Raw genomic sequence first — 72,089 nt, forward strand, 5'->3', positions numbered from 1 at the left:
ATCCCCACGGGTCATATCTAAGCACCCTGCAGGCCAGATCCAGCCTCCAGGCTTTGAGTTTGACACTCCTGGTTGCATAGAGTAGAGTAGAGTAGAGTAGAGTAGAATAGAATAGAATAGAATAGAATAGAATAGAATAGAATAGAATAGAATAGAATTCTTTATTGGCCAAGCATGATTGGACACACAAGGAATTTGTCTTTGGCGCCTATGCTCTCAGTGTACATAAAAAGACAAGATACATTCATCAAGAATCATAAGGTACAGCACTTAACGATAGTTAGAGGGTACAAATAAGCAATTAGGAAACAGTCAATATCAATATAAATCATAAGGATACAAGCCACAAAGTTACAGTCCTGCAGTCATAAGTGGGAGGAGATGGGTGATAGGAACAATGAGAAGATTAATAGTAGTGCAGGCTTAGTGAATAGTTTGACAGTGGTGAGGGAATTATTTGTTTAGCAGAGTGATGGCATTCAGGAAAAAAAAAAACTATTGTTGTGTCTAGTTGTCTTGGAGTGCAGTGCTCTAGTGTCATTTTGAGGGCAGGAGTTGAAACAATTTATGTCCCAAAAGAAATAAGAAAGAGGAGAGGGACAAATTAAAACCTATGATTCGCCCTCCGCCCCCGAGCTTATTTTATTATCCAATCTTTGAAAGTGAGTGATCTAGACAAAGACCCTAACACAGAGGTCCCCAATCTGTGGGCCGTGCGTGGCCTTTTCACAACTGGGCTGCGTGAGTGGCAGGCTGGGGTGTGTGTGTGTTTTCGCAGCCCCGCTCACATGAGTGTCGCCCCAAAGGCTTCTCTTTTGTGGGAATGGAGCCGTGTGTGCGCCTGCACATAGATAGAGCCGAGGTGGCGCAGTGGGTAGAGTGCAGTACTGCAGACCACTTCAGCTGACTGCTAGTTCAGCAGTTCAGCGGTTCAAATCTCACCGGCTCAGGGTTGACTCAGCCTTCCATCCTTCCGAGGTGGGTAAAATGAGGACCCGGATTGTTGTTGGGAGCAATATGCTGACTCTGGAAACCGCTTAGAGAGGGCTGAAAGCCCTGTGAAGCGGTATATAAGTTCTAACTGCTATTGCTATTGCTATTGCACATGCACTGGCCCATTGCTCAGATGGCCCAGTTTCCCCTCTTCCCCACCCACCAGCTGGGCCACCAAGCTGCCTCCTCCCGATGCTCCAAAATCGAAGTGGTGAATACAGAGACTGAGTGGGATGAGCACACCCTGCTCAGCTTCGCTGGCTCATCGAGGTTGCCTATGCAAGACTCCCAATCTGCTTTTCTCCCCCCCCCCACACACAAAGGGTTCTCTTTTCCACACCAAAAGCTTTTGCAAACGGACGAAGGGCTCCAGGGCACCGATCTTGCACTGCTTCAGGCCTTCTGTCCAGTAGTGGGTTCCGCATCCCGTTGAAACTGGTATGCTGCGACGAGGCCGGGCGTCCATCTTTGGCATCCCTGCTACGCACGAATGTGCCCTGCGACTCTCCAGCTGCTCGGCGGAGGTCATGCAGGCGCCATACGTCGCACGTGTGTGCCCAAATGGCCTGGTTGGCGTAAAAACAGGGAAGGGATGCGAGGAGGCGGGTGGGCCAACCAAAATACTGTTCCGGTATAGTGGCCACTGGGAGCATACTGGGGTATACTGGGACGTACCAGCCAGAACCCACCACTGCTTCTGTCACTTTGCAAAAGCTTTTGGCATGGGGAAGCCTGAAGGAGCCGAGATTGAACCCCAAAGGTTTCTCTTCTCTCTTGCATGAATGGAGCTGCAGATGTGCGTGCACTTGTGCAAACAGCAGCCCGTCGCTCGTGGGGCCCGGTTCCCCTCTCCTCCCCCAGCTGGTCCATCAAGCCGTAAATGTTGGGGAACCGCTGTCCTAACAGATGCTTGCATCTCAATTTGCTGGACTACCTTCCTGTCTGTATCTTCATGATGATTTGTTCCCTTTTACATTTCTAAAACGCTGTTTCTCACATCTCTTCTCCTCCCCCCCCCTCCCTGCTTCATCATTTGTTTGAATAGTCGAATCACACATTTCTCATGCCATTTTAATTAATACTGCAGACCATTTTGAGAACACTGTCAAAAAGTAGGTAGCCGATCTAAAAATACAAGAAAGAAAAGATTTTGGGCTCTTCACTCATTACCAATGTCCTGTGTTTCCCCTGCACAATTCTGAAGATGGCATGCAGCTCAAAGTGTAACTATGTCAAGGTAAATCATAAAGCTCAGCTTAAAGGGGAAGTGAGAGGAGATTAATATAATTAACAGGTTTTTCTTCATCAGTAGATCAGTAGATATAATAGATGATAGACGATGGTAGGTAGGTAGGTAGGTAGGTAGGTAGGTAGGTAAGTAGGTAGGTAGGTAGAAAGATAGATGATAGATAGATAGATAGATAGATAGATAGATAGATAGATAGATAGATGACAAAGATAGATATGAAATATAGAAAGACATAGATGACAGATAGACAGATAGAAATAGATAGAAAGGTAGTAAGATAGAAAGAGATAATAGATGATAGATAGATAGATAGATAGATAGATAGATAGATAGATAGATAGATAGATAGATAGATAGACAGACAATATAGAAAGATAGAGATAGATGACAGATAGACAGAAAGAGATAGAAAGAGATAATAGATGATAGATAGATAGATAGATAGATAGATAGATAGATAGATAGATAGATAGATAGATAGATAGATAGATAGATAGATAGATAGATATAAAGATAGATGACAAAGATAGATATAAAATATAGAAATACAGAGATAGATGAGAGATAGGCAGCTAGATATAGAAAGGTAGAAAGATAGAAAGAGATAAAAGATAGATAGATAGATATAGATAGATAGATAGATAGATAGATAGATAGATAGATAGATAGATAGATAGATAGATAGATAGAGGCAGACAGATGAGAGAGAGAGAAAGAGAGAGAGAGTGCTATTCATTATGTTGATATATCAGTGTTTGAAAACAATTGTCTTCCCAAATTTAATCTCACTGTAATAACCAGAGTTTGCTCTTCCAAATATTTGAAGCGAGGCCTGGGACGTGAAAAGAACTGCACAGCCAAAGTGGAAGGAGATTGTTTGTCACATGGTACCTGACAATGCATTGTTCTCTTCCGAGGGTTTCTTTTGATAGAAAGTACTCCAGGGACTGCCGCGGAATAGCAGAAGCAAAGGTTGTGCCCTTCGCTTTCAAGTTTGCTTAATGAACTGGAACATCCTGAAGAGACCAGGAGAATGAGGTCCATATTGGTGGCTTCAGCCAACTTTCTTTCTTATTATCCTTTTCTTTTCCATTTCGGCTGACATTTCAGCAGCCAGATAGGGGAGCGAGCTGAGATAGTTGCTCTGTGAATGCCTGCTTGAAAAATATTTGAGTCAAGAATACATGTCAAGTATTTAAAGAGAAAAGACCATTATCAGGCAGCTCCACATTCTCTGTGTTATTATAACTCTGAAGCTGCCTGGTGGCCAGTTCATGTGATCTTGGGCCTGAACAGCCACAATACAACCGTTGTCTGGGAATCACCCGTTCTGAGCATCGGTCCCCATATCTACAATCATAGTTGTGATGTGAGCCTGACCATACTTCAAAATGTCATGAAATAAAACCTTTCATCTTAAGCCTCCACTCTGTTAACTGCCACCCAACCAATGGTTGTCTGCAGGAAAGGACTGGGAAGCCATTTGTACAGAGGTTTTGGTGTTTGCCATTACCGTATTTTTCAGAGTATAAGATGCACTGGAGTATAAGACGGACCAAGGTTTTAAAGAGGCAAATTAAAAAAAAAATTGCACTCTGCAAACCTCCCCAAACAGCCCGTTTTTCACAAAATGGGGGGCATGAATAGCCCTTAGGAGGCTTGTAGTGTGCTCCGGGGGGGGGGGGGGCAAAAATGAGCAAAAGATGGCCTGTTTTTCCAAAAACGGGCCCATTTTTTGTCAGAAAAAGGACATGGATAGCCTTTAGAAGGCTTATAGAGTGCTCCGGGAGCAGGGGGGATGAGCAAAAAGGGCCTGTTTTTTGCTCATTTCTGCTTTTCCCAGCCCCCAGATCTCTGAAAGCCTCCTTAAAGCTATGCATGGTCATTTGGGAGAAGGGGGCGGGGTTTTGAGAGGCATAAAATGCTATATTCAGTGTATAAGACGCACCCAGATTTTCAGCCTCTTTTTTGAGGGAAAAAGGTGCATCTTATACTCTGAAAAATACGGTAGCTTAAAAATCATGGGAATTGATCCTGGTTCTACTAATGTTAAAAATCCCCAGATGACCTAGCAGAAGAAGTTCTACATTTACTCTTTAGTATTTTGAGTCCGAGGATTTTCATTACAATTCCACTTGCCTCCCAGATTGCTTGGTTTTACTGTTAACTTGTTTGGCAGCTTCTCAAAGAAGCTGACAGTAAATAACCCAACCGAACAATCACCAAGACCACCTCCACCAACACTGACAGGGCAAGCCACTAGAGCAGTGTTGGAGAACCTTTTTGGCACCGAATGGTGAAATGGGAGCGCACACGCACGCTGGAAACTGGAAAAGCAGCCGCCTGGTGCACATGCGCGTGGTGGAAGATAATCTTCCACCTTATGCCATGTGTACCGGCCAGCTCATGCATGCCAGAAACCAGAAAACCAGGAGGCCAATGCGCATATGGATGCCAGAAACTGGAAGATCATCTTCCTGGTGTGCACATGCGCCCCAGGCAGCTGTTCTTCCAGTTTCCGGTGCTCCCGTGTGCATGAAAACCCACTGGCCGGTGTGCCTGAACCCAAAAGAGCAACGTGCAACAGCTCATGTGCCCAAGAAATGGCTCTGCATGCCACATATGGCACGCATGCCATAGGTTTGCCATCACGGCACTAGAATATAAAATGAGAGCAAACCCCACTTCTTACTAGCACTGATGATGTTACCAATCAATCAACCAGAATAGAGCTGGAAGGGACCTTGCAGGTCTTCTAGTCCAGAGTTCTCCAGCCTTTCCAAGAACGGGGGAGAGGGATGGATATGATTTTGCAAGAGGAGCAGCTGCGTGTGTGCGTGCATCAGTGGGGGGTTTCAAATTTTTTTAGAACCTCTTCTGTAGGTGTGGCCTGCTTTGTGGGAGTGGCTTGCTGGCCATGTGACCGGATGGGAATGGCTTGTTGGCCATGTGACCGAGTGGGAGTGGCTTGCCAGCCATGTGACTGGGTGGGTGTGACCAACTTGTAAAATGTGGTGAAACTCACTTAACAACGCTCTTGCTTAGCAACCAAAATGTTGGCTCAGGAACTCTGGCATTGAAGCATGCAAGTCTTAAAACTGTCAAGTTACAAGACCCTTGCACCCCTAACCCTTTAGAAAAAAACCCCAGGGGTGTTCAAACTTGACAGCTTTAAAACTTTAAGGTTTAGATAGGACTCTTAGAGGCGGGTGGGGCGAATGGTGAGCCAGCCAACCAGTGAGCGGTGGGCGGGGGAAGCATGGTGCGGACGGGCAGGGGGAGGGAGCTGGAACCGGTTCTAAACGGCACGGTAGATTTGTGGAAACCTCTTCTGTAGAAGAGGTTAGAACCGGCAGGAACCCACCCCTGGTGTGCATGTACGTGAGCACCTCCTAACATTCACAGCATTGCTGCCACAAGTGGGGCTGCGACTGACCCCGACAAAGCTCATACAATGGGGCCAAGAGTGTCCACATTGATGCTCGTGTGGCCATGTCAACCAACCAGCCACTCACATGTCCCAATGGTGATTAGGCTGTGGGCTGGTAGTGGGCCACGGCCCACAGGCTAAGGACCCCTGCTCTAGTCCAGTCCCCTGCTCAAGCAGAAGACCCCATACCATTTCAGACAATTGACGGTCCAGTTCCTTTTTAAAAACCTCTAGTGATGAATCACCAACAACGTCTGACAGCAAGTCATTCTACTGGTCAATTGTTCTCACTATTAGGAAGTTTCTCTTTAGTTCCAGGTTGCTTCTCTCCTTGATTTGTTTCCACCCATTGTTTCTTGTCTTGCCCTCCAGTGCTTTGGAAAATAAGTTGACCCCCTTCTCTTTATGGCAGTTTCTCAAATACTGGAATACTACTAGCTTATTAGGTAGTAAAACATCTGCAAGAAAACACTCAAGTTTAGAGAGCACCGAGGACACCACAGTTCAACTCTGAGCTACAAGTATTCCTCAACCCACTATCTATTTGTGGGCTATGTTGTCTCTTATCTGACCATCCCAAAGGTACTTTTTCCAGAGGCAACAGGATTGTCTTGTTTTTCTTTGAAGACACGTCACTTCTCATCCAAGAAGCTTCTTCATTCTTGACTGGGTATTTGTTCTTCAAAGAAAATCCAGAAAGTCCAATGGTCTCTGGAAAAAGCACCTTTGGGACAACCGCGGCCTGGATGACTGAGAACCTCCATAGACACTCTTATCTGACCATTCGCTTGATGCTTATCTCTGCTCAGTCTTCCACTTTCTTTCCCACAAATCATTAAAGACCCCAAGACTTTTTATCTATTTCTTTTCGTCTGAATGTTGAACATTGAAGAACGTTCAATGAATATGTACTGGAGTGGCATAAGCTGTGCCTTCTGGATGCCCCTTTCACTTTTTGCAAAGGAACAAGACTGATAGTGTCACATGATCCTGGGACAGGACCACTGTCATAAATACATAAGGTAAATATAAAGGTTCTCCTTGCACATATGTACTAGTCGTTCCTGACTCTAGGGGCTGGTGCTCATCTCCGTTTCAAAGCTGTAGAGCCATCACTGTCCAAAGAGGTCTCAATGGGTCATGTTGCCGGCATGACTAGATGCCGAAGGTGCACGGAGCTATTACCTTCCCACCAACTGTGGTGCTTATTTTTCTACTTGCATTTTTACATGCTTTTGAACTGCTAGGTTGGCAGAAGCTGGGAGAAGTAACGGGAGCTCACCCTATTATGCGGCGCTAGGGATTTGAACCACTGAACTGCCAACCTTCTGATCGACAAGCTCAGTGTCTTAGCCAGAGGTGGGTTGATGCCAGTTTGGGCCGGTTCAGCTGAACCGGTAGTGGAAGTCATACCTGGGTCACAGAACTGGCAGCGACCCAGGCCTGCCATGCCCCCAAACCGGTTCCCTCGCCGCCACTGGGCCGCTGCCATTTTGGATCTTAGTAAATGTGCCTGCACAGTTCACTGTAAATTGTTCTGCACATGCACACAAAACAATTTACATTGAACAGTGCCAATGCGCGACCGAAGCAACCGCCAGCACGCATGGTGCACGGGTTGAAAACCGGTAGTAAAACTGGCAGCAACCCACCCCTGGTCTTAGCCACTGAGCCACCGCGTCCCTTCTAAATACATACCAGTTGACAAATGACCAGATTTTGATCAAGCGACCATGGGGATGCTGCAAAGGTTATAAGTGTGAAACAGCACTTTTTACAATGCTGTTATAACTTTGAAAAATCACTAAACAATGGTTGTAAGCCAAGGATTTCCAGTACCATCAACGCTGGTGTGGAGCCTCTCATTTTCCTTGTCTTATCCATTTTGGGTGAGTGTAGTAAACTTGCCATTCGTGTTCACCAGCCTCTATCCGCACGTATCCTCTATCTGCGAACGCGAAAGGCATAAAGTAGGCAAGCGGGCTTCCCAGCAGCTGATGGGAATCAATGAACAATTAATTACTATCATCAAGTGGGACTCTACTCGGGGAAGACCGCTGGCTTACATTTATCAATTACTAATTAGCCGTTCTTGTCTGGCTGACAGTTGTCTGTCAGCTGGAAGAAAAGCTACAGCGGGTGACTCTCCAAGCAGTTGGATCTTAGCCGTAATTAGCAGAGCTCCACTATGTCTCTGGGGTGTGGGGTGTGTGTGTGCATGTGGAGGTAGCTTTTGCTGTTTGTTTTGGGCTACTAAATTGTTCCCAAACAAGACTGAGCTCTTTCAATAAGAAAAGTTCTCAGGGCCATCCATTCCGTTGACTCTGTTCAAGGAGGGTGGGCCATTTCCCTCCCCACCCCACCCAAAGTACTTCCCAGAACGAATTGATTATTTTGCTTGGGTGTCACAAAATAACAATAAGCATCATTCCTCCATCTGAAAACCCATGTTTGAATCGTGCAGGCTCCATCATAGAGAGTTGAGGTTCATTTCTCTTGCTTGTTGGCAGGGAAATTGGATGCAGCTAGTTCTCAACTTATGACCACAATTGGGACAAGGATTTCTATTGCTAAGCAAGGTTGAGTGAGTCATGCCCAATTTTGCAAACTTTTTTTTTGCTACGGTTGTTAAGCAAATCATGCAGTCATTAAGCAAATTCAGCTTTCACTATTCATTTTGCTTCTCAGAAGCCGGTGGGGAAGATTGCAAAGGCGATCACATGATTATAGATTGCTGGAACTGTCATACGTACATGCCAGTTGCAAAGTGCTTGAATTTTGATCATGTGACCATGGGATGCTGCAAGGATATAAGTGCAAGGACCAGTTGTAAGTTATTGTAACTTGAACTGGTCATTAAACAAACATTAAGTCAAGGGCTACCTGTAGTTTGATTTTAATTTAAAGATTGCTTTGAACACAGTTCTTAGCAGGAAGAAATCTGCTCTTTTCAGTTCCTGCTTTTCCTCTTCCAACGTACTTATAACTTTCTGGTGGACTCTGATTTAAACATTAACACATCTTGCCTGTTTAATGCTCTGACCCAGGCTTCCCAAGAGCATGAATCAAACTCCTTATCCTGATGAAAAACCCTTTTATTAATTTACTGTGAATTCTGCTCATTCACATCCAGTAAAGTCTTTCAAGGGATGATTTAGAAGTTGGACTAATTGTCTCCTGCAAACTCCACTCCCCTTTCGCTCCTCTTTTATTTCCTCTGGGAGGGGCCATTCATCGTCTGGTCTTACTACCAAGTCAACCCCTGTTCTTTAGCTGATCTCTTCGTCTGGCAACTCTGTGCATGCACACACTGGGAACAGGCTCCAGCTGTTCATCTTCCTCACTGATGTCTGACTCTGAAGGCAGCTGATAACTGTTGGACGGCCCTGGCCCCATCTCTGCCTCTGACGCAGAGCCCTCATCAGAGCCTTCCTCAGACTCCAGGACTGGCCCATGTTCCTCCCCAACCTCCTCACTGTCTGAGTCTGCTACCAGCTCCGCTGGCTGCTGGCAGGCCACAACACTTAGCATTTTGGCAGTGGTTTCTGTGTGAAACCACTGCCTTCTGGTTTCAAATGGAGCATACTCCCAAATAAATGTACAAATTTGTGGCCTTGATTCCTTTGGCTGAAGAAATAGGGTGGTGTTTCATCCTATGCTCCCATGTTTGGGCACTTCCTATGGGAACGAAACTGTCAAGTGCCACTGATAAAGACCATTCAGGATATTCAGTGCTGAAGACTTGTGTTTATGCATTAGCACTTGAATGGCTTCAGAAAAGCAAGTGGTATAAGATGGAATTCTAAGAAACCCACTTAGCTCTATATCCGTGATGGCGAACCTATGACAGGTGGCATGCAGAGCCCTCTCTGCAGGCATGTGAACCTTCGCCGCAGCTCAGCTCCACTGTGCATGTATGAGTTCTTCTCGCCGGCCAGCTGGTTTTCGGGCCTCTGCTATGCATGCATGGGGGGGGCATATATGGGAGACACTCGTGCATGCATGAGAGTCAGGGTGCATGCAGGGGGGCTCACACGTGCATGCAGGGGGGCAGGGAGCATGCAGGGTTGGTCACGCATGCACACACACGCTTTTGGCACACCACGACAAAAAGTTCTACATGCTTACATCCAAGAGTTTGAAGGCAATAATCTTAGCCACTGGATGATAAATGGATGAGAGGTTGGTTCTTTAAATTCCACGTCAAGCTTTGTTACTTTGAACTGACTCTCAAGTATTCAGTTCAGTTGATATTTGAGATTTCTCTTTTGTCATTTTTAGCAATATCGTATGTTGTTATTGCCTGCCTGTAGGCTAACCTTTTGAAAGAAAGTTTTAATATTTAACTAACTTTGCTAACTGGTAGATAATTTTGATTCGCGGGTGGATTCTCACTGCTAATTAGTTCTGTGTATGATAGCTGCGGGAGGGATGGACTTTCTTGGGAAGGGAGTCATTAGTGGTGATTCTCCTCCAGTGAGCATCAAACAGCTGCTATTATACAGATTCACAACATTTCAGTGTGGCATAATCTCCCTCCTGATCATCATAGTGGGAGCCTTCAGAAATGACTGCCAGCCCTCTAGGACTAGCTTAGAACTCTTAATTGGGTTCAGTCAATAGCCTAGCAAATACATTGATACAGTATACCAAGCTTAGTTGATATGAACTTGGGTTAGGTATTTATAGTTTAACTCAGACCTAATGTCAGTGTTCCAAGTATCATGTAGAATTAAATCAGAGTCCAAGGTAAAACGATCCTTAAAGTTCCAATTTAATAAAGCAGACATCTTAGCACATTGCTGTGGAATCCCAATTCTGGAAATGACATCAGAATCCCACCCAGTTAAACGTTCATGATCTTGTCCCCACACCCACAATCCATCACATGGTCCAATCTTCTTCTTCCACGCTAGCACCTACGCCCAGCTGCTTCCGGTCAGGTGCAAAGGTGTGGAGACAAAAGATGACCTTGAGCTTCTAGAAAGGATTTTTTTAATTTATTTTGAAAACAACACATTCTACCCCTTGCTATTCCCCTTCCTGAATGAGAGTGTGGCAGGCCAAAGATTCTTAAAGGAACCGCTGCTGGCCTGACACCTACTTTATTTTATTTATTTATAAAATGTATTAGCTGCCCATCTTACCACAGGGTAACTCTGGGTGGCTTACAGTCCTAAAAAAGAAAAAGTACATGTACATGAAAACATGATTAAATTAAAACCAAACATTAAAATCAAAGAGCACAGGGGCAGAGTGGAGGGAGGCGGTATTTGTTGTTACACAATCAACCACCTCCACTGCACTGATCCCCTCACTGGGGCTCTGGGCAGAAACAGGTCTTAGGGCTCTTACAAAAGGATAGGAGGGTTGAGACCAACCTCACATCGAAGGGCAAGATGTTCCAGAGGGCAGGAGCGACAGCAAAGGAAGCCCTCTTCCTGGGGACTCCAGAATTATTGGGCTGATGGGACCCACAGTATGCCTCCTCTGCCTCCACAAATGGGACATTAGGTAGTTTATAACTTAATGTTTGTGCAGAGTGAAGGCAGGTTAATTCCATATGTACCTTAGATTAGGGGTGTCAAACTCAAGGCTGGTGGGCTGGATCCGGCTTGGGGGTGCTTAGATCTGGCCGGTGGGGTGGCCCTAGAAACAGTTAGGTTTAGGTTTAGGTTTAGGTTTCATTTTATTTATATGCCGCCCTATTCCCAGGGGACTCAGGGTGGCACGCAAACCCAAGGAGGGAAAGGGAAACACACAAACTACAAATACAAGCATTTAAAAATAACCAACAGCCACACAAATCAAGAGGGGAAGGGAGCTCATCAACCCCAGGCCTGCCGACACAGCCAGGTTTTAATGGCTTTTCGGAAGGCCTGGAGAGAGGTGAGGGTACGAATCTCTGCGGGGAGTTCGTTCCAAAGGGCCGGAGCTGCCACAGAGAAGGCCCTCCCCCGGGTAGTAGCCAGATGGCATTGGCTGGTAGACGGAACCTGGAGGAGGCCAGCCCTGTGTGATCTAATGGGTCTTTGGGAGGTAATTGGCAGCAGGCGGTCTCTCAAGTGAAGGGCCGGCGCACCATGCATCTGTCATTGCTGGCCAAGGGTTGTAGGAGGCCATCGCAGCCAAAAATGGAGCTCCTCGGCCCCCCCAAAGTCAAACACAACCCTGAAGTGGCCCTCAATGAAATTGAGATTGACACTCCTGCCTTAGATGAACTCAGGCATCAATGCCTTGAAAAGGAGAGTTACTACAACAGTTTCAACAATAATGGCCACTCATCAACTGCCCAAGGTTGCTGCCGCTGCGGAAATTATGCCGAGTAACAACAGTGTTGTGGGTCAGCTTCTCCAATGAAAATTTTTCCAAAGCTCTTGGTTTTCAACTTCCAGAATTCCCATGCAGAAAGGTAACTGTTGGGATTGCTTTATTATTCTATTGTTTATTGTGAAATTCCCGTGGGTCGACCATGAGGCCAATGTTGAGAAAAGACAGAAGACGAATCTCCCTTATAAGACAACAGGTTATTTTAAAGAAATAGAAAAATAATGATGTTTAAAAAATTAAAACTATGCAGATTAAAATGTTAAAACTATACGAAAACCAAAACTAAGGTACAGGTGGCGCAACAATGAGGATTTCTTACCTTGTCATCCACCTCCCCTGGTGAGTACTCCTCAGCTTATACCAGCTATTGATGGTCACCAAATATGGGTTTTCTATATGGTAGTACCAATGGAATGATTACCCATTTATGGAATCACCAGACTCCAAAATTGGCAGGGTTTTATGTTTGGTATTTCATTTAGCCATTACAATTCTCTGTAATATATATATATTTTATTAGATAACCTCTTTGCATTGTTATGCATCACTTTGGATTGTGCAGATGAGAAGTTGTACACAAATATTTCAGAATAGAATAGAATAACAGATTTTGAAGGGACCTTGGAGGTCTTCTAGTCCAACCCTCTGCCCTGGCAGGAAACCCTATATCATTTCAGACAAATGGTTATCCAACATCTTCCTTAAAATTTCCAGTGTTGGAGCATTTACAACTTCTGGAGCCAAGTTGTTCCACTGATTAATTGTTCTAACTGTCAGGAAATTTCTCCTTAGTTCTAAGTTGCTTCTCTCCTTGATTAGTTTCCACCCATTGTTTCTGGTCCTGCCCTCAGATGCTTTGGAGAATAGTTTGACTCCCTCTTCTTTGTGGCAACCCCTGAGATATCAGAACACTGCTATCATGTCACCCCTAGTCCTTCTTTTCATCAAACTATACATACCCAATTCTATCAACCGCTATTTATATGTTTTAGCCTCCAGTCCCCTAATCATCTTTGTTGCTCTTCTCTGCACTCTTTCTAGAGTCTCCACATCTAAAACTAGATGCAGTATTCCAAGTGTGGCCTTACCAAGGGATTACAAAGTGGTATTAACACTTCACGTGGTCTTGATTCTATCCCTCTGTTTATGCAGCCTACACGCTTATACAAGTTAAATGTACTATGTCTTATATCTTATATTATACTTATGTTAGGGCTATCTGATTTGGTCTGGAGGAGAAAAATAATCCAAGATGATCATTAGATGTTAACAATGAGAAGCTGACTTTGCTGCCATCTTCGATTATTGGATTTTTGCACCCCAACTAATACAAAGTTGTCATTCCCTTCCTAGATTCTGCGTTTAGGCAATGCTAGAAAACTCTGTTTTTCTTAGGGAACTTTGCTTTTTAGGCTACTCTTGTTATTAGTAGGAACACAATTATTATATTTCAGTTCCCTGAAGTGAAACAATGAGAGAATAACAGTTTGGTCTCAATGGAGAGTTAAAAGCTGACAGCGACTAAAAGAGCTTTTGCAGAGGTGTGAAACTAATGAAATTCACTGCAGGATTTGGTCAGGTGGTGGATTAGGAGTGTGGGTTTTTACTAGCAAGGAGCTTCATAATTTCTAAATCACATCCACTGTTGATTCACTTGGTGGTTCTCCCCCCCCTCCCCCCATATTTGGAACTTCAGACATCTAATCAGTGTTTGAAGGCCACTGGCCCAACTTTCTGTCCCTTCTGGGTTTCCTTTGCCTCCTCCCTTTGCAGTTTAAACATCAGTTTAAATATTAGACTTTCCCAGGAAGAGAAATTTCTCTTCCCACCTGACATGCTAGAACCGCTGGCACCTAACTGAGTAGATTATTAATGGCAGTGACCGTTTAATCTCTTTGGGTATGGTATGCCAAAGAGTCCTACTGTTGATCTAGACACAAGTCAACATGTTATCGCCCTGATGACGTTATCAATGCCCCAAGCCATGAGCAGCCAGCCAGGCGGGGGCGTTGGGGGAGTGGGGGCAAAAAAAAAAAACACCACTTACTGTGTACACCGTAAGTTATCATTTGTAATTAACCCCGCTCAAACAAAACTCATATAAATCAATCATGCTTAGGATAATGAGTAAATCTTTGCTTAATGTCTATCTGGTAAATGTGTAGACATGGGTCAGTACCTCAGATTTACATTTCCTTGCTGGGCTGTGGCATCAAAAAAAATGAATCATTCTGTGGCTCGGTTGTTAGTAGATGGGCAGCCACAACCGTCCCCTCACAATGCCTTAGAAGAGTTTCATTTACTGCCCAGAACTATGGAAGGAAATAATAAAAATCTAATTTGACTCCTAATTTTTTTGTCTCGTAGACTAATATAACTCTCCTCTTGCAGTGATCGTCCTCTGAGGAGAATTAATTTATATCTTCTATTTTATTTCTTGGCTTATAATTGGGTAGCCTTTTGAAAGGATATTTGTGTCTAGCTCTAATGTTAATATTGCTGGGATCCTCTCATCTGTAGCTTAATTGCTTTCACATTAGCCACGAAGGGAGGGGTGGGAAACCGTGGTCCCTTTATGACCTATGGACTTCAACTTTTCCAAGGCACCCGAGGGTAGAACAAGAAGCAATGGGTGGAAACTAATCAAGGAGAGAAGCAACTTAGAACTGAGGAGAAGTTTCCTGACAGTTAGAACAATTAATCAGTGGAACAGCTTGCCTCCAGAAGTTGTGAATGCCCCAACACTGGAAGTCTTTAAGAAGATGTTGGAGAGCCATTTGTCTGAAATGGTATAGGGTTTCCTTCCTAGGCAGGGGGTTGGACTAGGAGACCCCCAAGGTCCCTTCCAACTCTGCTATTGTATTGTATTGTAATTCCCAGAATTCCTCAGCCAACAGACTTAGGAATTCTGGGAGCTGAAATCCACAGGTCGAAAGGGGCCATATTTGCCCATCCTTGCATTAAGCCATAATGTAGTTTGTTTATTTTGGACTTATGGAAGTGAACCCTTCCATGCCTTGTATATCATTATGATTTCAGGATAATTATTAATCAGATCACTAGGCCTTATTCAATAAGCCAAGATTAATTAAAAAGGCTTAGTATGACAACCGAATAAGAGTGAACTGAGAGGGGTGATTTTAAGGCTTCATAGCTAAGAGGTGAATTATTCAGCATATAACTGAAAATGAATTGGAAGCTAAATCTAGGGAAGCACACTGAAAAAAGAAGAGTCCATGAAAATGAGGTCAATTTTTGCAAAATAGCAGAGGGAGGTTTGCTTTATACATCTCATTCCTTTCATATTTTCTTTATTTTATTAAACAAATGTAAATGGCCACTTGTCTACTAGAAGGAACTCTGAACAAGAATTAAAACAAACACACAACATAATTAGAAAAATGCATCTGAAATTAAAAAAGGTGCATTGATGTCACACTCACATTGAAAAGAGGGAAAGCTTGTGTCACATCTCTTAAAATGCCTTTGTGAACATCACTGAATCAGTGAGACGTGATCAAAATCTGAAGATCAATATGGCCGCCACAAAATGGGCATATGAGCCCTCAAGGTTCTGAAGACTTTTATAAAAATAAAAATATGCAACTACTTGCCAAGGATCCCAATCGAAAGTAATACCTTTGCTTAGTTCTTCAGAGAACCATTTCATATATTTCACACTGGCAGTTCCGGGATTCCCGTGAAATATATGGTCAAGAATGCATGACATCCAGTCACTCATCCCTAGTTACTGTATGATGATAATGTTATCCAGTCAGTCTTGGTGGGCCAGGGCCAGGGGTGGGTTCCGGCAGTCACTACTGCCAATTAGCTTGTGAACGCACCACATACGCATGCACAGAGCAATAAAATTGTTCTGTGCATGTGCAGAAGCAAAAAACAAGATGGCGCCACCTATGGCATGCCACCCAGAGAACCGGTTCAGGGGTGTGGCAGGCCTGGGTTACTGCTGATTCCAGTGACCCAGGCCGCCAAACCACCAAACCAGTAGGAACTCACCACTGGCCAAGTCTCTCCACATCTTCTGATCTTGCACTACTTCTTTGAGTTGTATGCTCGTGCTGATATCAGCTTTGATAGTATCCAGCCATTGTGTTCTTTGTCGGTCCGGTTTCCTTTTAGCACTAACTCTTCCGAGTACAATAGCTTTCTCCAGGGAATTCCCCTGCATGACATGGCTAAAATAAGTGAGATTCAGTTTTGTGGTTTTTTCCCAATCTATTGATATATCTGGTGTTATGCGCTCCAGTCCTTGCTTGTTAGTCACCTTTGCTGTCCAAGGAATACACAGAAGCTTTCTCCAGCATCGCAGCTAAAATGAGTCAATTTTCTTCCTATCTTGGTTTTCAAAGGTCCAGCTTTCACAACCACAGATAGTTATAGGTAACACTATAAAGCAGACTAACCAGTGGTGGGTTTCAAAAAACATTTAGAACCTCTTCTATAGGTGTGGCCTGCTTTGTGGGAGTGGCTTGCCAGTCATGTGACCGAGTGGGAGTGGCTTGTCAGCCATGTGACTGGGTGGGCATGACCAAATTGTAAAATGTGGTGAAACTCATTTAACAGCGCTCCTGCTTAGCAACCAAAATGTTGGCTCAAAAACTCTGGCATTTGAAGCACACAAGTCTTAAAGCTGTCAAGTTACAAGAACCTTGCTCCCCTAACACCTTTAGAAAAAAAAACCCAGGGGTGTCAAAACTTGACAGCTTTAAGACTTGTGGACTTCAACTCCCAGAATTCCTCCTCACTCTTCAACTTGATGATGTGCGGATGGGCGGGGGGAGGGAGCTGGAAGCGGTTCTAAACGGCACTGTAGATTTCCAACACCGACTTTTGATTCTTCCAGATCTCTCAGTTGTTATATTTCTATATCGACAAAGGTGTTTATTGTCTTCCCTGGAGTCTATTCTGGAAGCATCGTTGAAAGGACAATGTGAGGTACGTTGGTTCTGAGAGTGCAGCTCAGGCTTGCCAGGATGTTCTCTTATCCCACTTTTAAAATTTATTTTAATTAGAAGAATCTGAAAGCCGAGTTAGCACCAAAGGGAGCATCCATTAAGCACCTAAGTCCTACCCTTACTGTAATATATGGCTGGAAGCCAAACGCATTAGCTGCAAAGCAAGATGGATAGCAACGTTGGTTTTTACCAATCTGATGCATTTCAAGTTCTCCAAAGTTATATCCCCAGAATCCCTAACCAGCATGAAAGCATTCAGGTAGTCCTTGATTACAATCGTTCATTTACTGACTGTTCAAAGTTGCAATGACACTGAAAAAAATGACTTGTGACCATTTTTCACACTGCTGCAGCATCCCCATGGTTATGTGATCAAATTTGGACACTTGCCTCTATTTATGATGGTTGCAGGGTCCCGGGGTCATGAGATCACCTTTTGTGACGTTCAGGCCAGCAAAGTCAATGCGGAAGCCAGGTTCACTTTACAACCATCTTACTAACTGAACCACTGGAGTGATTCACTCAACGGTGGCAAGAAAGGTCATAAAATGGGACACAGCACACTTGACAAACGTCTTGCTTAGCATCGGAAATGTTGGGCTCAGCTGTGGTTGTCACTCGAGGACTACCTGTACTGGCTGAGGATTCTAGGAGATGTAGTTCCAGCTTAGCAGGGGATACCATGTCGGGCAGTGCTGAGTTGAACCCAGTGGTGGGTTACAACCGGTACGCTCCGGTACGGGCGTACCAGTGCTTGCCGGGAGCACCAGGTGCTGTTCCTGTACGGTGCTCCAGAGGGCCCACCTGCCCTCTTTACTGGTATTTGAAGTTTCCATGGCTTTCGTGCACACACATAGAGCATACGGCGCCTGCGCAATGCTCCACCAAGCAGCTGGAGTGTCGCGGAGCATTGCAGGTGGCAAGTGCGCATGCACGTGCTACGCACATTCATGTGGTGGACGTCTGGCCCCGTTGCACTGTACTGGTTGCAACGGGATCTGGAACCCACCACTGGTAGAACCCCAAAACTCGGTTGGAAAATACAATCCACTTGACTTACAAGAACAAATAGAACACCCCATCAGCAGTAAATCAGGATACTTTCTACTCTACCTAGCAATCTTGTCTTTTGCCCTTGAAAGAGAAATCTGTTTCTCATCATTAGGCCTTCTGCAAGACACAATCCTCTCCCATTTAAAAGCTTGCCTTGACATTAGAGTGCTCACAATTAATCCAAGCAATGCCATCCTCCTGCTTTAATGGCATGTAGACGCTTAGTCATTTCCTCTGCCTTGTTTTCTTTGGATCCCCCTGGGAGCCATTACTCTGATATTTTGTCCCTTACCTTGGCATCATTAGACATTTCTGCTAATTCCAGAACTGCATCTCTTAATCTAACTATTTCTAATTCCAGGAACAAACCCCAGCCTTTAATGGGCCTTTGCCCATCAGAGAGTTTCAAACGCTTTCCGTTTGCATCAGATGGCCAGGCGCTGAAGTTCTAGTGCAACTGTGAAGGTAAATGGAAATGGTTAGAATAGAACATTGCAAGGAAATATTTAGTGTCCAATCAAATTCTTTGGATGGTTCGGGAATTTAGAGAAAATAGATTTGTCCTCGAACAAGGACACACAGAGGAAAAGCGCACAGTCTAAAAATGAAATAATTTTGGCACAGGCTTTAACAAGAAACAGCTTGAAATGGCCACCTAATCAGATACAATAGTAAGGGAGAACTGATAAATGTGTGCACAAGTGACATGCTGTATCATTTTTAATTTTAACAAGGGAATCCAACCTTGTCAACTTGAAGACTTGTGAACTTCAACTCCCAGAATTCTCCAGCCAACCTTTGCTGGCTGAGGAATTCTAGAAGCCAATTCTAAAAGTCCACAAGTCTTAAAGTTGACGAGGTTGGACCTATGGTGCCACCAATAGAACCAGTTTGGGCACGTGTATGGCCGAGTTACTACCTATTTGGCTGAACCAATCCAAACTGGGAGGAACCCACCTCTGGGTTGGCCCCCTTCCAACCTAGAGGCTGCACAAGATTGTGGTGTGCTCTTTCCAGACCTCTGGATACTTTGAAAATTTCACCAGAATGGATATGCTATCCCAACTATTTTTTGGAAGCTGCAAGGCCCATACGTGAGCATTTTCTGAAGTTTCCAAGCCCCAAGCATTTTCCCGCCTAAGGACAAATTGGAAAATATTTACAATGATGTAAATGTTTATTGGTATGTTCGTTTAATTAATTTATGTGCTGCCGGACTCACTATCCAAAGTGACTTTTCGTTATGAATTGTTTCTCTCTTGTCCGGTGTGTGTTGTATTCCAGCAGAATCATGTTAGTCATTTTCCGAATTCTTGACACAAGGAGCACAAAGGGTTCACCATCACTGAGTTACAATGTGGTCAGAAATGGGGGGGGGGGAGTCTGGGAATGAACCCAGTAAATTGAGAAAAAAGTAACTGGGTAACCCAATGGGGTTTCCATCCTGCCCGCCCAGACTCGTCTAGGCTGCAACCCGGAAGAGGAGCTGCCGAGGGGGCATGCATGCATCGGAAAATGAATTTCTGGTTTCTGGTGTGCGCATGCACGGTGGGCAGCTATTTTTCCAGTGGCTGGCGTGCATGCATGCCCAATAATTAGCTGGCTTCCGCGCATACGCATGTCGGAAAACAGAAGACCTGCTCTTCCTGTTTCCGGAACTGCCACACACACAAAGGTCAGCTGATCATCGTGCAACCCTGCACGTGCCAGGCAACATAGTTCCATGTGCCACTTTGGGCACACCTGCCATAGGTTCACCATCACACGTGTAAACCTTATCCCTTGGTTGCTTTGTTTGTCCCCTTATGGAGATGAGATTAACCATCGTTTTAAATTTCCAGGAATATCCTGAAGAGACTCATGCAAAATTCCTCAGGGACATTGGCTTAGAAAGTGCTAGGTTTGTTTACAAGGACTCAGCGCTGTATTGAAAGGTTGCTATTTTTATTTTCCCCAGATTTTGTTGTATTTCTCTCTTCTTTTTTTTAAAAAAAATATGGACAGGCAAAACTAGGACTTTCCAATAATAACAAAATAAAATTCTATGTCTAGTTTAATGAAAAGAAGGATTAGGGGTGATATGATAGCAGTGTTTCAATATCTAAGAGGCTTCCACAAAGAAGAGCAAGAGAAGACAAGACAAGAAGCAATAAATGGCAACTAACCAAGGGAAGAACCAACATAAAACGAAAGAGAAATTTCCTGAGAGTGAGAACAATTAATCAGTGGAGCAACTTGCCTCTAGAAGTTAAACTGGAGATTTTAAAAAAGAGATTGGGCAATCATTTCTCTGAAACGGTATTCCCTATGGGAGGGGCCATTCACCACCTACTTGTGCCTTTACTCCCGAGTTGGCCCTTGTCCCTTAACTGTTCCCTTCTCCTGGCAGCTCTGCACATGCGCACATAGGGAACCAGCTGTTCTTTTGCCCACTGATCTCTGACTCCAAAGGCAGCTGATAATTGTCGGACGGCCCTGACCCCCTCTCTGCCTCCGACACAGAGCCCTCATCAGAGCCTTCCCCAGACCCCAGGACTGGCCCAGGTTCCTCCCCAACCTCCTCACTATCTGAGTCTGCCACCAGCTTCGCTGGCCATTGGCGGGCCACAACATTTATCTTAAATCCTGGATCCAGTAGAAGGAGGAGGAATAATGCTGATATTGAGAGATGCGAATGAAAGAAGTAAATGGCTTTAGTACGAGGGCAGCATTATTCAAAAACTAGACAATAATATTGATCTAGTTGATGGGCTACAATCAGGATTACAGATATAATGGAGTAGATGACCTATGTCATCTTCTTCTGTCAAAAGCATTCCTTGTCAAGTGCCCCATATGCTTTCCTTAATGAGGAGAAGGACCAGGGGGGGATAAGATAGCAGTCATCCAGTACTTGAGGGGCTGTCATAGAGAAGAGGGGGGATCATGAATGAAGGCAAATATACAGTAGATGTCCAGATAATGTTGCAGGATCCAATCTGGGTTAGTTACCAAGACCAGAGGTTCAGCCTAATGAGGAACTTGTCTCTCTCTCCAGAATGTGTGCCTGGCACACATACTATTGAGAGGGAAATTTCATAAGGATGGGCTCCAGCATGAGTCCAAAAGTTTGGAAGACTAAACCTCTGCTTCTGGTGACCAATCTAGACTGGACCTTGCAAGAGAGGGGTCAACCTATTCTCCAAAACATGTTGTCAGCCCTGGAAGCCATCATTTTCCTTGGAGCTTTAGGGCTGCCACATTTAGTGCCTGAGGAAATGGGAGGGGGGAATTGTAAGTAGTGGTGGAGTATTAGCCATAACAACATTCCTTTCTCTGGGAGTCAAGGACATCAGGCCTGCACCTGGATTTGAGTGACCAGGGGTTTGTCTCCAGTTGGGACACAACACGTTCCTCAGCTTTTCTATGAGGGAAGACAATTTTCACAAGAAACCGGGATGTATTTAATTTAGTTCTTTGTTTGATTGCCGTTTCCATAGACATTGTGGCTTCCTAAATGTTACTGCATGGGATGCGGTGGCTCAGTGGCTAAGAGGCTGAGCTTGTTGATCAGAAAGGTCTGCAGTTCGAATCCCTAGCACTGCATAACAGAGTGCGCTCCCGTCACTTGTCCCAGCTTCTGCCAACCTAGCAGTTCGAAAGCACGTAAAAATGCAAGTAGAAAAATAGGGACCACCTTTGGGGGGGAAAGTAACAGCATTCCGTGCGCCTTCAGTGTTTACTCATGCCAGCCACATGACCACGGAAACGTTGTCAGACAGCACTGGTTCTTTGGCTTTGAAACGGAGATGAGCACCGCCCCCTAGAGTCGGGAACGACTAGCACATATGTGCGAGGGGAACCTTTACCTTTAAATATTACTTAATCATGGTTAAAGATGCCCCACTGTTCTCAACCAACAGCACCTACTTTCTTTCACTTCTACTCATGTCTGGCAACAAATCAAATCAAATGGGCTCATGTTTTCCTTTAAAGAGGGAAAAAAATGCCGGTGCACAAATTAAATATCCGCATTCCCTTAGGTTTCATTAATACTTTTATTAGCCTTATCTGACTCGTTTCTATTAGCCCTACTGCGTTGTCACCAAAACCCTGTGGGATGGTAAACACATCTCCATTCTTTATCTTCTAACCTCCGGGTCACCTTTGTCCTTGGATGCCTAGCAACTTTTAGGACTTAAAAGCATTACAAATGGAAAAGTACTTATAATGATTAATCTGGTAGGTTGGAGCCATTATGAATAGAGGCTTCTGAAGAAACACAGCAGAGGGATGAGCTGCTGAAATATGACAAGGAATTCCTCCCCACCCTTTTCTTGTTAATGTTCTCTTTCTAGTACACATCAAGAAACATCGGAAGGACACAAACACGGATCAAATTTAGTAGCCATGTAAGTATCATGGTTAAGGTGCTGGTCTAGAAACCAGGAGACTGGGAATTCTAGTCCCAACTTAGCCACGAAAGCCAGCTGAGTCAATTTTGAGCCAGTCATACACACACTCTCTCTCTCTCTCCCTCCCTCCCTCCCTCCCTCCCTCCCTCCCTCCCTCCCTCCCTCTCTCTCTCTCTCTCTCTCTCTCTCTCTCTCTCATCTTACCTCCCAGGTTTACAGGATTGTTGTGAGGAAAATAGGAGGAGGGAGGACTATTATGTATATTTGCTCACTTCAGTTATTTATGAAATAATAAAGGTGGGATAAAAAGGGGACGCAGTGGCTAAGACGCTGAGCTTGTCGATCAGAAAGTTTCAGCAGTTCAGCAGTTCGAATCCCTAGCGCCGTGGAGTGAGCTCCCATTACTTGTCCCAGCTTCTGGCAACCTAGCAGTTCGAAAGCACGTAAAAATGCAAGTACAAAAATAGAGACCACCTTCGACGGGAAGGTAACAGTGTTCCGTGCACCTTCAGAGTTTAGTCATGCAGACCACATGACCACGGAGACATCTTCGGACAGGTGCTGGTTCTGAAAGGGAGATGAGCACCACTCCCTAGAGTTGGGAAGGACTAGCACATATGTGCGAGGGGAACCTTTACCTAAAAATCTAGTAAATAAGTAAATGAACATCTCCTTCCCTTGACCATCCAACTATTTTCATCAAAATTGCCTAGAGGGCATATAGACAAATAACGTTCCCCAGATATGTATTCCCTCAGCAATTAGCATTTGGAGATATACTGCTCCTACCTCAGGAGGCTTTAGTTAGGAAGCTAGTTTAAAGGGCCAGGACAAGTCACACAACACAGATCACCAATGCACAAATCCACAACAACAACCTTTTCTGTCCCTGTCCCCAGCTCTTAAAATCATCCTGAGATGTTTTAGTGTTTATTTAGAGTTTCCCCCTCCCTTTAAATAAGCCATCGGAGGCTTTGTAGTTTGTTTGTTTGTTTGTTTGTTTGTTTATTTATTTATTAGACTTATATACTGCTTCATAGGGCTTTCACCCTCTCAAAGCGGTTATTTGTTTGTTTGTTTGTTTGTTTGTTTATTTATTATTAGACTTATATACCGCTTCATAGGGCTTTCACCCTCTCTAAGCGGTTTACAAATTTTTTAGCAAATTGAGTCAGCAACTTGCCCCCACAGTCCGGGTCCTCATTTCACCCACCTCGGAAGGATGGAAGGCTGAGTCGACCTTGAGCCAGTGAGATTTGAACCGCTGAACTGCAGATCACAGTCAGCTAAAGTGGCTTGCAGTACTGCACCCAAACCACTGCGCCACCTCGGCTCCTAGTTCAGGAACATAAAGGGAAGTTACGGGAATGCTGGTCATGAGCAGTGATGGGCTTCAAAAATTTTAGCAAGAGGTACTCTGGCCAGTTGCTGGGTGGGTGTGGCCATGCTGGGCATAGCCTAGTTGGCCTCCTGTGTGTGTGTATATGTGTGTTTGCCCTCCCCAGGCTCTGGAGGCCTTCCCAAACTTCTAGTAGGCCCATTTTTTGCCCTTCCCAAGCCTCCTTGCATGTCCTGCACTTACCTGCCTCACAAATGGGTCACATGGGGACATCTGGGAGGGGTGGGGTGGGCGTGGCCAGCCAGGTGTCAGGCCTGCAGCCATATTCCCTTTTGGATCTTTGGACTGCCACACTTTCTATTAATCTACTATGCCGTTTCTATTGTGGGAAAATGGGAAGGGGGATGGTACAGAGTTAAATGCTATGTAGGCAAAATAAAATTCCTTTCTAGAATCCAAGGTCATCCTTTGTCTCTACATCTCTGCACCTGACCGGAACTGGATGGGTGGAACTGCCAGCATGGCGATGGAAGATTGGACCATGTGATGGACTTGTGGGTATGGGAGCAACATGTTGAACTTTCAACTGGGTGGGGAAAACCGGGAAGCTTTCAGGTTCGGGTTTTCCCAGATGTGCCAACATGGCTCTCTTAATAAATTGGAACTTTGAGCAATACTTTGCCTTGGACTCAATTTAATTTTGGATGCTATTTGGAACCCTGACACCAAGAGTGGGATTTGGGGGTTCTCCGAACTGTGCAGAATCTTAGCTAGAGGTTCTCCCAAATCCCTGCGAACCCCCGGCAGCCCATCCATGGTCATGAGCTGTTTTCTATAGTCACAGAAACTAGGACCAGAAAAAAAAGGATATGTTGCATCTACCTCGATTTTATTGGAATATCAAGAAAAATGTCCAGGCAATAAGATCCGAACACCAGCAGAACAGTGGAAGTTGTGGAAACTTATCTCTGGAGGTTTTGAGGATGAAGCCCTGACAGCTACTTCTCATGGTTGTTTTCAATGGTTTTTCTGCATATCAGAGAGTTGGATTCAATCAATGTGCTTCATACACCATATGAGCTGTGGTGGTGCAGTGGTTAGGCTACTTCTGCTGACTGCTGGCTGACTGCAATTTGGCAGTTCGAACCTCACCAGGCTCAAGGTTGACTCAGCCTCCCATCCTTCCGAGGTGGGTAAAATGAGGACTCAGATTGTTGGGGGCAATAGGATGACTCTGTAAACCGCTTAGAGAGGGCTGGAAAGCACTGTGAAGTGGCATGTAAGTGCTATTGCTATTTGGTCAGTGACCCCGAGTCCTCTCTAGAGTGGAATGGGGTGATCGCAGAGGTCTACTGACCACTTCAGACTGCTCTGGGCAAGCAATTTCATTTTCAGACCCTGGGTACTGTCTTCAAGGACCCTTCCACTGTGGGCAGAAGACTGTTGTTGTTTTTTAATCAACCAACAAGACAGACAGAGGCTTCAGAGAATAATCAGAACTGCAGAAAAACCAATTACTACCAATCTGCCTTCCATTGAGGACCTGTATACTGCACAAGTCGAAAAGAGGGCTGTGAAAATATTTACAGACCCCTTGCATCCTGGACATAAATTTTTTCAACTCCTACCCTCAAAACGACACTATAGAGCATTGCACACCAAGACAACTAGACACAAGAACAGTTTTTCCCCCGAACACCATTACTCTACTGAACAAATAATCCTCTTACCACTGTCAAACTATTCACTAAGGCGGAATTACTATTACTATTAGTCTTCTCATCGTTCCTATCACCCATCTCCTCCCACTTATGACTGCAGGACTGTAACTTTGTTGCTTGTATCCTTACGATTTATATTGATATTGATTGCTTCCTGATTGCTTATTTGTACCCTCTGACTATCATTAAGTGTTGTATCTTATGATTCTTGATGCATGTATCTTGTCCTTTTATGTACACTGAGACCATATGCACCAAAGACAAATTCCTTTTGCGTCCAATCACCCTTGGCCAATCAAGAATTCTATTCTAGTCTAGTCTAGTCTGTTCTGTTCTGTTCTATTCTGTTCTGTTCTATTCTATTCTAGTCTAGTCTAGTCTAGTCTAGTCTAGTCCAGTCCAGTCCAGTCCAGAACAGTCCAGTCCAGTCCAGTCCAGTCCATTCTATCAAGGCTTTACCGTTTATCTACCATTCCCTGGGCCTGGATCATGCTTAGGTCAACCTGACCAGTGGAGATAGCATGTGTGAAACTACACAGTGAATGGAAGAATAGGGGCTCCCTTCCTGCTGCTTCACAGGGCAGATCTCTCCTCACTCACCACCTGTTATCTGGGCTGCTTCTGAACAAGAATGTAGTAGCCTTCTGAAGTATTCTTAAATCCCCATCTAAGAGGAGACTGTTCATCATCTCAGATTTGTCGCAAATGTTTTGCATGGTTACATTCCAAGGGAACTCAATGACCAGCTACTGTTGGCTGACCATTGGGCTCCCTCTACAAAACATTTGTAGCAAACAGTGTGAGCCTGAGAACAGAAATGGAGTTACTCCGAACTACTCAAAATTTCAGCTACAGGTTCTCCAGAACTGGTTAGAACCTGCTGAATACCACCTCTGACACTGTCTGTCTGTCTGTCTGTCTGTCTGTCTGTCTGTCTGTCTGTCTGTCTATCTATCTATCTATCTATCTATCTATCTATCTATCTATCTATCTATCTATCTATCTATCTATCTATCATCTATCTATCAATCAATCAATCAATCAATCATATTACCTTTCTCTCTATTTTTCTCTTCTGTCATCTCCCCTGAGATATATATACGACCCACCCAATTTAAGCATTCTTTAAGAGACTGGGCTTTTTCCTCATGCTTTTGGTTCAGATGGATGGGCCAGCCGCTTTCAAATGGAAATAGGCATTTCTTTCTTCCTTTCACAGTTATTGTTTTATGGATCTTCATGTATCGTATACACTGATGATGAGGACTCCTTTTCAAACTCACAAGCAACCATTTATGCCCATCTGAAAGAAGGAAAAAGGCCAGGTGTGTGTGTGTTTGTGTGTGTGTGTGTGTGCGTGCGTGCATGCGCACACACATGCCTGTGTATGTTGGAGCCAGATTAAAAACATAGATGCCTTTAATATTTGATGGAGGGAAATAAACATGAAACAGCAGGAAAGGCAATTTCATTGCTTTTTGCAAAATGACATTGGGAGCAACCAGAAGACTCGATATGTAGCACTTCCCTCTACTGGAAGCTATCAGAAGTGCCCCTTCCTATTCTTAGCCAGCTGGGAAATAGACGAGGTGTGTGTGTGTGTGTGTGTGTGTGTGTGTGTGTGTGTGTGTCTGTGTGTGTATGTGTGTGTATGTGTGTGTATGTGTGTGTATGTGTGTGTGTGTGTGTGTGTCTGTGTGTGTATGTGTGTGTATGTGTGTGTGTGTGTGTGTAAGAGATAATTTTTCCAAGTTCTGGTTAGCAGCTACAGAATCCCTTTGAAGCCAGCCTTTCTTCTGACTTCAGAAGGCTCAGCCGAAGGGCACCCCAAGCCCTGATGACCCCCCAAAGGTGTGGGATGGATTTGGTCTTCAACTCTGGAAATCACACATTCACACCGAACTGGAAGACACCGCAGCAGCAAAACCTTAGGCGGCATCGGGTCAGACCACGGATTGAGAAGGTCCCCCCCCCTCCCTGCCGATCTTCACGCCCATAGAAACTGGGCGAGCATAAAGCAAAACCTCAGCTAAGATTTGCTGGACCTCAGCCACACAGTCTCCCCTGGGCAAAGGTTATCCCTGCTATTGCTTCAGATGCAGAGCTGTCATCAAGACAAGCCCCCGGCGGTCACCCATCTCTCTCCCCCCCACCTCCGGTCCCTGAAATTCCTCATCCACTATTTATGAGGAAGAAGCTTGGGGTGCAAGCTTAGGAAGAGCTGGTTTTGAAAAGCGCATCGATGCCCCAAGCGAACAGTCAGTGTCCTCACTGGGGTAGAAGCAAAAAGGCCCAACTTGGGATTTTCTGCCTCCTTCCCTCTCCCTCCCTCTCTCTCTCTCTCTCTCTCTCTTCATCCTCCACACGCCTCTCTTGGTTGTGCCTCGTTCTGCCCCCGAGCCATGTGAGGCCAGCTTCATATTTTTTTCATTCGAACTGAGGGTCGCCAGCGCCAGCTGATGACCTTTTTCACACCCCACTGCATCCTTGGATGTAAATGCTGCCTGGTCTCGCTCCCGTGACCCACCTACCCCACCCCACCCCACCCCGCCTGCCTTTGCCCTGCCTGACCAGGAAAAAGCTTCATTTGATAGATTCCTGATAGATTCCTCTCTCTATCTGAAAGACACCCTCGGTCCTAGAAGGGTGCGAAAGATAACGGTGACATCATAGGCCACGAGCGTTTTGCCAGGAAGGGGGGGAAACCTTCACCAGCCCAGCTTCACTCCAGGATTCAGAAGCCTCCGAGAGTCCGATAACATCTGCCTTGAAAGGGCTGCACCGCTGGGAGGAAAACAGGGAAAGAAATGCCCACTCGCTACTCTCTGGGAATATTGATTCCTTTTGAGGTTGGAGGTGGGGGGGGGGTGTTAGATTTAAATCTCTGTCACAAAAGAGTGGCAGCTTCTCCTTGACCCAGTGCCTTTTGACAGAGAACAAAGTTGTGAAGTGGAGAAGAAAGGAGGAGATTTGAGAGTTGGGGAAATGCTGAAGAAAAGGGGTGGGGGATTTTGTTACGTCGGCCTACGAAGTCCAACAGATTTCTCTTTTATGGAGCATTCCATTCTATACTTTTTGTCTTCTTATAAAAGTTTTCTCTCAAATTTTGGGCTTGTGTAAACTTTACATTTCTTACCCAGATCTTTTCCCATGTATCCAACATTGTTGGTTCTTCAAAATTTTGGGCCCACTTTATCACACAGTCTTTAACTAATTCTGTTTCCGAATCCATTTCTATTAATGCATTATATAGTCTCTTTATATGCATTGAACTTTGATTTCTGATTTGTTTTAGTAAGTTATCCTCGTCTTGCATAAAACCAATTTTTTGATCTCTTTTCCATCTGGCCTGTAACTGCCCATACTGAAACCATGTTTGAATAACCTTTTCCTCTTTTAGTACATTCAAGGGTTTTAATTGTAGTACACCTCTTTCTAAGGTAAGAAGCTGTCTGTATGTAATTACATCCTGTTTTTGTACTATATTTATGTTTTCTATTGCGCGTCTAGGAATTGCCCACATGGGTATCTTATCATTTAGTTTATATTGATATTTTTTCTGGACCCGCAGTAGAGCATTCCTTAAAATATGATTTTTAAAGTTCTTATCTACCTTTTTGTCATATAGCAAATAAGCATACCAACCATATACCAAATCATGCCCTTCGATATTAAGTATTCTATCATCTGTTAAATTAATCCAATCACTAATTAGCGATAAAACTACTGCCTCATAATATAGTTTTAAATTTGGTAATTTCAAACCTCCTCCTCTTTGTCTTCTTGAATACAACTCATCTGCCTGGAACCCGCACTGCATATCAGACATTGATATTATTGAGTGAGTCCAGAGATATTTCACGAGAAGAGTCTTCTACTGCTCTGCTCACAACAGAACAGAACCTTATACCACCAGGATGGAAATTTTGAGCTTAGACAACTTAGAACTACACCGCCTTTGGTCTGAACTAAATGCAGTACACAAAATTATCTGCTACAACGTCCTACCTGTCAATGACTACTTCAGCTTCAACCACAACAACACACGAGCATACAATAGATACAAACTTAAGCTAAACAGCTCCAAACTCAATTGCAGAAAATACAACTTCAGCAACAGAGTGGTCAACGCCTGGAATGCACTCCCTGACTCTGTGGTTTCATCGCTAAACTCCCATAACTTTAACCTTAGACTGTCTACTGTTGACCTCAACCCCATTCCTAAGAGGTCTGTAAGGGGGCGTGCATAAGCACACCAACGTGCCTACTCTCCCTGTTCTACTGTCCCTACTTATTCGTATCCATTTCCTGTATTCATAATCATGTTTATACTTACTTTTGTTATCTTATGCATGCTTGACAAAATAAATAAAATAAAAAAATAAATATAATCTAGAGCTGAATTAGGCTCTGACAGCTAAAAATTAGAAAGAGGCTGGAAACATCTTTTTGGACTAACTGAGTCACACCTGATTTTGGGTTATGATTCACAAAACCTTCTTTTGTTTCATAACGTGGTTTTCAATTAGGAGTTGGGGGAGTTGGAGCTGTTCACAAACTTGGTACTTTGAAAATATTCCCCAAGCACTAACCCATAATGCAGTTTGTCTGGCTGGAGTTGAAGCATGAACTCAGCCAAGTGTGGCATATTCAGCTTGCCACAGTTAACCAAACCATGGCTTAATACATTGTGGTCAAAGTAGGTCAATGCAAGTAACCTCCCTCACCCCACCCCCCACCTCTCCCTCGCAGCATTAATGGTATTGCTAAAGTAAAACATGAGGTAAATGGATGGATTTTTGCTCGAAGAAACCCTACATTCAGCACAGTCATGAAGTGCAACCACAACAGCAGTCTAAAAATTGCTAGAATGACTGCAGGGAGAGGAAAATGAGGAAAATGGTGTTTACATTAGAGGTGGCATTCGGCAGGTTCTGACCAGTTCTGGAGAACCGGTAGTGGAAATTTTGAGTAGTTCAGCGAACCGGTAAATACCACCTCTGCCCCATCTATTCTCTGCCTCCCGAGTCCCAGCTGATCTGGAGGGAATGGGGATTTTGCAGTAACCTTCCCCTGGAGTGGGGAGGGAATGGAGATTTTACAGTATCCCTCCCCTGCCATGCCCACCAAGCCACACCACGCCCACCGAGCCACACCCACAGAACGGTTAGTAAAAAAAAATTGAATCCCACCACTGGTTTACATGCCTGCAAAGTGTCACCTCTTTTCTATGACCAATGTGATCTTGCACACACACACTTGGCAGAGTTTGCATTGCAGTGATGCAATAGCACTTAGCAATAGCAATAACACTTAGGCTTATATACCGCTTCCCAGTGCTTTTACGCTAAACAGTTTTACAGAGTCAGCCTATTGCCCCCCGCTCCCCCAATCTGGTTCTTCATTTTACCCATCTCAGAAGGCTGGAAGGCTGAGTCAACCTTGAGCCGGTAGGACTTGAACTGCCAAACTACTGGCAATCAGCAGTCAGCAGAAGTAGTCTGCAGTACTGCACTCTTAACCACTCTGCCGCCATGGCTCAATGCTTCTTCTGTCATTTGGATGGAAGTATCTAATCCTGCAGATGCCCGCAAGGTGCCCAGAAGGTGGGTGGGCATGCTCTTTCAGTTTGATGATGAAATAAACATTTGTTAAATTTATATGCCACCCGCCTTGCTGTCAATGCATGAAATTTCAAAAGCAAAAAAATGTTTCATGAGACTCAATGGAACTAGTGAAAAACAATCCGCTGAAAGAACCATTCTTTGTAGAGACACACGCAGGTTGGCCTCTGCATATTTTGAAAATAATACCGAAAAGTGCTTTACATTACACTCACGAGCTTAAATGCCTTTCTATTATTCATTCAAGCATACTGTCATTTTTCAGGCTTCCACATCAAGCTAGAAGAAGAATAGCAGCTGCTTTAAAGCACCTCCTTATCAAAGTCAATGCCACTCTGCAACTTGTTGTGGGGGGGGCATGAGAAATTGACAGGAATAGCAGGGGTGAGCACAGCTTGCATTTCAGAAAGCCTAAAGATCTTTTCCTGAATTCAGCACAAGTCTATTTCTACACATTTTTAGAATAGAATAGAACAGAATAGAATAGAATAGAATAAAACAGAACAAAATAGAATAGAATAGAATAGAATAACAGAGTTGGAAGGAACCTTGGAGGTCTTCTAGTCCAACCCCCTGCTTATACAGACAAATGGTTATTCAACATCTTCTTAAAAATTTCCAGTGTTGGAGTATTCACAACGTCTGGAGACAAGTTGTTCCACTGGTTAATTGTTCTAACTGTCAGGAAATTTCTCCTTATTTCTAGGCTGCTTCTCTTTTTTAGCATATACAGTATAGTTTCTTGTATTTGTTTCAAGGCTGTTTGCAAATACAAGAAAATATATTGCATATAATAAAAGAGAGAGAAGCAGCCTAGAATTAAGGAGAAATGGGCAGTGTTCAAAAATGTATAATAAAATAACAAGTTTAGGCTTACTGCATCACCAGCTATATAAACTGGGTCAGACCACAAGGATCTTTCACCTAAAGAGCTTTCCCTGAATTCAGCATAGGTCTATTTTTACACGCTTTTAGAATACCGTATATACTCGAGTATAGGCCGACCCGAATATAAGCCGAGGCACCTAATTTTACCACAAAAAACTGGAAAAGTTATTGACTCGAGTATAAGCCTAGGGTGGGAAATGCAGCAGCTACCGGTAAATTTCAAAAATAAAAATAGATACCAATAATGTTTTTGAATATTTATTTCAAAGAAAAACAGTAAACTAGCGGTGTATTCAATGAAATACTTCACTCACCTCATGATGCTGATGTCCCGCTGTGATGATGATGTCCCGTGCAGCCGCGGGAGCGATGTCCCGCCTCCTATGACACACGGCACAGTGATTCCTATCATTGGATCACTGTACCAGAGGAGGTGGGACATCGCTATGTGGCTGCTTGCCATAACAAGGAGGAGGTGGGACATCGTTGCAGAGCGGCAGGAGGGGGAGGAAGGGGAATCGTAAGACAGCCCTGCATTATATTAGAACGTGAGGAGGGGGGATGGTGCGGTGCGCGCTGCGCGGCAAACTGACACAGAGGGAGGGGAAACTCACAGGGGCACTGGGCCATTCACGAGTGTCACCCAGCGGCATGGCCCCGCCCCTTTTTCTCCTCCATTTCGGGCAAATTTTTCACTGACTCGAGTATAAGCCGAGGCGGCTTTTTTCAGCCCAAAAAGTGGGCTGAAAAACTAGGCTTATACTCGAGTATATACAGTAGGTCTATTAGAATAGTTGTTCACCTTGTGTCTGTAGGATGCATAAAAGTTCAAATAAGAGACTAGCATTGCTTTTTCATGAACCAGTTAAACATGTGTAACTCTTCCAAGTAGAATTAAACTGGTTTCCTCTACAGTTAATTAATTCGCATTACCTAGGCCACAGGAGAGGAGGAAGACAGGTAAATTGGATAGACAACAAGATAAACACACAATTGAACTGGGTTACATGGGAAGCTCCAGTGATCTGGAGAAAGTCCATGAGTTAAAGAAGATAACTGTGTGTGACTGATGGGCTATAGACATTTAGCGAAGTGATGCTAATTTTCTGGCACTAATGGTTTGAATACGTCAATTTCAAACCATTGGCTGCCTTGATGGGGAAAGTTAGAGTGATAAGGAGTGAATTTTAGCTGGGTGGAAAATGCAAAGGAGACATAGTGAAGAATTATACTGCTTGGAAACTTTGCTTCTCTCAAATCATTGCCACTCAGCAATGTTCTGGAAAGGACCTGGGCCTGAAAAAACTGAAGCACCCATCGAGCGGTAGGCTGCTACAGGTTCACCTGGATTTGGGAGAACCTGTAGCTAACATTATGGCCAGTTTGGAAAACCTCCAAATCCTACCCCTCCCCTCCCAGGAGTCTCCACACAGCCCATTTTGGATGTGTTTAAGTGCAGAGGCTCAGGGAGGGGGACAAAATAGGCCTCCCGGAAGTTCCGGAAAGCCAGAAATGGGCCCATTTCCAGCCTCCAGAGGGCCTCCGGAACCCTGAAGAGGAAGTCATCCCCCTTCCAGAGGCTTGAGGAAAGCCTCCGGAACCTGGAGAAGGCAAAAATCCCCCCCCCATGGTTCAGGAATCCAACTAGGCCATGCCGACCATGGCTACACCCACCTAGCAACCGGGCAGAGAATTTTTGAACCATTGCTGACATTTTTGAAGCCCACCCCTCCATGCATCTTCAAAGGAGCCTTCTATTTTATTCCAAGTCTGAGGATTCATCCATTCATCCTCCTCCTCCACTTTGGGTGTTGTGGGGGGATTCAAAATTCTGGTTCTTCCTTTGTAACCATTGTTATATGATGCTGTTGTAGTTGTGTTTTTGAGGTTGTCTTTCCATCTTCTTCTGGGTCTGCCTCATGTTCTTGACCTTCTCCTCTTTGTATATGCCTTGTAGGATACGGAATCCCAAGACATTCACTACTAAGGAATCTATTTTCAGAACCACTTTGTGGCCCATTAAGAACTTGACTCAAAGTCCCTCAGAGCAGAGTTGCTGGAGCCCCAATTCCTAATATCCTTCTGCTAGACTCATGAGCTTCTGCTCTTTATGGATAGTTCTCAACTCACAACTCTAATTGAGCCCAAAATTACTATTTTAAGTTGTAATGGTTGTTAAGAAATTTGCATGATAGCTCTTTTGGCTTTTTGACCTATTTAAGACTTCTCAGGTCCATTTTGGTGATGTTTTTGGTTGCTTCCAAATCTTTGAGAACTAATGGTCCTTAATTTGCCAGGATAGCACCACATCCATCTACCTGCACATTTCCTTTTCTTCTAAGAATATTTACAGAGAAGATTTTGTAGTTTGCAAGGACACTGAATTGTTTATATCCCTGCAGCAGAGAAGAACTTCCAGACTTCCACATGGCTACAGTCAAGACCTCTTGTCCTCCCAAAAGAAAAGGAAAATCTTCCCAAGAGGGTCTATGGATATAATGGAAATCCCCTGTGGATTTCTATGGGATTAGTAAAATCCACCTATTAAGCGCCCAGGAAATCAGGAGATTCAGGCAGTTCAAAAGAGTATAAAAATTTATTGCAAGTTTAAGTTCTCTACAAAAATCTGAGCTACTAATGGTAACGGAAATTAACCAGGGATAAGAAAGCATTCAAGGTGGCCTGGACTTAGATCTCTTATGGGCATGCAAGGACTTGTGACATACGACATGTATCACACCCCAGGCTCAGCCTGATCATCTCCTACACCACCACCATGAATTGTACTTTGGCAGTACTGAATGGATTCCACCATCACCCGTCTTTCGCTGTTTGTAGAAGATGGGGGGAAATGTCATTTAGGGGGAAAAAAGAATTAAAGCTGACAAAGGATTTCCTGAAGGATATATATAAAACAATGATATCATAGAAGAGGGCATGTGGAGAACAATTTATAGTAAACTGGGCACTCACAGTCACTAAAAACCAAAATGGTGGCCCAGCAGTGGTGAGGGAACCTGTTCAGGGGCATAGCAATAGTATAGCAATAGCAGTAGACTTATATACCGCTTCATAGGCCTTTCAGGCCTCTCTAAGCAGTTTACAGAGAGTCAGCATATTGCCCCCAACAATCTGGGTCCTCATTTTACCCACCTCGGAAGGATGGAAGGCTGAGTCAACCCTGAGCCGGTGAGATTTGAACCGCTGACCTGCTGATCTAGCAGTAGCCTGCAGTGCTGCATTTAACCACTGCGCCACCTTGGCTCTTGGCAGGCCTGGGTGTCTGCCGGTTCTGTGACCCAGGCCTGAATTCCACTACTGGTTTGGCCGAAGGGAGGACGGGAGGGAGGAAGGAAAGAAGGAAGGAAGGAAGTTAGGAAGGAAGGAAAGTAGGAAGGGAGGAAGGAGAAGGAAGAAAGGAAGAGGAAGGAAGAAGAAGTAAGGAATGAAGGAAGGAAAGAAGGAAGGAAGAAAAGAAGGAAGGAAGGAAGGAAGGGGAAGGAAGGGGAAGGAAGGAAGAGGAAGGTAGAGGAAGGAAGGAAGAGGAAGGAAGGAAGAGGAAGGAAGGAAGCAGAAGGAAGGAAGGAAGCAGAAGGAAGGAAGGAAGGAAGGAAGGAAGGAAGGAAGGAAGCTATCTACAGCCTCATATTTGCAGGCGAAAGCTCCAGGCAACAGGACTGCAAAGCAAAATGAAGATGAGCCTGCGGGGCCCTGCTGCACTTACTTCATAACATCAGTTGTGGAAATCCACCGTCCGAGTTATTGTCCCCTAGGAATGCCTTGGGATTATTTGTTAGAAAAAGCGTAACAAGAAACATGTCTCCAAGCAGGGTAAAATAAAATGCAAAAGTGGGGATGCATGAAAACAGCTCCAGTATAAGAAAAAGGAAAAAGTCCAAACAAGCAGACTGGAGATCCAAATTTATTCCGCATAGCAAAATATCATTATTAATTCATATTGATCATAGGTGTGTTGATCTTAAATACACAGAAAGAGTTGTTTACTGAGGGATGAGTGCCTTTTAAGCTTCTGCCTTCAAAACCATCCAACCTTTTAGGACAGTGTTTTTCAAACTTGCAACCTCAAGATGTGTGGAATTCAATTCCGAGAATTCCCCAGCCAACATTCTGCTTGGGGAATACTGAAGGTCGAAGTCCATATATCTTAAAGTTGCCAGGTATTTTAAAAAAAACACTATTCCCAATTTAGCTCTGGCCAATTTATAACAAAAATGAACCCTGAACCAGAAAACAAAAAAACAACCACCCATCATTAAAAGACAACTCAGACCAGAGGTGGGTTCCGGCAGGCACTATTGCCGGTTTGCTCGTGGGTGCGCTGCACGTGCATTCTCAGTGCAATAAAAATTGTTCTGCGCACGTGCAGAAACAAATAAACAAGATGGCAGCACCTATGGCACCGCCCAGAGAACTGGTTCGGGAGTGGGCAGGTATCAGGTTTCCGAAAGATGCCCTAATTGATTCATGAGCCTTGAGCCAAGTTTCAAAAGAAAACCAGTCATTTATTAGGAGCACCATTTCGGCAATACACTATTGCATTTGAATTATGGCGGAACTCTACTCCTGTTCCTTCCCTCCTCTCAGTCTGTGCCATAAATCACATTCACCAATGAGGTGCACTCCTCACAAGCCTGCTGTAGTAATCTGAGATCCGACTCTAGCTGAAGACATGCGTGGAATGCGCTCCCTCCCGTTTCCTCACCATGGGAATTTTATGAATTGACAGCTGGCCTGGGTCGCTGACTGTTCCAGTGACCCGGGCCACCAAACTACTACCGGTTCAGCCAAACCAGTCTAAACCAGTAGGAACCCACCATTGACTCAAATGTCCCAAACAGTCAACCGAACAAAATAGTTTATATTAGTTTTCATAATCTGGACTGTATCCTTCTGTTAGGGCACTCCAGGTTAAAATTTGCAGTTTTAGGAGTTGATTTATGACTAACTTTGGTGGATAAAGACAGTCAGGTTAATTTCACATATATTACCACCAATTACCACTCTTCCCCTCACATTTTATACTGCACTTTTAATTTTTTAAACCCAGATGCAAAACAATATATTTCTCCCTGTTAAATTTCATTCTGTTCATTTTAACCTACAGATCTGGCTTGACTCATTTAAAAAAAAAAAAAAACAATCTTCCTCTTCTAATTTATCATCCAGTTCTCCATCATCTTGTCACCTGCTGATGTGTTAAGCATCAGTTCAAAGAGCATTTAAATTACCGTATTTTTCGGAGTATAAGAAGCACCAGAGTATAAGACGTACCAAGGTTTTGAAGATGCAAAAAAAATGTTTTTGTACTCTGCAGACCTCCCAAAAACAGTCCGTTTTTCATGAAAATGGGCCCAGTTTTTTTGTCAAAAAAGGGCATGAATAGCCTTTAGGAGGCTTATATAGTGCTTCTGAAAGCTGGGGGGGGGGCAAAATTGAGGAAAAAACGGCCCATTTTTTGCTCATTTATGCCCTCTCCAGCCCCCAGGAGCACTCTGCAAGGCTCCTAAAAGCTCTGCATGGCCATTTTGGTGAATGGGTTGGGGTTTCGGGAGGCAAAAAATGCTGTATTCAGTGTATAAGACACACCCAGATTTTCAGCCTCTTTTTTGAGGGAAAAAGGTCCGTCTTATACGCCGAAAAATATGTTAGGTGTGTTGAACTTTGGCCACTTTAAGTCTTGTGGACTTCATCTCCCAGAATTCCCTAGCCAGCCATTTTGGCTGGGGAATTATGGAAGTTGAAGTCCTCAAGTCTTAAAGTTGTTATGGTTTGACACCCCTAGTCTAAATCATGCCAAACAAGCCAGGACAGAACACTGTGACCTTCCATTTAATACCTCGTTGGTTGTGGCCATTCAGCCATACATGAGAGGACTGAGGGTGCAGCCTGATGCCCTCTCCACTGAGTGCTTAAGCAGAAGTGGTAGGGGGCAAGGGCTACCTCTCGTCCTAGAATGAATGATAGATTTGGCCTGCCGGTGGAAGCGGGAGCCACGGGGGGTGGGTCTACGGGGATGGGGGGGTTGGAGCATTCCGGTCATGATGGGGAGGGGCAGGTTTGACGGGAGCTACAGGGCTAGCCATTACTGGGGAAGGAGGGCTCGCTACGTCACAGCGATTCCTTGTTCCAGCCCTGTAAGCTCAACTCAAGGACCTGGTGGCAAGAGAAGCCAGGGCCCTGGTCTCAGGTTGTTGTTGCTAAATGCCAGGTCTGTGATTCATAAAGCTCCCCTCGTCTGGGACTTAATACTTGACGAGGGGGCAGACCTGGCATGTATTACTGAAACCTGGCTGGGCCATGAGGGAGGAGTCCCCCTCTCAGAAATGTGCCCGGAAGGGTTTCAGGTGCTCCACCAACCATGACACCAAGAAAGGGGTGGGGGAGTGGCAATTATTATCTGAGGATCATTAGTTCCTCACAGGATCCCTGCTCCGGAGACTGTAGGGTGTGAGTTCCTTCTCTTGAAGTTAGACCTAGGGGTTCAAGTGGGCTTGCTTTTGATGTACCTACCTCCCAGCTACGTCACAACAGCCCTGCCTGCTCTCCTGGAGTCAGTAGCCGGGTTGGCGGTTGAGTTCCCCAGACTGATAGTACTGGGGGACTTCAACCTGCCGCCCCTAGGCGAACACTCTGATGGGGCCCAGGAGTTCATGGCTTCCATGACAACCATAGACTTGACCCAGGTAATTCAGGGTCCGACTCATAGAGCGGGACACATGCTCGACCTAGTGTTTCTCTCGGAGCAGTGGAGATGTGATCTTGAGTTAAGGGGTATAGAGATCTCGCCCTTGTCATGGTCAGATCACTTCCTGTTGAGGCTTGATTTTCAGAAGCTACTCCCCCACTGCAGCGAGGTGGAACTGATTAAGTGGTTCCGCCCCAGGCACCTGATGGACCCGTTGGGATTTCAGAAGGAGCTTGGGGAGATACCTGATTCTCTCGCCCACAATCTGACGGAGTCCTTGGTCACCACATGGAATACAGCGGCGACTGAGGCACTAGACCTGATTGCGCCTTTGCGGCCTCTCCGCGGCAGTGGATCCAGGAAGGCTCCTTGGTTCACCGAGGAACTCCGGGAGATGAAGCACCAAAAGAGACGCCTAGAGCGACGCTGGAAGGCTAGCAACTCCGAATCCGACCAAACACTACTAAGAGCCTTCACTAGGACTTATTTAGTGGTGATACAGGCTGCAAAATGTGTACATTTTTCCGCTCTTATTGTGTCTGCAGAATCTTGCCCAGCCGCCCTGTTTAGGATAACCTGCTCCCTCCTGAAAGGGGGGGAAGCGGGGGATGCCTTACAGGGACGGGCTGAGGAGTTTGCCCAGTTTCTGTCGGATAAAATCGCTCAGATTCGGACAGACCTTGACTCCACTTGGACAGAACCAGCGGAGATGCCGGGGGAAGGTCTTGCTCAGATTTCCTGGAATGAGTTCCAGCTTGTCACCCCTGATGAAGTGGACAAGGCCATGGGAGCGATGAGTGCCTCTACCTGTTTACTGGATCCGTGTCCCTCGTGGCTGGTTTCAACCAGCAGGGAGGTAACGCGAGGCTGGCTTCAGAGAATTATGAACACTTCGTTGTGGGAGAGTTCTTTTCCACAACCTCTGAAGGAGGCGGTGGTGAGACCCCTCCTCAAGAAGCCTTCTCTGGATCCAGCTATTCTTAAAAACTATCGTCCAATCTCCAACCTCTCTTTTTTAGGGAAGGTTGTTGAGAAGGTAGTGGCTCTCCAACTCCGACGGACCTTGGATGAAGCAGATTATCTAGACCCTTTTCAGTCTGGTTTCAGGCCTGGTTACAGCACCGAAACCGCTTTGGTCACACTGACCGATGATCTCTGGCGGGTCAGGGATAGAGGACATTCCTCTATCCTAGTGCTCCTTGACCTCTCAGCGGCCGTCGATACCATCAACCATGGTATCCTTCTGCGACAGCTGAGAGAGGTGGGAGTGGGAGGCACTGTTTTACGGTGGTTCTCCTCCTACCTCTCCGACAGGTCACAGTCGGTGTTGGTTGGAGGGCAGAGGTCGACTCCTAGGCCCCTCAATTATGGGGTGCCGCAGGGGTCAGTCCTGTCCCCCCTCCTATTTAACATCTACATGAAGCCACTGGGTGAGATCATTCGCCGGCACGGGATTAAATACCACCAGTATGCGGACGATACACAATTGTATTTGTCCACCCCATGCCAACTCAGCGTAGCGGTAGAAGTGATGTGCCAGTGCCTGGAAGCTGTTAGGGTCTGGATGGGAGTGAACAAGCTTGCACTCAATCCTGACAAGACCGGGTGGCTGTGGATGTTGCCTTCTAAGGACAGCCCAACTAGTCCGTCCCTAAGCCTGGGAGGAGAAAATTTGCTCCCCTCAGAGAGGGTCCACAACTTGGGGGTCCTCCTGATCCGCAGCTGACGTTGGAACATCATCTGTCGGCTGTGACCAGGGGGTCTTTGCCCAGGTTCGCCTGGTGCACCAGTTGTGGTCCTATTTGCAAACAGTCACTCACACCCTCGTCATCTCAAGACTGGATTACTGTAATGCACTCTACATGGGGCTGCCCCTGAAAAGTGTTCGGAGAGTACAATTAGTCCAGAATGCAGCCACGTGAGCGATACTTATCCTCCGGGAGCTGCACTGGCTTCCTATTGGTCTCTGAGCACGATTCAAGGTGCTGGTTATCACCTTTAAAGACCTACATGGCCTAGGACCCAGATATCTTTGAGACAGCCTTCTGCTGCACACCTCCCTAAGACCGATAAGATCGCACAGGATGGGCCTTCTCCAGGTGCCATCAGCTGGACAATGCCAGCTGGCGACGCCTCGGAGTAGGGCTTTCTCTGTTGCCACTCCGGCCCTATGGAATGAGCTACCTCCAGAGATCCGGACCCTACCCACTCTCATGGCCTTCCAAAAAGCTATTAAAACCTGGCTATTCCAGCAGGCCTGGGGCTGTTGACCTCTGGATTGAGGTCCAGCCCCGCTTAGATTGGGTGCATGTTGTGTCTTTTTAAATTTGTCGTGTTTTTATCTGTTTTTAATTTTTCTTAATGTCTGTTTCTGTAAGCCGCCCGGAGTCCTCCGGGATTGGGCGGCCTATAAATTAAATAAACAGTTAAACAGTTAAACAGCCTACTATGAGTCCATGTAACAATAGTATCCAATAATCCAAAGTGTCCATAAGATCAGACCATTGGACCCAGCATCTGGGTGATAGGATGCTGCTTTCGATGCTTTTCAGTCTGGTTTCAGGCCTGGTTACTCCACCGAAACCGCTTTGGCTGCACTGACCGATGATCTCTGGCAGGCCAGGGACAGAGGGCATTCCTCTGTCCTTGTGCTCCTTGACCTCTCAGCGGCCTTCGATACCATTGACCATGGTATCCTTCTGCGACGGTTACGGGAGGTGGGAGTGGGAGGCACCGTTTTACGGTGGTTCTCCTCCTACCTCTCCGACAGGTCAAAGTCGGTGTTGGTCAGAGGACAGAGGTTGACTCCTAGGCCCCTCAATTATGGGGTGCCACAGGGGTCGGTCCTGTCCCCCCTCCTATTTAACATCTACATGAAGCCACTGGGTGAGATCATTCGCCGGCACGGGATTAAATATCACCAGTATGTGAACGACACTCAGTTGTATCTGTCCGCCCCGTGCCAACTCAGTGCAGCAGTGGAAGTGATGTGCCAGTGCCTGGAAGCTGTTAGAGTCTGGATGGGAGTGAACAAACTCGCGCTCAATCCTGACAAGACCGAATGGCTGTGGATACTGCCCCCTAAGGACAGTCCATCTAGTCCGTCCTTAAGCCTGGGAGGAGAAAATTTGGTCCCCTCAGAGAGGATCCACAACTTGGGGGTCCTCCTGGACCCGCAGCTGACTTTGGAACATCACCTGTCGGCTGTGACCAGGGAGGCCTTTGCCCAGGTTCACCTGGTGCACCAGTTGTGGCCCTATTTGGACCGGGAGGCACTTCAGACAGTCACTCATGCCCTCGTCATCTCAAGATTGGATTACTGTAATGCGCTCTACTTGGGGCTGCCCCTGAAAAGTGTTCAGAGACTACAATTAGTCCAGAATGCAGCCGTGCGAGCGATATTGGCTGTACCAAGGTACACCCATAATACACCTATCCTCCAAGAGCTGCACTGGCTTCCCATTGGTCTCCGAGCACGATTCAAGGTGCTGGTTATCACCTTTAAAGCCCTACATGGCCTAGGACCTGGATACCTGCGAGACCATCTTCTGCCACATACCTCCCTTAGACCAATAAGATGGCACAGGATGGGCCTTCTCCAGGTGCCTTCAGCTGGACAATGCCGGCTGGCAACACCTAGGAGTAGGGCCTTCTCTGTTGCCACTCCGGCCCTATGGAATGAGCTGCCCCCAGAGATCCGGGCCCTACCTACTCTCATGGCCTTCCACAAAGCTATTAAAACCTGGCTTTTCCGGCAGGCCTGGGGCCGTTGACCTCTTGATTGAGGTCCGGCCCCTCTCTGATTGGGTGTATGTTGTGCTTTTTCTTAACTTTGTTGTGTCTCATTGTTTTAATTCTTTTTTAATGATTTTTCATTTCTGTAAGCCACCCGGAGTCCTTCGGGATTGGGCGGCCTAGAAATTCAATAAATGAAATGAAATGAAAATGAAATTTGTACCCCTGTTTCCTCTCTCCCCTGGTAATTTCTGCATCTAAGCCATATTTTATTGTTTTATTGAGGACAACATCATGTGGCAGTCTATTGTAGAGGTCTCCAACCTTGGCAACTTTAAGCCTGGCAGACTTCTTGCTGGCTGGGGAATTCTGGGAGTTGACGTCCGCCAGGATTAAAGTTGCCAAGGTTGGAGACCTCTGGTCTATTGTGTTTCTTATGTATTTAACTAAACTAAAAATGGCAGGTGGACATGGTTGTAGGGATTATAGAATTTCTAACAGGTAAAAACACAATGGCGATCTCTCTCCTCCCCGCATCTGCCTCCTCTAAAGAAAATAAAATCCAATGATTCCCAGGGAGGCTTCCAGAGGGATGTAAGCACTGTGCAATCAATATTCTTGAAAAGAGGCTGCCATAATTGTGTGAAGTTCAGCAACTCCGTCTATCCGCTGTGTGAATTTTTGACCAAGTCATCAGATAACAGGATTCCTGAACATTTATACTGGGGGAGGGGGGGAGGTATGTGTGTGTTTGTGTGTGTGTGTGTGTTTGTGTTGGTGTGTGTTTGTGTATGTGTATGGGGTGTCCTCAAGTCTTTTAGTCAAGCTAGAAATGCCTAGGAATTTCTTCTGCCAGGATCTGGAGGACAAAGTAAGTTGCAACTCAAGGGCTGATGGGCCAATCTGCAAACAATTGTGCAGAAACATATAATAAGACGATTTTCCAGTTGGTTGAATCAGCTGTGCAAAACCCGGAGGTGTTCCCCAAAGCCTGGAATCGATCATTAATTATTCAAGTTTCCATCTCACCTGAGTCCAAGCTTTGAGGCTAACTGGGTTTTATTAGTTAAACTAGCAATAGCGATAGCAATAGCAGTTAGACTTATATACCGCTTCATAGGGCTTTCAGCCCTCTCTAAGCGGTTTACAGAGTCAGCATATCACCCCTACAATCTGGGTCCTCATTTTACCCACCTTGGAAGGATAGAAGGCTGAGTCAACCCTGAGCCGGTGAGATTTGAACCGCTGAACTGCTGAACTAGCAGTCAGCTGAAGTGGCCTGCAGTACTGCACTCTACCCACTGCGCCACCTCGGCTCAAACTTCACATGTTGCCAGACAAGGAGGACTTCGTTGGCAGCAAACTCTGAATTACAGCAAATCTGGGCAACGCCGAATGTTCCGTTTCATGTTGCTGGGTTCGCTTTGCCCAGGGAACCTAGAAAAAGCCCACAGATTGTGATGACCTCAACACCCGCCAGGAAGACTGGTTTCAGGAGTGGGGATATCATGAGTGGTCCTTGGTGCTCTCTGAGCATGCTTGCTTCCTTGTAGACATTTTATTACCCTAGCTAGCTATCGCCCCAGCCAAGGTCCACAGTGCATGCGAGCGTGCCTCCCGCCAGCCAGCTGACCTTCCGTTCTCTGCTGCGCATGCGTGGGTGGCGGGGAGCATATGTGCATGCACAGGGGTGAGGTGCATGCATGGGGGGCACTCACATTGCATTTTGAGGCCTTGTTCAACACACCCATGGCCCATTTTGGCTTCTAGGTTGGTGCAGGAGGATTTCCAGGCCCAAAATGGGGCACAGGAGGCATGTGTGTCCCCCCTGCACCCTGTTTTGGCTTCTAGGTTGGTGCAGGAGGCCTTCCAGGTCCAAAATGGGGCACCGGTTAAGTAACATTATCAGTGCTAGTAAGGAGTTTGCTGCCAGTTTCTATTCTAGTCGCTTGTCTGTCCGTGTTGGTGGGGGCGGTCTTAGAGATTCTTTGGTTGGGTTGTTTGCTGTTGGCTTCTTTGGCAGTTTCTTGATTGGGGTATTGTTTACTTGATTGCTTGTCTGAAATTAACCTTGGAGTTAATCTATGCTGATCTGGTTGCTGTTTATGGGTGGAGAGTTGCTGGAGTCTTTTAGGCTGGTTGATTGACCCTATTGCATAGTCTATAGATGTTATTAATGTATGGCTATTGATGGCTGATTTGTCAGGGTGCCAGGAGATCCTCTTAGGCAGGGGTGACAAACTCAAGGCCCACGGGCTGAATCTGGCCAGCAGGGGGCTTAGATATGGCCCAGTGCCTCTGCCAGTGAAAACGGCGCTTGGGAGACCTGCACGCAGCCATCCTGAGCTCCGTTTTTCACTGGCAAAAGGTTGCAGGAGCACCGTTTTCACTGGTAGAGGATTGCAGGAGGCTGTCACAGCCGAAAGCGGAGCTCGGGGGCCCGTTTTTGCTAGCAGAGCACTCGGGCCACCACGCACAGGTGCCCCCGACACAAATGATGTTCAGCTGGCCATGCACACCCTGGCTGTTCAAGGACAAACGCAACCCTGATGTGGCTCTCAATGAGATCGAGTTTGACACCCCTGATCTTAGGGCTCTTTTGGTTGATCCAGTTGAAATATTTGTTTTTGCAAGGGAAGGGAAGGTCGAGTCCTTGGTGTGACTTCTGAATGTGAGCAGATAAAATGACCTGCATGGAAGGAACCCGTGAATGTGTCATGCAAGCACTTTGCTTCTTTCTTGTTTGCCCTACACTCTTTTGCAAAGGCTAATGGAGCCATGGTCTCTAAGGGCTTTTTGGATCCTGTGATGTAAAGCACCTTGAGATGCTTTCAATAATGCAAGCAGTGATGGCACCCTGAGAAGTAATTATAGCTATATTTGTGTGGGAAGGGCATCATTTCAGACGAAAAACCACATGCCTGGATTATCCGGTTACTGTAGATTCCTCTGTGACACCGTTGCCGATTTCATCTGCAAGGCTTTCTTAAAACCTACACATGTTCCAAATGGCATGAAGCCCACTGCAGCCTATGCTTCCTCAATGAAGTTTTCTAATAGCTGAGCAATGAAACCACTTGGCCAATCCAGGGGTGGGATTCTACTGGTTCGAACTTGTTCGGCCAAACTGGTAGCTCCGACTATCAGCTGGGAGCGAACTGGTTCACTCCAACTTTGAAGTGAGTCCACCCGCCCTCCTTCCTGCCCCTGTGCTATACTCACCTGTTCTGACCCCCCTCCGACCGGTGAGTCACACCGACACAAGCTTACTGTTAGCCATGCTTTATTCACAGCAATTACTCACAGACAAGACATTGGCAGCAACCCAGACTCCCACAGATAAGAGATACACACAAGAGCTTCTCCAGCCTAGTATAATGGTTGTGTGCTGCAAAAGGTCTCCTCTCAAAGCCTCTTCTTATATACTCTCTTGGGAGGAGCCAAATCATAACCACCTGGGCCTGATTATCTCCTATGAGTCTGTCCCCGTAATTGCTGCCATCGCTTCTCCGCCCTTCTCTGCCGGGCATCAGGGACCAACTCCCTTTGCTCCTCCCCACTGCTCCAGTGCCTGATGTCAGGGACAAACTCCCTTTGACTTTCACCGCTGCTCCATGCCTCAGGCGCCTCCTGGTGGCCAACCAGCCTCTCTGGTCCCTGTTCGGAGTCTGAACCCTGCCCAGGGTCCTCCACATCTTCCAGAGCTGACTCATAGGGTCCCTCGCTATCGGAGTCTGTCGGCAGCTCGACCGGCTCCTGCTGGACCACAACACACACCTATATTTCCTTTTCCAAAGCCCACTTTGTACAACAGAGTGGATTCTTGAGCCTCAGCTGTTTTCCTTGCCAGCAGTATTGCACGTCAGGTATGTGTGAGAGCGAGCATGCACTCAGTGAACCGGTTGTTAAACCGCTAGGATCCCTCCATCCAAGCAGCCAACGAGACCTGCCGTTTGCTTTTGACTCTTTGCTCAAGAGCTTCCAAGACTTCATGAATCAAATAATGACCGGAAGAAAAGTAAAGGTTTTATTTCAATATGGAACTGTCGTAGCTAGTGTTTTAACCCACTGCTTTTATCAGCAGCTTGCTACAAAGCCTCTTTGGGAGCACTGTGCTTGGACTACTTTTCCTTGAGATGGACTGTAAAATGGAGCTAATTCATGGAAGGATGTATGGCAGGCAGTGTAGTGTGAGCACACAAATCCAGAATCATGTTGCATTCCTCCAAATGAGCAGGTGGCTGGACTAAAACAGCGGTCCCTAACTGGTGGTCCATGGAGCACTGGTGGTCTGCAAGAAAACTTTGGTGGTCTGGAGAAAAATTATTTGCACTTTTTATATTGCACTAAATCAGGGGTCCTCAAACTACGGCCCCTGGGACAAATACGTGCAATGAACGTTTGTGTGGCTGCAGGCAATCTCCCCTTTCTGGGTCTTTTTGTGTGGGTTGGAGGGGGCATAAATTCCAATTTGGGGTCTGCTTCACCCTCCTGGTGCAGGGCTTTGGGAGAAGGCTGGAGGGAAGTGCCATTGGTGGTGAAGAGCCAGAGGGCCTTGTTCCAGTGGGACTGCATCATGGCCTGGAACTGGTTGATCATCTCAGCCCGCTAAGCCTCCAGGTACTGGTACATGACCTTGAACTCCTGCAAGTCTTCCCTCTGTTTGGAAAGCCTATGCTCGTAGTCCTCCGTGAGGTGCTTCAGCTGAGCCTCCTTCTCGGTCAGATCCAATTTAAACTGAGTCAGCTGTTTTGCCAATTCTTTCTCATGGTGGCTGCTTAGCTCCAACAACTGCTTCCTATTGGGGCCCTAAGGAGCCCAGGCGGGCAGGCGAGGAGTGGCTGGGAGGGAAGGGTTGAGTAGAAGCTGGCAAGACGCCCTTTGATGTGAGTGACATCAAGTTGGCCACACCCACCCAGTCACATGACCACCTAGCCATGCCCACCCAGCCGGACCACCATATCAGTGGTCCACGGGGTTTAAAATTATGAATTTAGTGGTCCCTGAGGTCTGAAAGGTTGGCGACCCCTGGACTAGAAGACCTCCAAGATCCCTTCCAACTCTATTACTCCGTAATTCTGTACCTTGCTGCTAAATTGATGCATTAGTTGGGGTCTAATAGTGTTTCAGAGCTGCATTAAAAATCTCATGTTATATTTCTAAGGCTCATTATGTGCCCCGAGAAATCCAATGATGTAAGTTTTGAGAATATATTCTCTTCAATCATGGCCTTTTGCCTAAGATTTTCAGATAATGTTTGGTTAAAGTATGAGTGAAGCGTTTTGCTCTGGGAATACTAACCAAGATGATTGCACAGTATTATCTGCTTTAAAACAGATTAGCAGGCGACATGTGGGTCAGAAAATGTGCGTCTCTGTGTTTATAGCAAATGGATATTCCATCCCTGTGAAAATGTGAGAAATAAGCTGAGAATCAGATATTCTCAGGGTAGAGATGTCAGTTAGGTCAACAACCAACTGTTTGGCCTCAAGGGCATGCAGGAAAACACAAATAGTCAAAATGAGGAAAAGGGAGGAGGAGGAGGAAGAAGAAATGGATTTAAACAGCTTGGATGCAACAGGGCCCTGCACTCTTATGCTGATAGAGGATAGTTAGATTTTCAGCATCATCTTATAATTAGCAAGAAAGATGACCATCTAGATCAGGGGTGTCAAACTCAAGGCCCGTGGGCCAAATCCGGCCCGCAGGGTACTTAGATCTGGCCAGGAGTGGTATTCACTTATTTTCCTATCCACTTCGCAAATATGAGCATGTGCGCCCATCGATGCATGCGCATGGCAGTCTGTGCATGCGCTTTGCTCACACATGCAGCTTGCACACATGCAGCTTGCACACATGCATGCAGCTTAAAAATGTGTCTAAATAGCATGGCATAGAGCTGGGGCAGTTGGGCAGATGGGCAGATGGGTGGGTGGGCAGGCCTACCCATGATTTCCACAACTGGTTTGGGTGAACCGGTCTGATCGGGCTGAATATCACCTCTGGATCTAGCCCATTGGGCCACTCTGGAAACAGAGAAGGACCAGCCCACGGTGCCTCTGCCAGTGAAAATGAACTCCCGAGCTCCATTTTCAGCTGTGACAATCTCCTGCATCCCTCTGCTGTTGAAAATGGAGCTAAGGTGGGCCATGCATGGCTCTCCCAAGCTCCATTTTTACTGGCAGAGGGTTACAGGAGGCCGTCGCAACCGAAAATGGAGCTTGGGAACCCATTTTCACTGGCAGAGCACTCTGACCACCACAAGTGCCAACATGTGTGATGTTGAACTGGCCACGCCCACACTGGCCATGCCCACCCCAGCCCACCGAGATCAAGCACAACCCTAATGTGGCCCTCAATGAAATCCAGTCTGACACTCCTGATCTAGATTAATGTTTCTCAGTCTTAAGCAACTTTAAATGTGACCTCAACTTCCAGATTCACCAGCCAGTGTACCAAGCAGCTAAATTAAATCATAGGACATCAGGGGACTGATGTTTTCTGGCAAGGCTTGATCTAGGAAGCTTGTTGGGAAATATAATTTACCCAGATCATTCAATGAGATAACTGACTGACAGATCTTAGAAACTGATAACACCATGTAGTATAAGTCCATGAATAGAAGTTTTGCTAAGGAGAAAGCACTTATATCACATGATAAGTCATATTTCCCCACAAGGTGATATTTCCCTACATTTGGGGGAGAAACAGTGAAAGGGATTGAGTAGGAAATATTTGAGGAGATCGTATTTGTAGCTGAGAATTTGCAAAATAGAAGACTCTCTCTCTTTCTCTCTCTTTGCAGTACCTAAGTAAAAGTGCTAATCCACACGATACCAGATGCGAGCAACTGGAACCACTTGGGAAGAGCCTCAAGCAGAAACCTTATGGTCAGCCACCTATGGTACAAGACTTTTGCCAGACTCACAGCATTCCCCTAAAAGCATGATGGCGAACTTATGTCACGTGTGCTAGAGGTGGCATGCAGAGCCCTCTCTGTGGGCACCCACACCATCGCCAGCTGCTCTTTGCGGACACTGGAGCACTGGAAAACAGTCTGAAAAATGGCCAAAAGAAGAGCATTTTCTGGGTCATTTTTAGGCTGTTTTGGGGGCCATTTTCAGACCATTTGGGGGGCAGGAAACACACCAAAAATGGCCTGAAAATTGTCCCCAAAAAGGACCTGAAAAACAGCCTGAAAACGGCCTCTAAAATAGCCAAAAAAACTGGCATGCACATGCTGACCAACTGGTCTTTGGGTTTCCGGTGCTCCGACACATGCACATGTACATCCACGCACTTTTGGGCACTCGGTGCTGAAAAGGTTCCCATCACTGCCCTAGAAACAGTCAAGAAAGACTTCAGGGATTGTGGGGAAGGTCAGGTCTGTGCTGCTATTTTGCAGTGCAAAGATTTGACCCCCCCCCCTCTTAACTCTTTCCCTCAAGGTTAGCTGGAGGTTCCACTACATCTGTAATCCAAACAGCCTCACCTGTTAAAAAGAAGGAGAGGCATGGGGGAAACCCAACATTTATGGAAAAATTATTTTCCAATATTCTTTTCTTTCTCTTTTTAGCAAATGAGAGGAAGCCCCCAAAATAGCATTCCGATGAAGACTGAGAATGCTCTACAACAGGGGGGTTAAACTCAAGGCCCGCATGCCAGATGCAGCCCTTTGGGGCTGCCCTGGAAACAGTGAAGGACCGGCCCGCAGTGCCTCTCCCAGCAAAAATGGAGTTTGGGGGGGGGCTTCTGGGCCACCACAGGTGTCCCAGACATGAGTGACAATCAGCTGGCCATGCCCATCCTGGCCACATCTACATTGCCACACACCCCACAGCAGGAGTGGATTTCAGCTGGCATTACTGCCGGTTTGATGCGCAAAAAATTCAAGATGGTGCCACCGACAATAGAACCGAGTTACTACCTACTCGGCCGAACCAGTCCGAACCGGTAAGAACCCACCTCAGCCCCCCTCCAAACAAGGTCAAACACAACCCTGATGTGGGCCTCAATGAAATTGAGTTTGACACCCCTGCTCCATAACAAAAGAGACAGAATTGGAACAGGAAAGGGCAAAGAACGTGAAATATATTTGTTTCAAACATTTACCTCCAGAACAATTGGAATCTTAGCTTCAAGGATACTTTTAACTGCTTAGTCCAGTGTTTCTCAACCTTGGCAACTTGAAGATGTCCGGACTTCAACTCCCAGAATTCCCCAGCCAGCATTCGCTGGCTGGGGAATTCTGGGAGTTGAAGTCCAGACATCTTCAAGTTACCAAGGTTGAGAAACACTGGCTTAGTCAATGGTAGCTTCCGGAGTTGGTCAACCAATAAATTTAAATAAACAAATAAAGTCAGATTTGAATGCTGTCCAACTCCTACTTGCTCCCACAATACTCCCTGGTGGCTAGTCCCTCGGAACTTCCTCCAGCCATGCATGGCTGAGCAGCCTCTTGAATTCACGGAGCTATACTTTCCATGCGAGAAGCAAAATGGCCCAGCAGAGATTTCCAGCACACCAATAGGACGCCCGCATTTAATAATAAAGCAGCAGATTTACGACTTGGGCCCTCAGTGTTACATCCATTCCCATCAGCTGAGATCTGCTACACTATAAAAGTAAAATGGAAGGCACAGAGCAGCCTTATTAGATCATTTAAAGCTAAATACATTACTACACGGTTGTTTTCTTCTTGACAGATAGGAAAGGCTGGGTGGAGAGACCAGATCGGAGGCTCTGTCTTCAGTAAGTTTATTTTATTTACTTAGAAAATGTATACAGCTGCCTAACTCATGGGGATTCCTATTACAAAACTCAATAAACCCTCACACACAGACACACACATACACACACCAGCAGCAACAATAAAATCAACTCTTTAATGGGCTCCATGTTACCCTGGGTTCCCCAAGTCTTCTGACAAAACCATATCTATAGAACCTTTCAGAAGAATATCCACGTGAGGGGCCAATCTTAGTACCGCAGGGATGATGTTCCATGGGGAGAAAGGGAGCTACCACAGAGAAGTCCCTTCTTCTCCGTCCCACTAAATGGAGCTCATTAGCAGAGGGGACCCATAACATACCCTTACTTCCCACTCTGGAGAGGTGGGGGTCAAGTAGATGTGCCTGGGAAAAGACTGTCCACCATGGCCATGTAGGGAAGGGGTGCCATGCCCTATTGCATCATGGGCCATTATTGAGATCTATCAAGATGTCTTTTGTCTTTGTGGGTTGGGCGTGACCCAGTGGTAGGATTCAAAAAATTTTACTACCGGTTTTGTGGGCGTGGCTTGGTGGGCATGGCAGGGGAAGGTTACTGCAAAATCCCCATTCCCTCCCGATCAACTGGGACTCAGGAGGCAGAGAATAGATGGGAGCGGGGCCAGTCAGAGGTTCTCCAAACTACTCAAAATTTCCACTACTGGTTCTCCAGAACTGGCCAGAACCTGCTGAATACCACCTCTGGCATGGGTGGTATCCAGCCCGCGGGTTGCCAGTAAGATGTAGGGTTTTAAAGATGACAACCAGCACCTTGAATTGGATCTGGAAGCAAATTAGCAACCAACGCAGCTCCCCCAAGAGATGTGACTATGTGTGCAAAGCCATGTGGGCGGCTGCGTTCTCAATGAATTGAAGTTCACCGGCACTTCGGAAAGCTCATTCTAAACCATGACTTGAAGTTTGCTGAGAGAGCAAAACCAGGGCCAAAGACTGAGGTATAGAGGAAGATGCTTTTGTGGTTATCCACTGAAGGATGTTGGCATTGTTAGGTCACACATAAAAAAATAGATGGCTTTTACCTCACTCAATTAAATGTAACTGGAGGCACTGGGAGAAAAGAAAATGGACTTCCATTTATAGAGCCAAGATGGCAAAAGAACGCCATTTCATAACAAAAAATTGCAACTGGAGTCCATTACAGCAAGTTGAACCATTTATTTAGAGTATTGATTGAATCTTTTCTCTCTCTCCTTAAATGCAACTAATTAAGACACATTACTCAAGCCCAGCACTTAACTTGAAAATACTCCATTTTATAAAATAGTCCCAAGCTTGTCACAACGTTGAGACGATAATTCAGAGTAAGAAGATGAGAACAATCTTATTTCCCATGAAAAGGATGCTCGTTAAAGAACACAGAAGGGGAAGGAATTATACAAGCGTAAACATTCTTGCCTGTTAGATAGAATTTTCCATACTCTTTCATCAACGTGCGGGAGGGGGGGATGAAAAGCTTGAGCAATCACTCAGGAAAAGGAGAATGAAGTAGGAATACAGAGGATGACATCTGGAATAATTCCAACTTTTTGCCATCAGTCGGTGTGAAAATAGCTTGAAAGTTTTTCTGGGCCGCAAAGTAAGATTGCATAGGTGCAGCGTTAGGTTTCATTTATTATTACCACCATTTTGCTGCATGTATGAACGCTCACTTCGCACATGCGCACATGGTTCACGCATGCACCCTGGCTTTCGTGCATGTGCTTTATGCATGCATGCATGTGCCTTTTCCACAGGCACCTGGCCTCAAAAACATGGCTAAATAGAACGGCATAGTGCCGATCTCCACTGCTGGTTTGCCTGAACCGGTCTGAACTAGCTGAATATCACCTCTGCATAGGTGTGTGTGTGTGTGTGTGTGTGTGTTTCTATCCTCCTGCACCTGTACAACTGTATGTGTATGTGTAGGTCATATGATCAGGAGGAGGATGGGAAAAGTGGGGAAGTGTCAACCCATAAAGTTGCTGTGGTGAGGAAAGGGGGGGGGGGAAGCGCATTCCATGCCTGCCTTCAGCTAGAGTTGGATCACAGATTACTACAGCAGGCTTGGGAGGGGTGCGCCTCATTGGAGAATGTGATTTATGACACAGACAGAGGGGAAGGGAGGAACAGTTCAGTTATAGCTCAAATGAGGCTCAGATCTGACTGCAATAGGGTATAGCCAAAATGGTGCTCCTAATAAAGGACTGGTTTTCTTTTGAAATTTGGCTCAAGGCTCATGAATCGATTAGGGCATCTTTCCAAAACCTGACAGGAATATAAGTTAGAATGGGAGATCAGCTATCAATATAAAAGAATATTCATAGCTCAAGTGAATATGCAGCTGCGGAATCTTTGGTGGTCTCTGAGATTGGCTGTTTTCTTGCAGACTTTTTTTTACCCAACTAGGTAACATCATCAGTGCTCACCCCTAGTTGGACAATGAAACATCTGCAAGAAAACATTTAAGCTCAGAGAGCACAAGGCCCCCTATAATATTAGCTGTGCCAACTGATGCTCAAATGCTCTCTCATAGAGATGCATTGGGGAAGAGGTAGATTTATGTTTTTAAAAAATCTTTAGGCCTGTTGGAAGAAATGTCCATCTGGGTTCGGTTCCAAGTAGGGAAAAAGACACTGGAAGTTGCTAGGAAAGAAGTTTTTAATGGTGGACAGGACCACATGGCTTGAAGATGTTGGGTGAAGGGAAATAAGGTAGAGATACTGAGAGTGCATGTGTTTTATACCCTCTCTGGCCTTGTACATTTAAGCTTTTATTTTGATTCATTGTGAGACTCCCATGGGGCCATGGTGGGGCAACTCTGTAGGCTGTCCTTAGTCCCAGGCTTGGTTGAGCCTTGCTGAGTGATGTAATATTCCCAGGTGCCATGTGGTGAGATGGGTAGAGGGCTAATCCTTTCATGTACTGAGGGCCATGTCTTAATCCCATCACCCTGGAGCTGAAGGTGGGGAGCAGGGAGCTGCAGGAAGCTGCTTTGTTTTTAAAACATGTTTCTCCTTTTCTCATCCAGGGAAATATCATATTCTGCCTTTTTAATATTTCCTAGAATATTTCATTCTTCTAGGAGAGGGGTGTGTGCTAACTTCCTACAACCGAAACCCAGCCCCCTTCACCAAAATGGCTGTGCATAGCTTTTAAGAGGCTTTCAGAGAGCTCCTGTGGGCTGGGAAGGACAGAAATGAGCATAGAATTTGTCAATTCTGTCCCCCCAACTCCCAGGAGCACTCTATAAGCCCCCCTAAAGGCTATCCATGCCCTTTCTTTTAACAAAAAAGGGTCCTTCGTGAAAAATGAGCCATTTTTTGCTTGTTTTCTTGAAGTATCCTAAGAGAGAGATGGTCAAAATCCAACCCCCTTTTCCTTAATTTCTTTCCCACATTCTGTTGGGATGGAAAAAAATAAAAACCTGGTTCCTTCCAATGCCTAGCTTCTATGATACTATGAAAAAACAAACTTTCAAACTGAGCCAGGATGGCGCTGTGGTTAGAATGACAGAATTGCAGGCTAATTGTGCTGACTGCTAGCAGTTTGATCCCAACCGGCTTAAGGTTGACTCAGCTTTCCATCCTTCCAAGGTTGATGTTGTGCCCCGCCAGCAACCAGTGGAACTGGTGGCAGACTCAGACAGTGAGAAGGTTGGGGAGGAACATAGGCCAGTCCTGGAGTCTGGAGAAGGCTCTGATGAGGGCTCTGTGTCAGAGGCAGAGAGGGGGCCAGGGCCATCCAACAGTTATCAGCTGCCTTTGGAGTTGGGTATCAGTGGAGCAGAAGAACAGCTGGAGCCTGTTTCCAATGGGCACATGTGCAGAGCTGCCAGGAGAAGGGAACAGTTAAGGAACAAGGGCCGACTTGGGAGTAAAAGCACAGGTGAATGGTGAATGGCCCCTCCCATAGGGAATCAAGTGAAAGGAGAAGGGAGGGGAGGTTGCAGGAGACAATTAGTTCAATTCAATAAGGTGAAGATCTGTTCCTGACTTCTTGCCAATTGCTGCTACAGCGTGGTGTTTGGAAGATATTGGTCTGGCAACTCTCCAAGCCTGATTAAGGTCTGTAGTTGTGAAATCTCATGAAAGACTATTTGCCAGGACTTTGCTGAAGAGGAATTCACTTTAAACTAAATAAAAGGGGTTTTATCGGAACAAGGAGTCAATTTCATGAACTTGGGAGGCCTAAGTCAAGGCAGTCGGTAAAATGAAGACCCAGATTGTTGGGGGGCAATATGCTGACTCCGTAAACTGCTTAGACAGGGATAAGGACTAGGATATATAAGCCTGATGCTATTTTCCCATGCTGGTTGAGGAATTCTGGGAGTTGAACTCCACATATTTAAAGGTGCCAAGTTTGAAAACTACCAATATAGATCAAAGATAGTTGCAAGTTTTACACCTTGTAAGAGTAGGATTCAGATTTCCAGTATGCACTTTTATACAGTACCCTACACATTCTGGGCACAACAATATAGTCTGATTTTAAGGTATCTATCAAGCCATGCTATACTAAACCATCCTTTATCGAACAGGAGAGGAAGGAAAGAAGGCAAACAATAATCAAAACAGGAGGAATAATTTTCCATCAGGGGTTTATAATCCAGCTTCTTGTTGCCTGGAATTCCACCCTTTGTAAACAAGATCTTCAACAAACTAGTTTTCAACCTTTTAAAAATCTATTTCTGGGACTCGTTTATATGCAGGCCAATTTTTCATTCATCTCAAATCTGCAGCCAGCATTTTAATGTATGAAGCTTCCCTGATCCATCTCTTTCCCCCTGAAGAAAAATAGCTTAATTTCTCCAGCTGATAGATTTTCCTGATCCTTCAAACAGGAGAAAAAGACTCTTGAAAATCGGTCGTTGAGCTATCCACAGGCATTTTATAATGGCCGTAAATAGGACTATACTGAATAGCTCTCCAGGCCATCTTGAATGGTGTCCTTGACACTGTTATTATTATTATCCTCCCTGCAAAAAGAAAAGAAAAATAATATAAATATATATAAGTACAAGTTCCTCTGCTTTGCAATTTGCCAGCCGAACTTTCAAGAACATTTATTGTTCTCTTTCAATATTCATGTGCATTTCCAAGGGTCATCTAAGAAAATCATAGTCCCACTCTTCACTATTATTTATAGAGCCATGAAGCTGAACTGAAGTTGAACTGAAAACATTCACCATTTCTCTGGAAAGTTTTTAGCAGTGTTTTTTTTTTTAAAAAAAAAAAGGCCCTTTTCTGCTGGTTTCTCAGCTGGCTGCTAAAGCATTTGTCTTTTCTATCTCTTCTCTTGCCTTTGCAAATTTGACTTTGATCAGTCCTGGTTGTGATGTCACCACATGGCAGAATCTGATTTGACAGGTAGTTGTCAAGTGCAAGAAACTAGGAGACAGGACAGGCTTTAAAACTACTATAAATCACAGGTGGTATTCAGCGGATTCAAACCAGTTCACCTGAACTGGTAGTCAAAATCGTGGGTGGTCCTTTCCACCCGTCCCGGCTCTATGCCATCAAATTTAGGCACGTTTTTGAGCCCGGGCACATGTGCAGAAGCCCCCGTGTGTCTGCGCAGAAGGCCCCTGCGCACCGGTGTGGAAAACCGGTGGTAACAAAATGTGCAACCCACCGCTGCTATATTCTCTTAAGAGAATATAAGAGAAGTGGAGTTCCTGAGAGACTAAGAGAAAATGGTTGAAAGGAGGAAAGAAGGAAAAGGATTTACTAGTAGAATAGAATGAAATACGGTAATATTGCCAATGGTATGCAGCTAATATGATGTGAGGGAAGCAGATTAATACTATTAATTGTGTATAATTAACTAAGTGAAATGTTTACTATACAGAATTAAATTTGAGGATATATAGAGCCAAGGTGGCCCAGTGGTTAAATGCAGCACTGCAGGCTACTTCAGCTGACTGCAGTTCTGCAGTTCGGCTGTTCAAATCTCACCGGCTCAGGGTTGACTCAGCCTTCCATCCTTCCGAGGTGGGTAAAATGAGGACCCGGATTGTTGTTGGGGGCAATATGCTGACTCTGTAAACCGCTTAGAGAGGGCTGAAAGCCCTATGAAGCGGTATATAAGTTTAACTGCTATTGCTATATGTTATCGATAGTAAAACAGAACAACAGATGGAAATGAAATCTTAAATTTGATGAACTTGGAGGGGCAAATAATGATATGGTTTATATATTAAGAACAAATCAAAGTTAAGTTGGAAAATTTGGAAAGAAAATAAGGTGGCGGAAATTTGAAATGGAAATATGATGTAAAATGAACTATGCATAAGAGAAGATGTAAAGGGGGGAAACCCAGGCAACACTTTGTTTACAAAAAAAGTTAAAATATATAACAAAAAAAAAACTTTGTTTAAAAAAAATGTATTTCATGTTACCTATACACAAGAATCTGAACTCTTGATTGTCAAGGTAAATGGATGCTAGATAAGAGTCAATGGGATTTACAGAGGGGCTGAAAGCTTGTTTGTCCTAGCTCTAACATAAATTAAATAGTAGCGTAATTGTACCATATTTTTCAGAATATAAGATGCACCCTTTTCCCTCAAAAAAGAGGCTGAAAATCTGGATGCATCTTATACACTGAATACATTTTTTTGCCTCCCGAAATCCCACCCCCTTTACCAAAATGACCATGTATAGCCTTTAGGAGCCTTGTAGAGTGCTCCTGAGGGCGGGGAAGGGCAGAAATGAGCGATAATGGGCTGGCTTTTTTGCTCAATTTCCCTCCCCCCAGCTCCCAGGAGCACTCTATAAGCCGCCTAAAGGCTATGCATGCCCCTTTTTGACAAAAAACAGGCCTGTTTCTGCATAAAAAGGACCGTTTTTTGCTGATTTTTGGCGCCCCTCACTCCCCAGGAGCAGTCTACAAGTCTCCTAAAGGCTATTCATGCCTTTCTTTTTCAAAAAAGGGCCTGTTTTCACTAAAAATGGGCCGTTTTGGGGAGGTCTGCAGAGTGCAAAAACTTTTTTTTTAATTTACGTCTTCAAAATCTTAGTGCATCTTATACTTAGAAAAATACAGTAACTTCAACTAAAATAATCCTGTATATATTGTCTGTAATCCTTGACTTACAACAGTTCACTCAGTGGCCATTCAAAGTTACAGCAGCACTGAAAAAAGTAATTAATGATCATTTTTCACACTTATAACCATTGCTGTATCCTCGTGGTTACGTGAGTTACATTCAGATGCTTGACAACTGACTCACATTCATGGCGATCATAGTGTCCTGGGGTCATGTTATCCCCTTCTGAGTCCTTCTGACGAGCAAAGTCAACAGGGAAAACAGATTCTCTTAACAACTGTATGGATTCACTTAACAAATACAGCAAGAAATGTCATAAAATGGGGCAAAACTCACTTAACAAACAATCTCATTGTTTATTTGGCTTCAGGAAGTTGAAATCTAGTTAGATAACACTTGCTTTAAAAAAGAATAGGTTAGATGGTTTCCAAGGATTTATACAGTAAATGCAGCATTCGTTAGACAGGATATTTATGCAGGTAATCCTTGACTTATAACACTTCATTTAGTGACCGTTAAAAGTTACAATGGCACTTAAAAAAGTAGCTTATCACTGTTTTTCACACTAATGACTGTTGCTTGGCAACTAATTTATATTTATGATTGTTGCAGTGTTCCGGGGTTGTTTGATTAACTTTTGCAGTCAAGATTCTAAGCCAGATTCACTTGGCAACCGTATCACGAATTTAGAGCCGAGGTGGCACAGTGGTTAGAGTGTTGTACTGCAGCCACTTCAGCTGACTGTTATCTGCAGTTTGGCGGTTCAAATCTCACCGGCTCAGGGTTGACTCAGCTTTCCATCCTTCCGAGGTGGGTAAAATGAGCACCCAGATTGTTGTTGGGGGCAATATGCTGACTCTGTAAACCGCTCAGAGAGGGCTGAAAGCCCTATGAAGCGGTATATAAGTCTAACTGCTATTGCTATTGCTATTTAACAACTGCAGTACTCCACTTAACAATGGTGATGAGAAAGGTCATAAAATGGGAGAAAACTCACCGAACAGATGTCTCACTTAGCAATAGTAAGTTTTGGGCCCAGTTGTGGTCATTGTTTGAGGACTACCTTTATTTATACTCTTATGTATTGTTCTTCCAACTAGCCTATGATTATTTGCATAACTGGTACATGTTGACCGAACTGGGCAACATACAAAGAATCATCCAAACAAACAATCATTAGGCCAACTCTTGCCTCAGTCTGAGAAGCTGAAGTTGACTCAGCCTTCCACCCTTCCACAGGGCTGTTTTTGACAAACTTGAACATTGGATGCTATCAAAAAAAAAAGTCAATGGAGAGGGGGGGAAGGTACTACATTTAGGCAAGGAAAAACAAAATGTACAGGTACAGTATAAGTGGTACCTCACTCAACAGTAACTGTGAGAGGGATCTTGGAGTTCTAGTGGACAACCATTTAAATATGAGCCAGCAGTGTGCAGCAGCTGCCAAAAAATCCAACACAGTTCTAGGCTGCATTAACAGAAGGATAGAATCAAGATCATGTGAAGTGTGGATACCACTTTATAATGTCTTGGTAAGGCCACACTTAGAATATTGCATCCAGTTTTGGTTGCCATGATGTAAAAAAGATGTTGAGATTCTGGAAAGAGTGCAGAGAAGAGCAACAAAGGTGATTAGGGGACTGGAGGCTAAAACATATAAAGAACGATTGCTGGAATTGGGTATATCTAGTTTAATGAAAAGAAGGACTAGGGGAGACATGATAGCGGTGTTCCAATATCTCAGGGGCTGCCACAAAGAAGAGGAAGTCAAGCTGTTCTCCAAGGCACCTGAGGGCAGGACAAGAAGCAATGGGTGGAAACTAATCAAGGAGAGAAGCAACCTATAACTAAGAAGAAATTTCCTGACAGTTAGAACAATTAATCAGTGGAACAGCTTGCCTCCAGAAGTTGTGAATGCTCCAACACTGGAAGTCTTTAAGAAGATGTTGGATAGCCATTTGTCTGAAGTGGTATAGGGTTTCCTGCCTAGGCAGGGGGTTGGACTAGAAGACCTCCAAGGTCCCTTCCAACTTCCAACTCTGCTATGCTATGCTCTGCTAGCCAAGGTGTCGCAGTGGTTAAATGCAGCACTGCAGGCTACTTCAGCTGACTGCAGTTCTGCAGTTTGGCTGTTCAAATCTCACCGGCTCAAGGTTGACTCAGCCTTCCATCCTTCTGAGGTGGGTAAAATGAGGACCCGAATTGTTGGGGGCAATATGCTGACTCTGTAAATCGCTTAGAGAGGGCTGAAAGCCCTATGAAGCGGTATATAAGTCTAACTGCTATTGCTATTGCTATTGCTATTGCTGTTGCTGTTGCTGTTGCTGTGCTGTGCTGTGCTGTGCTGTGCTGTGCTGTGCTGTGCTGTGCTGTGCTGTGCTGCGCTGCGCTGCGCTGTGCTGTGCTGTGCTGTGTTATGCTATGCTATTCCTTCCAAGGTCCGTAAAATGGGTTTGTTGGGGGCAATATTCTGACTCTCTAAACTGCCTCGAGAGGGCTGTAAAGCATGATGGGGTGGTATATAACTCTAGTTGCAATTGCTATTGCTATTAATAGATTGCACCCTCCTGCTCCTCCTCCACCTCACACAGGGCTTCCCCTCCAAAACTGGCCTTGAAGAGTTGCATCCTGTATCGGTATCCTGCTCAGTAGCAATGCCCAAAGTTTCAAACTCTTAAACGCCCTGTCAGAGTTTGGCAATCTCAGGGATAGCGAGGGAGAGTAAGACCTCCTGGATGTGAATCATTTCAAAACAAACAAGGAAGCAACACACAAATCAATTCAATTGTCCTAGGATGTGGCAGTTTGGCTTGCAGCCTGTCTCGTCTGGGATGTGACAACCCTTTGTGCATTCTATTAAAGCGGGTGACTGCAGGCCCATTTGTACCAAGCCGTGGTTCCTTCAGCTGGCAGTTTCTTTGAATCATGCCTTTCCTCCCTGCGTACAGTTCCCCGCCAACCCTTTCGTCAACTGACACTCAGACACAAGTGTCACCATAAAAGAGTTTATCCTTTGGCTACAACCACCCTGTGTCGTTTTTGCCCCACCTCCATTCGCACACATCCCTATTTCCACTCTGAAGCCCACTCTGCTTTTTCGATGAGCAACATTTCACAGTCGCGAGAGAGTTCATTATTTTTCTGAAACCAGCTGCAGGGATCTGCGCCTTTTTCTTCATCCTCCTTTGCTTCGGTCCTTTGCTCCTTTGCAAATTTCAAGAGCTCTTGAGAAGGACATTAGTGCTCATTCTGACAAGCAGGCGATTGTCTCTTAACCTTTTCTCATGGCTTTAAGTTTCACTCAGGGAAAATACTTGAAAGCAGCTACATTTCCATTGAGCCTGGTGGAAAATTGCCATGACGAACCCATTGGAAAGAACATGCGGTACAGATTTTAGAAAGAAGAATATTTGTAGCTCAGGGTTGAAAGGGGGGGATCCTTGGTGCTCTCTGAGCTTGGCTGTTTTCTTGCAGACCTTTCATTACCCAAATTAGATATTTCATTACCTATTCTGCAAGAAAACTGTTCTGATCTAGGCTTCCCAAAAGCACAAAACCGACACCTCGTCCCAATAAAGCCCCTTTTATTTAGTTTAAAGTGAATTCCTCTCCAGCAAAGTTCCGGCCAACAGTCTTTCAAGAGATTTCACAACTACAGACCTTTATCAGGCTTGGAGAGCTGCCAGGCCGATATCTTCTAAACGCCACTCTGTAGCAGACAATAGAAGAAGTCAGGAACAGATCTTCACCCTAATGAACTGAACTAATTGTCTCCTGCAAACTCCACTCCCTTTTCGTTCCTCTTTATTCCCTATGGGAGGGGCCATTCACCGTCCACCTGTGGCTTTACTCCTGAGTCGGCCCTTGTTCCTTAGCTGTCCCCTTCTCCTGGCAGCTCTGCAACATGCGCACACTGGGAACAGGCTCCAACTCTGCTGGCCACTGTCAGGCCACAACAAAAACAACCAAGCTGAGAGAGCACCAAGTAGCTCTTAGATTTTATAACAAAGGCGTGAAGAAGGTAAGTTGATATGCAGGAGTCAAGGAAAAGTCAGTTGGGTCCACAATGAATTGAGAGCGGAATTTCATACTTTTTGGATCAATAGGCAAACAGGTAATTTTACTCAGGTACTTTTTATTGAGAAAGGTGCTTTTTAAGGAAACATATACCCTGAAAATTATAGATAGCTTTAAGAGAGAGAGGGGGGGGGGAGAGGGAGAGGGAGGGAGGGAGGGAGAGATAGATAGATAGATAGATAGATAGATAGATAGATAGATAGATAGATAGATGATAGATAGATAGATAGATAGATAGATAGATAGATAGATAGATAGATAGATAGATAGATTATGGAAAGAAAATGGATAAAACAAAAGGATACATTGGGAAAATTGTGCTGAAAATGCCCTTTGGGGAGAGCATGTTTATTAAAAAGCCTACGCATTTTATGAAAACTTTTTTTAAAAAAAAAATCTGAGAGCAGAAAATGTGTGACTTAATTTAAGGCTGGAATAATGAAATTGTTGGGAGAAAATGAAACTAAGAGAGCCACCCACGTCTTAAACAGTATGCTATCTTCATTTCTGCTCTCTCTGCGTTTGTTTTACAGATTGTTCCTGCTATGCCTTTGGTGTATCAAAATCAGTTCTTTCTTTGCAAGTATGGATGTCATTCACAGGCTATTTTCACAATATATTTTTTTTGCATTTCCCTTTATTGTCTCCTTGGAATGTGTGTCATCTGTTAAATTAACAACACATTTAAATGTACTTGACAACAGAATGCAAAATGGTCTGAAAAAAAAGAAGATTCTTTGTCACTCCAAGAAGCTGTTGGAAGAAATATCCGTCTAGTTCAGTCCCAAGCCAGGAGAACGGCACTGGAGACAAAATGGAGGCTGGAGACTGATTGGAAGGACAGGTTCTCTTTATTGTTGAAGCAGAAACACCAACTACATGTGATTCTGGGACAGCAAAATGGGGTTGAGAGTAGGTGGGTACTTCTTTGGGCTTTGTATTTGAGCTTCCTGTTCCTGTGCAAGAACATGTATTCTATTGGCTGTTGTCAGATTCCTATGGGGTCACGGCTGGCTCTATAGGCAAAAGGGGAAATGCAAATCCTAGGTGCTTGTCTGACCTAATTTTGTCAACTTTTTGTTTGTTGCTTAGCTGAGTTTCTGTCTTGACCCAGTCTTTCTGAATGGATTACCAAATCTGCATTTCTAAAAGCTGACCTGCTCAGTTTCTGCTTGGGGAGCCGAGGTGGCACAGTGGTTAAATGCAGCACTGCAGGCTACTTCAGCTGACTGCAGTTCTGCAGTTCGGCTGTTCAAATCTCACCGGCTCAGGGTTGACTCAGCCTTCCATCCTTCTGAGGTGGGTAAAATGAGGACCCGGATTGTTGTTGGGGGCAATATGCTGACTCTGTAAACCACTTAGAGAGGGCTGAAAGCCCTATGAAGCGGTATATAAGTCTAACTGCTATTGCTATTGCTAAACTGGGGCTGGTTTCTGCCTCCCTTAAGATTTTTTCCCCCATTTCTTCTTTAGGGGAAATATTTTATCCTGCCTTTGTAATACTTCCCGAAATATTTTATTCTTCTAGGAAGCTACAAAACACCGTCTACAAAGCATAGCCTTCTTTGGTAGGTTTCTTCCTTAGGTTGCTTTCCATATTTCTGAACATTTGTTCTGCCCTCTATGGCACAGATCATGTTTCAGATTTAATCCTATTCCAACCCAACCTGTAAGTGAGTTAATTCAGAAAGAAATCTAAATTGCAGCAAATCTATTTCTAAGCCTTCTGGAAGTTTCAAATGACACTTCAGAAAGCTGGAGAGGCCCAGGTCTTTTGATAGCATGCCCGTAAATGTGAATACATTCCCTTCACAACATTAGGTGCTTAAGCAAGATGCACCTAAGTGGATTTTGCATTGCCTGACACAGGAGAATAATGTCTTGAAATGGTTGCCTCTACATACTACCCAATCTCCTTCTCCTTACTATCATTTGAATTTCTGCTTTTCTATGGAAATTTTATCTATTATATCTAAAATTGTGGATGTATATTTTTAATTTTTTTTAAATTTTCAAACATACAAAATGCAAACAGAAAACTTAGACGTAGACTTCATTTACACAATACATTGGAACTTTGGGTTTCTTCTTATAGCAGTTTCAAATCAGTACAATTCTCCTTATGTTATTTCCCCTTCTAATATGTTTCACTTAAGTTTCACCATTTTTAACCCTCTTATTTCATTATCTTTTACTTATTTATCTGATATATGGGCTAATTACTTTTAATAAATTTAAATTCTCTTGAATACATATATACATGATAACAATACAACACAATACAATACAATAGCAGAGTTGGAAAGGACCTTGGAGGTCTTCTAGTTCAACCCCCTGCCTAGGCAGGAAACTCTATACCATTTCGAACCCTCACCACCCTCCAGACCTTCTGCAAAGCCTTAAAACCTGGCTATTCCGACAGGCCTGGGGCTAAAAAGCTTCTACCCCCTCCTCGAATGGTATGACTGTTGTGTGTTTTAAATTATGTATTGTTGCGTGTCGTTTTAATTTTTGTCTGCATCCCCCTCCCTTGGTTGAGTTGTGAGCCGCCCTGAGTCCCCTTCGGGGGAAAAGGGCAGCATATAAATAAAATAAACATTCAACATTCAACAAATGGCTATCCAACATCTTCTTAAAGACTTCCAGTGTTGGGGCATTCACAACTTATGGAGGCAAGCTGTTCCACTGATTAATTGTTCTAGCTGTCAAGAAATTTCTCCTCAGTTCTAAGTTGCTTCTCTCCTTGATTTTTTTCCATCAATTGCTTCTTGTTCTGCCCTCAGGTGCTTTGGAGAATAATTTGACTCCCTCTTCTTTGTGGCAACTTCTGAGATATAGGAAAACTGGTATCATGTCTCCCCTAGTCCTTCTTTTCATTAAACTAGACATACTCAGTTCCTGCAACCGTTCTTCATATGTTTTAGTCTCTAGTCCCCTAATCATCTTTGTTGCTCTTCTCTGTATTATCTCTGATAATCCTCCTTAACTTCTACTTTTAGACTTTATTAACTTTTTCCATTAACCTTTGTATCTTTCCTCCAACTACTTATACCATTTTTCCCATGTCCGATAATATTCTGTCTCTTCTTTTCCCTGAACTTCTTTTGATAATTTGTCCATTTCAGCAAAGTCCAGAACCTTTCTTATTATTTCGTCTTCATTTGGTATCAATTTATTTTTCCATTTCTGAGTGAAAGCAATCCTTGTTGCTGTATTATATTTTAAATATAAAAATTCTTTTTTATATATTTGGTTGTCATTATTCCTAATAAAAACACACTTCTGCTTTCCAGTCAATTTTGACTCCTTTTATCAACTCTAACCACTTTTTAATCTTTTTCCAATACATTTTGGCCTCCTCACACATGTGGATGTATGTTTTAGTAGGTTTTTTTTAAAGAAACAATGTGTAAGTAGTCATTCTGAGAAGAATAATTGATTAATTGTTGGATTATTCATTAATTGTTGAATTAATTAATAATTCTAGTAGTTGTGGGCCTACTTCGTATGAAGAACATATAACATATCTGACTCTTTTGCTGTGTCCCTCCTGCTGGTTGGAATATCTGGAAGATTCCTTCCCACAGGGAAGGCACCATGTTGGGGGAAATGCTTTAGCCTTAGAATATCATTTATTGTAATATCTGCATTGTCACAGAAGCACACACACACACACACACACACACAATAGCACTAGGACATCATCTCACTTCACCAAAGCATTGGGCCTTCCAAGCCCTCTACGGCCTGACCATTCTGTGAGGTGAGAGATCGCCTTTAATCTTGTGTCTCATCCAGCTGGATGAGAGCAGCGTGGATGTTTTCAAGGTCATTTGTAAGCATAAGATTTTCCCCGTCCAACAGCAGGGCACCCTACATTCTTACGCTGCACAAAGGCAGTAGTTATAAACTGCGGTTGATGCAGTTGACAACACATTAAAGGTAATGGTGTACAATTTTGTTTTCCTAAAAGATTATCTTTGGCAGGGTAAGGGAGATTTTCAAGTGGAGAATGCCTTTGGCCTCCCTCTGGCAGGAGCAGTTAAAAGCAGGCCTATCATTAGGCAGAGGGAGGCACATACCTCCGCAGGCACAGAGAACAGCAGCTATGGGTCCCCAAGTGTCTGCCTTGAGTTCCTTCACCCATGTATTTCTATCGTTTGGGAGGCAGAGTATCCAGGCATGAGATACTGAATGGGGAATGCTCTGTGAGGCATAGGAAGGAAACCACCATTTCCCCATTGCTTTTAGCAAATGTATTGGAGGGCCCAATGCAGTGGTGGGTTGCAGGCGGTATGCCCTGGTACGGGTGTAATGGAGCCAGCCTGGGGCACCAGATACTGTTCCAATACGCTGCTCTGGAGGGCCCGCCCGCCCACCTGAGCCCCTTACTGGTCTTTTAAGTCTCCTGTGCTTCCGCGCACGCGCACAACGTGGATCATGTACCCTGGTTGGAACAGGATCCAGAACCCACCACTGGCCCAATGGCATGAGCAGTAATATGAACTGCCACCATCACAATGGAATAAGCATTGTATAGAAATCAACTTCCATCTTCTCATGCCAGCCTTGATGGTAGAGATAGAGTAGCATTGCAATCCATCAATGGAATGTTTCTCTCAAAGGATGTCCCATTGAGTCATGGGTTGGCCAAAAGTAAAGGTAAAGGTTTCCTCTGTCAAACTGTGTCCAACTCTAGGGTTGGTGCCAGAGGTGGTATTCTACTGGTTCGGACCGGATCGCCCAAACCGGTAGCAGAAATTACAGGTGGCTCTGCCCACCCATGCCTGACTCTATGGCATCCCATTTAGGCCATTTTTTCACCAAAAGCACATGTGTGGAAGGATCTGTGCATGCGCATGCATTCACATTTGCAAACTGGTAGGGAAGGTAAGTGTATACCACCCCTGGTTGGTGCTCATCTCCATTTCTTAGCCGAGGGAGCCAGGGTTGTCTAAAGACACTTCTGTGGTCATGTGGACAGCATGATTATGTGTCAAAGTGTACAGAACACTGTTACCTTCCCACCTAAGTGGTACCTATTTATCTACTCACAGTTGCATGCTTTCGAACTGCTAGGTGCACTGGAACTGAGGCAAGTAACGGGAACTCACCCTATCACACGATGGTCAGGTCTCAAACTCAGACTGTCAGTTTTCCATCTGACAAGCTCAGCATCTTTCACTCCTGAGCCATCGCTCCCCCTATCATAGGTTCCTGAAAATAGCAATAGCACTTAAACTTATATAGTACTTCATAGCGCTTTTACAGCTCTCCCTAAGCAGTTTACAGAGTCAGCTTATTGCCCCCAACAATCTGGACCCTCATTTTACTCACCTTGGAAGGATGGAAGGCTAAGTCAACCTTGAGCTGGTGGGATTTCAACTGCCGACCTGCAACTAGCAGTCAGCTGAAGTAGCCTGCAGTACTGCACTCTAACCACTGCGCTACCTCCACTCCCAATTGATACAAGAGGCCAAACATATAAGAAAGAGCAATTCCTGCGCTCTCCTTGTTTTGCAGAGAAGCAAAACAGAATTATTAATGCATGTTTTGTTCTTTGAAAACCCCTTCAAACTTCACTTTAGTCTTAGCTATAAAGAAGGCCGATCTGCCAGAAGGCTAAAAGGCATCAAGACTTCTGGATCCATAATTTCTCATTTGGGTTGAAAACTCTCCACTTCAATCCTCCCTCGCCTTTTGCTTCTCCTTTAGGTTCACTCTGGCTCTGCTTTTATTCTCTCTGTAGTTGTGCACTGTATCTCCATTTCTTCTGTCTGCTTAAATTACTTGATCTGGCACGTCTCCTTTTGTTTCATTTTACACACTTGCACATCTCTCTCTCTCTCTTCAGGACAGCTGCCTCTCATGCTTTCTCTTCTTGATAGTTGACATTGCTTTGGTTGGAGATCACAACACAGGAGGATTCTCTGAGCTTCCCTTTGCCTTTGTATTCTTTTGCAGGGCTTCATACCTGAAAAGCAGGGAAGCTCGAAGGGTCACTGTTTAAAAGCTATGGATGATGGGCAAAAAATCCCCTGAAGTAGATTTTAAAGATGTGCAAATGGCCTGAAGGGATGTATTTCGCTCCCTTTCCCTTCTGCAGATGAAAGCCACTCCATCAATGGAGTGGAATCATTTAAGGAAATGCCATGCTAGGAAATGTGTATGCATGGTAATGAGTCTCTTCTTTTTTAAAAAAAATGTGCCTCCCAAAGTTAAAAAAAATTATGAGAGAGATAGAGATAGATAGATAGACAGACAGACAGACAGACAGACAGATAGATGATAGATAGATAGATAGATAGATAGATAGATAGATAGATAGATATAAAGAGAGGAAAAAGAAAGAAAAGAAAGGAATAAATAAGAAACAGAGCGAAAGAAAGAAAGAAGAGAGAAAGAAAGAAAAGAAAGAAGGGACAGAGAGAAATAAGGAGAGAGAAAAAGAAAGAAAAAGAAAGGAAGAAGAAAGAGAGAGAAAGAAAGAAAGAAAGAAAGAGAGAAAGAAAGAGAGAAAGAAAGAGAGAAAGAAAGAGAGAAAGAAAGAGAGAAAGAAAGAAGAGAATGAAAGAGAATGAAAGAAAGAAAGAAAGAAAGACAGAAAGAAAGAAAGAAAGAAAGACAGAAAGAAAGAAAGAAAGAAAGAAAAGAAAGAAAAGAAAGAAAAGAAAGAAAAGAAAGAAAAGAAAGAAAAGAAAGAAAAGAAAGAAAAGAAAGAAAAGAAAGAAAAGAAAGAAGAAAGAGAGAGAGAAACAAACAAAGAACAGTGGAACAGAAGTTGCCTCCAGAAGTTGTGAATGCCCCAACACTGGAAGTCTTTAAGAAGATGTTGGATAGCCATTTGTCTGAAACAGTATAGGGTTTCCTGCCTAGGCAGGGGGTTGGACTAGAAGACCTCCAAGGTCCCTTCCAACTCTGCTATTGTATTATTAAAGAAATAAAGAGAGAAAGAAAAAAAGAAAGAAGAAAGATAAACAAAGAAAGAAAGGAAGAAGAAAGGAAGGAAGGAAGGAAGGAAGGAAGAAGAAAGAGAGAGAAAGAAAGAGAGAGAGAAGAAAGAAAGAGAGAGAGGAAGGAAGGAAGGAAGGAAGGAAGAAGAAAGCGAGAGAAAGAAAGAGAGAGAAGAAAGAAAGAGAGAGAGAGGAAGGAAGGAAGGAAGGAAGGAAGGAAGGAAGGAAGGAAGGAAGGAAGGAAGAGGAAGGGAAGGCAGGCAGGCAGGCAGGCAGGCAGGCAGGCAATAGTACTAACCCATCCTCTGCTTAAACAGCCTTGATTTTGTTTATACAGTGTATTTTAAACAATCAGCAACATTTCAGAATATAGCAAATCCTGTGGAAATTTTGACATTAAATCCATTCAGTGGGTACCTAGGAGATCATTGTTAGAGCAACCTGGGAATACTTCTGTTCAATGTCTGCAATGAATTTCTTTGGCTTTTTCATCCAGGTTACAAATAACAACAGCAAATACTTGATAAATTCAGCATCTCTAGACTAGCATGGATGAAGTCATTGTACAAGTGAGATGCTATTAAAACAGCCATCCAGATCGGTGAAGGTGCTGTATTGTGTGGGAAGAGAAGCAGGAACTGAAAGTGATGAGGGGCTCGAGATTACCAATATTCTCCAATAGGAGAATATTTTTAGCCAATAACAAAACTGCTATTTAAAGACAAGAAAAGGAAAAACTTTCCCTACAAGGGAAGGAGACAAAAGCACACAATTTCTCTGCTAGCTGTCTCTATAGCCATTGTCATTAAAAGGTTAGAAACCTTGTTATCAAACATAATTAATTTTTACTTAGAACATGCTATAAAGGGGTAAAGTTATTGGATGATATTAGAAATAATATCATGTGGTTGTGTTTTTAATTTTGGACTATTTCATGCAAAAGAATGTTAAAACAACCACAGTCAAATGAGAAGCATGGTATGTTGAAAGTAAGATATATAAAGATTTTTGATTTAAAATATATAATGTGATTTGAATTATAAGTAATGACTGTGGAAGAGATGCATGAAAGTTAATTGTAACCAATCAACACACTTCTACAATATGATTAGTGATTAGTAATTTAGTAATCTTTAGAGTGATATGTTAAATAAATAATTGATAACGATAACAAGATACACACATGTGTTGGTTTGATGAGAGGAAACCTGATATAATTAGTGAATGAATTTCTATTAATAAATAACAATTATAATAATAACAAGGGATATAGTTAACAATCTATATATGTACTGGCTCAATAAAAGGAATTGGGATACAAATAGTAACAGCTACTTGGAAAAGAGGATTTTGTTATCAAACATAATTAATTCTTACTTAGAACATGTTATAAAGGTGTAATATTATTGGATGATATTAGAAATAATTAATGAAATGTCATTATGTGGTTGTGTTTTTAATTTTGGATTATTTCATGCAAAAGGACGTTAAAACAATTATAGTCAAATGAGAATTGTAGGATGTTGATAGTAAGATATATAAAGATTTTTTATTTAAAATATACAATGTGATATGAACTATAAGTAATGACTGTGGAAGAGATGCACGAAAGTTATTTGTAACCAATCGACACTCTTCTACAATATGTACAAAAGATGATTTTTGTGTATGTTGTGTTTGTCTCCTTAACCCAAAATAAAAAAAAATATTGAAAAAAAGACTCTAGAAAAAGTGCAGAGGAGAGCAACCAAGATGATTAAGGGACTGGAGAGTAAAACATATGAAGAACGGTTACAGGAACTGGGCATGTCTAGTCTAGTGAAGAGAAGGACCAGAGGAGACATGATAGCAGAGTTCCAATATTGGGGCTGCCACAAAGAGAAGGGGAATCAAGCTATTTTCCAAAGCACTCGAAGACCAGATAAGGAATAATGGATGGAAACTGACCAAGGAGAGATTCAATCTAGAAATAAGGAGGAACTTTCTGACAGTGAGAACAATCAACCAATGGAACAGAAGTTGCTAGAGCCGAGGTGGCGCAGTGGTTAAATGCAGCACTGCAGGCTACTGCTAGATCAGCAGTTCAGCGGTTCAAATCTCACCGGCTCAGGGTTGACTCAGCCTTCCATCCTTCCGAGGTGGGTAAAATGAGGACCCGGATTGTTGGGGGCAATATGCTGACTCTCTGTAAACCACTTAGAGAGGGCTGAAAGCCCTATGAAGCGGTATATAAGTCTACTGCTATTGCTATTGCTATTGCTATTGCTTTCGGAAATTGTGGGAGCTTCATCATGGGAGGCTTTCAAGAAGAGATTGGACTACCATTTGTCAGAAATGGCTTGAGTTGGACTAGATAACCTATAAGATTCCTTCCAACTCTGTTAATCTGTTAAACTCCTTCCAAGAGACATTGATGAACAAGAATGTAAGTCAACAACCTGGGATCTTTGAACTCCATAGCTAGAGACTAGATTTCTGGCTGGCTTAATATTCTGAAAAACACTCAGTCATGATGGACAGAATTTTTGGTTGAGCTCATCCACCATGGTTTCAGGTGTTTGATTTGGGTTTAGTATGATAGTTGAACTTAGCCATGGTGCTTTATAAACCAAAGTTCATGGCTTAGCACAATGCATGAATCCCAAAAAGTAGAACTGATTTAATAAAATACGATGAAAAATAGGCTTAGTACAGTTGGCTGACATTTGAATTCAGCTAATGTCAAAGCCAAGTCAAAACAGGAAGTTCAAATCCTGGACTTTGTAACTCTCAAATAATCATACTTATTTCAGTAACGAAATA

Source organism: Thamnophis elegans, chromosome 3, assembly GCF_009769535.1.
Source record: "Thamnophis elegans isolate rThaEle1 chromosome 3, rThaEle1.pri, whole genome shotgun sequence".
In the NCBI taxonomy this organism is placed as follows: Eukaryota; Metazoa; Chordata; class Lepidosauria; order Squamata; family Colubridae; genus Thamnophis; species Thamnophis elegans.